The following is a 72,089-nucleotide window of genomic DNA, read 5'->3' on the forward strand; positions in this document are numbered from 1 at the left end:
CAGGCCTTTGACACAGCTTACACGGAAAGATGTTGCCTTCATATGGTTCTCAGATTGTGAGGAGTCATTTCACGAGCTGCATAGACGTCTTACTACTGCACCTGTGCTAGCTCTACCTTCTGGATCAGGAGGTTATGTTGTCTATACTGATGCCTCTGGTCAGAGGTTAGGATGTGTTCTGACACAGCATGGACATGTTATTGCCTATGCTTCTCGACAGTTGAAGACGCATGAGAATAATTATCCAGTACATGATCTCGAGTTAGCCGCCATTGTATTTGCACTCAAGATTTGGAGGCATTATCTTTATGGCGAGAAATTTGAGATATTCACGGATCACAAGAGTTTGAAGTATTTATTCACTCAGGCGGAGTTGAATATGCGACAGAGACGCTGGATGGATCTCTTGAAGGATTATGATTGTGAAATCAAATATCATCCAGGTTTTGCTAATCGTACTGCTGATGCCTTGAGTTGGCAGGTGAGACTTTCTGCACTTCAGACTAGTGAAATATCTCATATGGTTCAGGAGTGCTGTTCATTGAGTTTTACACTCAAGCACAAGAAAGGAAGAAATAGTATTCAGTTGTATACTATTCTATCTGAGCCAACATTATATTCCCGAATCAGGGAAGCTCAGATATTTGATGTTAAGACTCAGCGATTGGCACGTCTAGCCAATGGGGGTAATACATCTGGATTCCATTTTCAGGCAGATGGTTTATTGTGCTTATCGAATCGAGTGGTTGTACCTGATGTTACGGAGCTCAGGAATGATATTCTATCTCAAGCTAACAGGAGTCGATTGTCTGTTCATCCTGGAAGTATGAAAATGTATAAGGACTTGCGAACTAGATTCTGGTGGAAAGGGATGAAGCGGAGTGTATATCAGTTTGTTTCAAGATGTTTGGTTTGTCAACAGGTCAAGGCTGAACACCGACGACCAAGTAGATTACTGCAGAATCTTGAGATTCCCGAATGGAAGTGGGAGTATGTGACTATGAATTTTGTCACCCACTTGCCTATGACTTCACGTCAGTGTGATGCTATCTGGGTCGTGGTTGACCGTTTGATGAAATCAGCACATTTCATTCCTTACAACCGGTAGTATTCTTATGATCGCGTGGCACGACTATACATCCAGGAGATAGTGCGATTACATGGAATTCCAGTGAGCATAGTTAGTGATAGAGACCCACGATTTACCTCACGTTTCTGGGGTAGTTTTCAGCAGGCGTTGGGTACCACTCTGAGTTTGAGCACTGCATATCATCCGGAGACTGACGGGCAGTCAGAGCGGACGATTCGTACGTTGAAAGATATGCTACGTTCTTCTCTCATGGATTTTGGCTTATCCTGGCAGGATCAATTACATTTGATCGAATTTGCCTACAATAACAGTTATCATCGTAGTATTGATATGATACCTTTCGAGGCATTGTATGGTCGATGGTGTCTGTGAGGCCTAGATTCTAATCATGCAATCTCAGGGTAATTAAATTAATCAACTCAATTAAAAGAATAGGATTAAAGAATTCAAATTTTTTTTAAAAAAGTGGTGCTCGCTCGATCGGTAAACTCTTACCGATCGAGCGGGCCAAAGATTCCAACTCTCTGTCCAAGGATCAGGACCCCTCGCTCGATCGGCAAGAATTCGCCGATCGAGCGAGACCCTCTGCCCAGAAAAATTCTGGTTTTCTCTCCAATTTTCAATTCCATTCAATCCACAATAACAACATCAAAATCCCATTCAACAAGATACAACATATATGTAATGAGTTATACAAACCTCACAAAATAAAACATGCATAATAAGGTCCATCTAGTTCGGACTTATTCAATACAAAAAGGAGTTCAATTACAAAGTGACTTCTAACATCCAAGCCTCACTCTATTCTCTCAATCGCCTAGCCATGTTGTCTCTGACTCGGTCCTGCCCCACCTGTTGCCAAGTACACATACAAACAAAGACAACAGCCGGATAATCCGGTGAGAATTGATATTCCCAATAAAAGATACTGACATGCAATTAAATAAACATATCAAGTCATGTATGAACTCGTTCCTCATATAATCAATTAATCCAATCAAGTACTGAATTTAAAATGATATGCATGTCTTTAAACTTCTGGATTATCAGACTCAGATAATCAAATGAAATTCTTCTATTCTTTCTTTCTTTCTTTGGTTTGGGATCCCGAGGTTAAAACATCCAATGATCACATCGACTCCCCTCTCGAGATGGACGTGACATGTTTTAATCCTCTAGACTCCAGGGCATTACAGTGAGCTACTCGACAAGGTAGTAAATCGCTTACCAAGCCACTCGACCACAATCCCTAGATCGTCTAATTCAAATTGAATAAATCAGGGCTCAATATGAATGCATATGTAATCTCATGCACTCAATATAAATTCAATCATATAATCAATAAGCAATCAAATCATGCAATATGTGATTTCTTCTAGGACACTCGAATCAATCCCGACTCGAGTTAATCGTCCTATTCCATTCCAAAGTCATCTTATACCTCTTATTTGTCGTTCCAAAACTTCAATCTGAAAACAATAATTCTCAATTCAAAAACTATCCAATCAAGTTCATAAATCGATATAGAAAGACATTGATGCTATACCGGCTCAACTCTTCCAAACTTGCCAAAAGCTGCAACTCTAGCAACTTCAAGGACTCCCAATCAATCTATCAGAAGAAGTCACGGATCAAAATCGATATCAAAACTCAATACGATCAAAATATCGAAACGATATCCAAAACTCAAACTGACGGCATAACGGCTATAAACTGACCAATCCGGAAATGCAGACAGCAAAACAACAGCTCAACATACTCATTTCAATCCTCAAACATGAAACCCAACACAAAATCAACACATCTCAAAATCATCATTTTCGAAAATGACAAGAAAAATCATAACAATTCCGATTGTCGTTAGATCTTCGAACCGTCTTAGATAAACGATCACTGCTAACTCATAATCATCCTCTCCGAATACAAACAAATTCTGACAACATCAATAAATTCAAACTTCTCAGAATTAAGATAAACTTACTTCCAAACAAATCACTCGTCGCTGTGATCGCAGATATCAAGTCAGAAATCAATTCTATCGGACGGATTGAGCTAGAAATTAAATCACAAAAGCTTGGAGAAGCTTTGGATCGCCTAACATGGAGGAAACGTGCAAGAGGAAGAAGAAGAGTGTTCTCAAAGTCAATTCCACCTTATAAATATCTAACAAATCTAAATTTTGCGTTATAGTCCCTGAAAAATTCAAAAATTGCAAAATAGTCCCTGATCAGTAAAAAGTCGGCTCTCGAATTTTGAAATCACTAATTACCTCAAATAACATCAATTAAGATAAAAACGGGGCGTTACAGTATCGTACTTCGTTATTCTGGGATGAAGTCGGGGAACGACAAGTCGAGGGTCCTGAGCTGGTGCAGCAGATTGTTGACAAGGTAGATTTGATCAAGCGGAGGATCAAAGCTGCTCAAGATAGACAAGCCAGTTATGCTAATATTAATCGCAGGCCATTGCAGTTTGAGCCTAGTGAGTATGTATTCTTACGAGTATCACCTTTTAGGAAGGTGATGAGATTCGGTGTGAAAGACAAGTTTTCACCTCGTTTCATTGGGCCTTTCCAGATACTGGAGAAGACTGAAGATGTTGCATATCGTTTGGCGTTACCGCCATCTCTTTCCAGTATACATAATGTTTTTCATGTGTCGTTACTTTGACAGTACATAGCTGATGAATCTCATATTATCCAGCGTACTGATATTCAGCTAGAACCAAATCTGTCTTTTGTTGAACGACCACTCCGTATCCTAGACATGAAGGAGAAAATTCTTCGAAAAAAAGACTATACCACTTGTGATGGTACAGTGGCAACGCCGAGGCGTTGAAGAAGCAACTTGGGAAACAGAGAGCTATATGCGGGCTGAATATCCTGAGTTGTTTGCTTTGTACTTTTGATTACCATGTAAAGATGTAATTACAGTTGTTGTAATAAAACACGGTTTGATGTTTCATATTGTTATCTTGATTTGTCTTTTGATTTTATTTCGCGGACGAAATATCTAAAGGTGAGGAGAATGTAGTAACCCAGATTCCATTTTAAGATAATAATATGTTAAACATGATTAAGGGTTGGTAATTAACCAATTCCGGGGCTTACTCGGACTTCAGAATCAAGAATTGGATTTTTATTTTCTGAGCTAGTTCGGACGGTCCGAAGAGGACTTTGGACGGCCCAAACTCAGCACACCGGGGGCTTCAAAGGTGAGCTTGTTGACTTCGGAGTTAAGGCAAGTTCGGACGATCCGAACTAAGGATCGGACGGCCCGAACTCCCTCATGCCATGCAAGCAGGATTACTCAGCAATGGATTTTGACAAGTGTCGGAATTAGAGCACTTCGGACGGCCCGAAGTGAAGATCGGATGGTCCGAACTCGACGTGTCTCGCATGCAGGCAGTGAGTTGGATCGGACGATCCGAACCCCAGTTCGGAGGGCCCGAACTCGTCCGAAAATTTTCCTATAAATAGGGGCCTTCAGATTCATTTCTGATTACGAATTCCCGAGTTTCTTTCTTCAGTTATATAGTGTGAGTTATACACTTGAGGGCCCTATTGGTAATAGTGAGATTCTGGAATAACAAAGAAGTTGTTATAGTCATTCAGAGTCAGCGACATCAAAGGGCTATTTACAGACGAAGGTATGGTCCGGAAATCTATTTAAGTTTTGGGAGTACTTATTAGCTTAGTTAAGGCTTATAGAACTTGTGTAGTTATACGGTGAACTTTTGAATATAGGCTTAGAACCTAGGATCTACTATACTTGAACTAGCCTAGAGGTACGTACACATTGACTAAGATTGTCAGCGAGTATACATGTTTATATGTTGCATTTATTTGGGCATTATTATATGGCATGATATATGATTTACCGTTTTCCATATTCATATGTCATGTGCATATACACGTTGAACCTATATCTTGTTATACCTGATTATAGAGCCGCTCAGCTCTATACTCGATAGTCTGTCACTGAGAGTACCGCGATGGCGGGGACATGTATGTCTGACTACTCTGGTGTACTAGACGAGTGTGGTTGCACCCAGATGTTGATCCGTGCGGTGGCAGCACTCATGTGGCGCCGGTACTGAGCATGACTTTTCAGATTACCTTTTACCAGTTATCATGTTGCATGCATCATAAATATATATGTTTACTCATGTTTATGTATTGGGCGTTAGCGCTCACGTCCTAGTTGTTATCTTGGACACCCTATTTCCCGGGGCAGGTCGCAGGATGGACGGAGCTGGTAGTTCAAGGCAGGACTAGGGAGCAGGAGTCTTGAGGAATTAATTATACAACAAGATTCGATATAGCTGTATAATGTTTACTTTTAAGTTTTTCGATATGGTTGTATCACTACAGTATTAAGCCTGGATATATTTTACTAAGCTGATATGTAAATTATGGATTATGTTTCCGCACATTTTACTCTGTTAAGTATTTTGATGTATTAAGTTTAATGCATGTTATTAGTTGCCAGTTAGTAGGTGATTCCATGTAGGGTCACTACAGTTCGGGTAGGGTTGTGTCGGCGAAAATATTATTTAAATTTTCTCGACTCGAACCTGATCTGGGCCAACCTGAATCCGACTAACTCGAATAACCCGATCAATTCGAATCAACCCGATTTTTTTTATTTTTTTACGAAGTAATTAAATCAAAATAAACAAACACAATAATAATAGAAATGTTTAATTTAATCATATAATAAAAAAATCTAAGCATATTTATAATTTAAATTTAAAATTCTAGTTAGTAAATTTAAATTATATTTGCTACAAAAAATAAAATTTTATTTTAAAAAATCAAAATGTACAAAATAAACATTAAATGATGAAAATCTATTATATCAATATACAAAAAAAAATTTTCCCAAACATACAACGTATAATTTTATAGCAAATATTTCTTAATTTTATATAAAATTAATAATAACAAAATTTATGGGTCATCTGGTTGACTCGAATTCAATTAATGCTTTCGGGTTAGCGTTCGGGTCAATCCGATTCGACCCAAGCCCAAAACCCTCAACTCCGACCTGATACTTTGTAGGTCGACTCGTGTTGGGTGGAATTTTGACATCTCTATATTCAATGTGGGAGATTTGATGCACGCCTTAGTGTATACCTTGATTTACATATTTCTTTATTAATTACAAAACTTTTTTGACCAACGAGATATTTATTTCTTATCATGAGTAGTTTTGTATTTAATGAGAGAAATTGAAGTAGGTGTAAGTCAATTTGTACACTACAAGATATACATCTATCATTTTTCTTAATTATTTTTGTAGATTTTAAAATCCACATGTATTCAAACTAGATTTTTGTATACTTTATAAAAATCCAGTGATATTCAACATTTACTTTTATAAATCTAAAAAAATATACAAATATTCAAAATTTCAATGGACTTTTAACAACTCCATAAAAATTCATTGACCTACAAACGTTAAAGTATAAAATACAACAGTAAATTATCGACAATTTTCTTTCATCTAACGTAATGATTTGAATGATTTTCTAAAACTCATAATATATATATTTTTCTTTCTTTATATCTTTCACCTGTATTTCACTCTCTCATTTCTTTTCCTTTCCTTTCATTTCATTTCAGTTCATTTCATTTCCTTTCCTCTCCTCTCTATCTTGCGCTTTTTTTATCATCGTCTTTATCTCAATTCATCTTCCATTTCAAAATTTGTAAGACCGAGCGCTTGCAGCTTTACTAAACACTCTCTCCTTGCCTTTCCTCTCCTCTCTATCTTGTGCTCTTTTTCTCATCGCCTTTATCTCAATTCATCTCCCTTTTCAAAATATTCTCTATATAGTGCGCTCTTTTTCTCATCGTCTTTATCTCAATTCATCTTCCACTTCAAAATGTGTAAGATCCACATTTACCAAAAATTGTAGCTGGTGGTGATGATGCAATTTAAATCTTTTAAACCGCACAGTAGCCCAGACGACATGGTTCGATCGCTCTACCAAGCATGAACAATTATTTCACCCACCAATTTCCTTCCCAATAAGCGAACTCCTTGCAGTCCATGTGAATCGAATCCATGACCTTGGTTTTGATATTAATTGTAGGACTGAGCATTTTCCGCTTTACCAAAAGGTATAGTTGGTGGTAATGGTACAACTCAAATATTTTAAACCACACAGCAGCCAAAGCGCCATGGTTCGATTGCTCTACCAAAAAAAAGACAATTATTGCACCTAACAAAATATATTTCATCATTCTGACTAGTTAATTATTTCCTTTTATTTTCAGTTTTTGTTTTCTTTTATTTTTTGTCGATCAAAGTACTATCTAAATTATTAATAATTCACCAATGTTTTTTTACAATAATTTGAAATCATGCCCTTATTTAAGGAGATGTCCAAGTTGGTAGAGTAGGAGCTCTTTTCCAAAGATCAGAAGTTCGATTCTACCTTTTAACACCTTCTTGGACTAGCATGTCGCACATGACTTGACAAGTGCGGTTTACCTGAATAACGCCGTGCACACAAAAAATTAACGGTTGCGGGTTCCCATATCATAAAAAATTGAAATCATAACCAAATTATAATTACGAGTTTTTTTAATAAAATTATTAAAAAAATCATATTGTTGGCTTATAAAATCGAAAGTCGGAAATAAAATTCGCAATAAATAAAATTTAATTTAACTCTTTGAATAACATGTATTTCTTTTCATTTATTTTCCGTTTATTTTTTCCCCGGAATTATTAAGAATTCAACCTTCATTTCCACACCACTTAGAAAAATAACCTCTTCTTTTTTATTTAATTATTTTTACTATTTTACCCTTATAAAACAATCCTATCCATAAACAATTGCAAAATTAATTATTTGGCTACTACTCTTCGTTTGACTTTCATACACCACATATTTCTCATTCCAAAAATAAATCCCAACGGTTATTTTTAATGACACACAACGCACACCAAATATTGAATGAAAAAAAGACAATAATTTAAATATATACAATGCAATAAATATTAAATCAAATTTTAGTATAATCAAAACTTGATCTCATATCAAAATGAATTAATGAGCCGTGTTAAAATGACATAAACACAATTTAGGTTAATCATCAACATAGCTGAAAACTTGTTATTTTTTCACAATATCCCTCTGTCCATTTATTAAGATTATTCATTTAAAGAGAGTTCAAATCCCTAAACATTTTATGTGTGAAGAAAATTGTCATTTTTTTAAAATTAAATTAAAAAGAACATTAGTTTAGTTAAAATTATTTATTTTCCTCTTGTATCCAAATTCTCAGATACATAAATGCCCATTCGACATCTATTAGTTATTCGTTCAAATGCTTCAGAAACTCAAAAATTAAAAAAAATACTAATAATATACCAAGTAAAATGGCATCATGAATCCTACACAAATTAATATTAGCAGAGGTTTTTTTTAAGGGAAAAACAAACTTCATTCTATAATATCATACAATACAACTTCTTTTAACAAAAAAGAAATTCGGAAAGTTCATTCCATAAAATATAAAATATTAGTAGATGTTGGTCCTACTTAATTGACGTTTTTTTATTCAAGTTTAATGAATAAAAAAATCGTATTATAGCATAAGAGATATACGTATTAATATTTCACTTTCTTCCACAATAATAATATTTTTTTGTATCAACACGTTATTATTGATATTCGAATCTTTACAAAATTAATAGATGGAGGATAATTAAATGAGAATAGCATAAACGTAAGTAAAATGGCTGCATGTTGCGATCAGTGAACAATTACAAGAGTTTGAGTTTTTTTTTGGCTAGGGAAATCTATATAAATATGAACGAATTTTTTTGACGTAATAATATGAAAAAATTTTAGAAGAAAGAAGTGTAATAAAAATATATGGAAGAATCAATAGACTGAAATGGACAATAAATAATAGAAAGTCGCTAAAAAAATACCGTGCGAAAAAAAGGATTTTGGGTTAATTGAGATTGAGTCACCCGTAAGGGCAATTTTGACATAAATTATATTATAATTTTAGATGAAGGTTAGTTTACAAAATAAAAAATTCAGAAGGTTAAAAATCTAGGAAATGAGTGAGAGAAAGTTATTTTTCAAATTGTCTCCTTTTTTCCCCCTAATTTTCAATTATATGCAAACTATCGTATTTATATTTAAAAAATATTTACAAAATAAGGTATACTTAAAAGATGAAAAATTCATATAATTCCATGAAAAAAATTACAAATGTCCATAAAAATCTTGCAAATAGACATCTGTAAACAAATGTATTTAAATCCGAGATCTCGCTATCAGGTTGATGAATAATTTCATCCTATCTTTACGAACATTACCCTGATGATGTATTTAAATGTGGATATTTATCAATATTTATGAGGTTCATTGAAAAAATAGTAGGATCCATATGTATTGATATATCTCAACCCTTAAATCTGCACTGATGAGACAATGTTGGTATTAGTAGGATTTAACTTACCTAGGTTGGCTAAAAGACACCGACAATAAACAAAAACATAGAATATTTGCTTCTGTAGAAGAAACAATTTGATCCTGATTTATGTGAGGTAAAAAAGAAACCAAAATTTCAAAGTGTTAGGTTGTATGGATTGATAAGAACTATATAGTTTAGTATTCACAAATAAATGGATAACATTATCCATCCATAACAAAAAAACAGAAATCATTTATTCTCACGATCAATTTGTTCTGTCATCACACTAATATGTTCCCTGAAACCAATTATTTTAATTTTTAATTTTTTTTAAAAAATAAGAAAATGATGAAATTGAAGCCAAATCGTAGACATCTATCTAATTAAATTTAGTTGACCTAATTTATAATATATAATGTTGAAAAAGGTGAAGAAGTATGAGCTATGAAGGGAGGGATGGGGGGTGGTGGGGGTCCATGAGGAGGCGGGAGTGCCAGGTTAGCAATGGGAGGACTTCTCTGTTGCTATTAAAGAGGAGCGAATTGTGGGACAGCGGATGCGCCAAATGCCCACCACTCACTCATCACCTGTCCCTTTCCCCTCTCTCCTTTTTCTTGGAGAATTTTCCATCCTTTTTCCAATAAACCTCAACAAAATTCACACAGAATCTTTCGGGAAACATTTTTTTATTTGAAGATTCTGTCGGGGGGAAAAAAATCCGGGCGGAGGAGGGGCCAGACCATCGACTGTTTCAAGCCCTAGAAGGAATTCGACTTTCCAGGGTTTGCCCGATCAGAGTATGATCTTTTTTTTCCTGCTCTAATTGATGTACATTCGATTCACATGTTCTTTTTCCCCCCTACATTGGGATGGTGGGGTTTTTTTTTGTTTTTAGGTTTTTGCAATTTTTAGATTTAAATTTATTGATTGTTGGATTTGCATTTGGAAAATGGCGGGATTAAATTGAGAAGGAATACTGAATATGAATATTATTAGTCTGTTTTTTGAATTTGAATTCGTGGGTAACTACAGCGGTCTTTTTTGTTGTCGAATCCCTAGATCTGTCTGTATATCGTCTGGCTTTTGTCCTTTTTAAGGCGTCTAGAGGAAATTTTTTGGCTATCGTGTCGTTTGAGGTCCGAATCTGAATTTTGGGTGTTTTAAATTTCTGGGTCTCATTTTGTCTTGGCACAAGAGCGTTTTTTTTTCTTCGTCCGCCTCGAAGGATAGCCATTAGAAACTTCTCGTGAAGAAGTTTTATACCTGGTAAATTTCAAATTTTCGCACAGTGAGCTTCGTCTATTTTTATGTGAATTGCTTGAAATTATTCTCTCTTCGTGAGGATGAAAATCATGTTTTTACCTTTTCGATTTTCTTTGGCCTTTTTTCTCATTTTCTTTCCCTTCTTGTTATTCTCTATGTTTTCAGCCATAGATTTGCGTGGCAAATATCCATATCCATTCCCGTTCCTTAATTCTTGGTGTACAATCTTGCTTAAGCCTCTCGGGTTACTGTAAATATCAAGTTATTATCATCAATCTACATTGAGTGTCTATAGATCATTATTGTAAATCTCAATGGATTTGCAGAGTTGACAAGCCTCTTTTGGATTAATTTTCGGGTAACCTTGTGGGTAGCAATTTGCCGACGATTCTCGAATCTGCCATCCTGTCATAGCTTATCCGGAAAGATTCTACTAACGCTACCATGGTGACGGCTGCAACAACTGCATTTTTCTCAGTAGCTTCTCCAGCTTCAGATTCTTTTGGAAAAGCATTGGGAAAGAATGAAGGAAACATTCCTTCAAGTATTGACGCATTTGGGAATGGAGTTAAGTCAAAATCAGCATCTTCTGGACGTTTACAGGTTAAGGCGAATGCACAAACCCATCCCAGGGTCAATGGGAAAAGGGTTGGAGTAATGGATGGTCATAAGATTGAAGATGAGGTGATCTCATCCCCTCCTCCGAGGACTTTTATCAACCAATTGCCTGATTGGAGCATGCTCCTTGCTGCCATTACAACAATATTTCTGGCAGCAGAGAAACAATGGATGATGCTTGATTGGAAACCGAAACGATTAGATGTGATTGACGATCCCTTTGGTTTAGGGAGCATCATGCAGAATGGTTTGATATTTCGTCAAAACTTCAGTATCAGGTCATATGAAATAGGTGCTGATCGGACTGTCTCTTTAGAGACGTTGATGAATCATTTACAGGTACACTAGGATTTCTTTGTCGAGTTGCATTTACATGTCTGTATTGTTTTCGTTAGTCGGGAATTACTGAAAGCTGAAAGTCTTCTATTTGACAAACTCTTAACTTTTTCTACAGGAAACAGCTCTGAATCATGTAAAGACTGCAGGACTGCTCAATGATGGCTTTGGTTCAACTCCTGAGATGTCCAAAAGAAATTTAATTTGGGTGGTTGCTAAAATGCAGGTTCTCGTGGATCGCTATCCTACTTGGTAAGTTTTTATTGCCAAAATGTTGTATTGCCTAGCAGGAAGTATTTTTTTTATCCCATTAAACTCGAGTCTGCAATCTTGTGGTGGATAGACTCGAAACAGATTGTGTAGTAAGTTATATGTTTATCTTGCAGGGGTGATGTTATTCAGGTAGATACTTGGGTAGCTGCTTCTGGGAAGAATGGCATGCGCCGAGACTGGCTTATACGTGACCGTAACACTGGAGATATCTTGACTAGAGCTTCCAGGTTTGAATTTGCTGGACGACTTTAGAACCTATCCTATCAATTAGACATATTTTTCCAGTGATCTTTTGATGTTTGTCGTTTCCTTTTTTTTCCCGATGCTATATACTTAAGTAATTTACCGTTCAATAAAATATAAAAAGTTACCAAATGACTATTATAACTTGAGAATGCGGGTGATGAGTGGAAAATGAGTATCAATATGCTTTAGAGATCTAATCATGTCTGAATTAATGGAATTAAAGATTGATTTTTTTCCAACCAGGTAATCGAGTTTAATTAACAGAAATGTTTGCCCTTTTGTTACATGGCATTAGTCAATGGGTGATGATGAATAAAGAGACCAGGAGATTAGCTAAAATTCCAGATGAGGTTCGGGATGAAATAGGTGGCTATTTTGTGGATTCTCCTCCTGTGGTGGACCGGGAAACTAGGAAGCTACCAAAACTTGATGATACAACTGCAGATTATATCCGTACTGGTTTAACTGTAAGCAGTGGACTATTTACTTTTCAAAAACTATTTGGCATACGAGTATCACCACAGGTTCCCTTCTCTTTACCTTCCTATATAATCTACTCGCGTGCAGCCTAGATGGACTGATTTGGATGTGAACCAACACGTGAATAATGTCAAATACGTTGGCTGGATTCTTGAGGTGAATATTTTTTCTCACTCCTTTGTTAATTTGACTTACGATTTGCTCATTTTGTTGCTTCTAGTACATGAACGTACTCTTTTTTTTTTTAATCACAAACATGTTGCAGCATTTTCTTTTTTCCCTTCCCTTCTCCGATTTAGTGCATTGTGACACATATTTTTCTTTGATTTGGAAAATGTTAGAATTACTCTCAAACTCTATCATGTTTCTAAATTCTAGAGAAGATTGTATCTGTGATGAAGTGAGCGTACCGCTCTGGTGTTCTAGCGTTTTGTTTCTCTTTTCATTGTCATCGACTGTACCTCATAAATAATTAATGTTTGGTCCACTGAGCTTTATGCCATGTTTTTTCATGTTTTCCGAGAGATTCATAAAGTGAAATCCCAATCGTAGAAGTAAATAAACTAAATTAAAATTGGAGATGAAGAAAACTTTAAAAGTCTCAGGAATACTTTTAAATGATGCATCTCCCATAATGCCATCAGATAAATACAGTGTATCATCCAACTTTTAATGGTCCATCGTGTTCTTTGCTTCAACTTAATTGCATTTGTTGCATGCCTTTTTTCATTGTAGAGTGCACCATTGCCGGTCGTGGAGACTCATGAGCTTGCTGGTATAACTTTAGAGTACCGGAGGGAATGCACTAGAGACAGCGTGCTGGAGTCTCTCTGTTCTGTACTGGATAAGAGCATTGGTGATTTGGCAAATCCTGGTTTTGTTGAGTGCCAGCATTTGCTGCGATTAGAGGGTGGTGGTGAAGTCATCAAGGGAAGGACTGAGTGGAGGCCCAAACATGCTGACAGACTGGGGAGCATGAGTGAGCACCCAATGTGGACTGTCTAGTGCCACGTCTTTGTGTCTGGCTTTCTCATAGAATATAACTCCTCTGTTCTTTGTTGCTTATTAATCATCCTCCTGTGAATCCTATCAGTATATTATAGTTTCCTAAGTTTGGCCTTTTTCCCTTCATTGGGAGAGAGATGCAAAGAACTTCAAGTCACTGTAATTATATGTTTTTTCTATCTCTTAGCTCGGCTTCGTGTTATTTCAATTCTTTCTGGTTGTGTTGGATTGATGATTCTTTGTTGTTTCAAACGAAGGTTGATTATTTTGAGGAACTAGAGATGCGGTTAAGTACACGCAATATCCCCCAGTTCTTTTTTGGGTTTCGACATTTATGTAGACTGGATGAGTACTATACTATGAGCTTGTGTATATATGAATCTGTTATCTGTAGCTTTGATTGTTCTGCTCCATTGGGCAACCAGTATTCTCCCAACTTGAGTCGGCTTGCTCAACCTTAACTTAATTTTTGTTGTTTGGAGTTGACTTTCAGACTCAGTTATATTTATATTTTTTAGTAATGTAAAATAAAAATGATTTTGTAATGGATTATTTCTACACGTGTCGTATACTAATTGATTTGATAAATTTTTAGGATTTTAAAAATGGCGAAATACAAACAGATTTTTTTCCCCCTAGTTAGCTATATATAAAGTTGAAATTGTTCATAAAAAATAAAAATATATGGTAAAAAGTAAAAACTCCAAAATCAAAATATATCAAACTCTACACTTTATAATATTTTTCTCTCAACTCAATTGTGATTTTCATCACAAATGAAGACCTATTTATAGATCCACATTTGAGATTAGTCCAAAAATAAATATATCATCATCTACATCATCACACACTAATTTTCAACATTTTACAACTCAATATTCAACATTCAATATTCAACAATAATAAAATAATATATTTTCAACACTCCCCCTTGTTATGATGATCGTCATATGATGATTGTCTTTATTACGTGTTTTATGATGCCTCGTTAAAAACCTTACTTGGAAAAACCCAGTGGGATAAAAACCATAGCAAAAAAAAAATAGTGCAGCCACGTAAACTCCCTCTTATGTTAACACAAGTGATTCTTTACATATTCCGTAGATTGCGCTTCACAATGTTATATATATGTTTTCTGAATATTGTCGTAGGAAGCGCCTTTGTGAAGATATCTGATGAGTTCTCACTTGATTGAATTTACATATATCAATATCTTTGTTTTTCTCAAGTTCTTGAGTGTAGGAAAAGAACTTTGGGGGGATATGTTTGGTTTTGTCACTTTTGATGTATCCTTCTTTCATTTGAGCAATACATGCAACATTGTCTTCATACAACGTCACAGACTTCTTGTCTACTGATAATCCACAAGAAGTTTGGATATGTTATGTCATTGATTTTAGCCAAACACATTCACGGCTTGCTTCATGCAGCGTGATTTGATGAAGTTGTTACGAGTGTTTGCTTCCGTGAACGCCAAGAAATCGCGGTGCCTCCACGAGTAAATACATATCCGGTTTGGAAACGTGTCTTATGTGCATCAGATAAATATCCAACATCAACATAACCAATGATACTTTGATTGGTGTCTTTTGAGTACAAAAGTCCCAAATCTGTCGTTTCTCGTAGATAACGGAATATATGTTTAATTCCGTTCCAGTGCCTCTTTGTTGGATATGAACTGAATCTTGCCAATAAATTTACAGCAAAAGATATATCAGGTCTAGTGCAATTTGCAAGATACATAAGGGCACCAATGACACTTAGATATGGTACTTCTGGACCAAGAATAACTTCATCATCTTCACATGGATGGAATGAATCCTTTTCTATGTTTAATGATCTTACAACCATTGGAGTACTTAATGGATTTGATTTATCCATATTAAAACGTTTAAGGATCTTTTCTGTATAATATGCCTGGTGAACAAAAATTCAACATTCTTTTTGTTCGATTTGCAAACCCAGACAATACTTGGTTTTTCCAAGATCCTTCATTTCGAATTCTTCCTTCAAGTAATCATAACTTCTTGAATTTATTTATTCGTTCCAATGATGTTTAAATCATCAACATATATAGCAATAATTACACATCCGGATGTTGTTTTCTTGATAAAAACACAAGGGCATATTGGATCATTTACATATCCCTTTTTCATCAAGTGCTCACTTAGCCGATTATACCACATTCGGCCGGATTGCTTCAACCCATATAATGATCTTTGCAATTTTACAGAATAAAATTCTCTGGGTTTTGAACTTTGTGCTTCAGGCATCTTAAATCCTTCAGGGATTTTCATGTATATATCACTATCAAGTGATCCGTATAAGTAAGCTGTAACAACATCCATCAAACACATTTCTAAATTTTCAGACACTGCCAAACTAATCAAATATCAAAACGTAATTGCATCCATAACAGGAGAATACGTTTCTTCATAATTAATTCCAGGTCTTTGAGAAAAACTTTGTGCAACAAGTCTAGCTTTATATCTTACTATGTCATTTTTCTCATTTCGCTTTCGAATAAAAACCCATTTGTATCCAACAGGTTTTACACCTTCAGGTGTGAGGACTATAGGTCCAAAAACATTGCGTTTATTTAGCGAATCCAATTCAGCCTGGATGACATCTTTCCATTTTGCCCAATCATGACGAGTTTTACACTCACCAAAAGATTTTGGTTAATGATCCTCGTTTTCATTTATGATGTCACATGCCACATTATAAAAAAATATTTCATCAATATCTTCTATATCTTTTCGGTTCCATATTTTTCCAATATTAATATAATTGATAGAGATTTCACGATTCTCGTCAGTTTGTGGTTCTGACAGAACATTTTCATTATCAGGTGTTTTTTCTGGAACACCATTTTCTATTTTATGATCATCGTGTTTCTCTATGCCTTTTCTTTTCCGAGGATTTTTGCCCTTGGAACCGGCTGGCCTTCCACGCTTCAAGCGTTTTATGACATCATGAGTGTCTTTAATTTATTTCTTTAGAATTTCAATTCGAGCAGGGGCATTTACAACATGTATATATGATTTTGTTACCCCTTTTGTGTCTGCAAATGCATCTGGCATTTGATTTGTAATTCTTTGCAAGTGCACAATTTGTTGTACATCTTTCTCACATTGTTTGGTCCTTGGATCCAAATATAACAATGATGATACATACCATGTGATTTCTTTTTCGATGTATTTCTTTTCTCCCCCTAACATTGAGAAGATTTCTTCATTAAAATGACAATCAGCAAAGCGTGTTGTAAACACATCGCCTGTCTGAGGCTCAAGATATCGAATGATTGATGGACTATCATAACCGATATAAATACCGATTTTTCTTTAAGGACCCATTTTTTATCGTTGAGGTGGTGCAATAGGCACATACACCATACATCCAAAAATTATCAGATGAGAAATATTTGGTTCTTTACCAAATGCAAAATGCAATGGGAAGAATTTATGATATGCACTTGGTCTGATGCGAATTAATGCCGCAGCATGTAAAATTGCATATCCCCATATAGAAATAGGGAGTTTTGTTCTCATAATCGTTGGTCTAGCAATTAGTTGTAGACGTTTAATCAATGATTCAGCTATTTCATTCTGTGTATGAACATGAGCAACATGATGTTCAACGGTAATTCTCATTGACATACAATAGTCATTGAAAGTTTGTGAAGTAAATTCTCCAGCATTATCAAGTCTTATTTTCTTGATTGTATAATCGGAAAATTAATTCCATAATTTTTTTATTTGAGCCATTAATCTTGCAAATGCCACATTCCGAGTTGACAATAAGCATACATGTGATCATCTGCTAGAGGTATCGATCAATACCATAAAATATCGAAATGATCCACATGTTGGATGAATTGGCCCACAAATATCGCCCTGAATGCGCTCAAGAAATATGGGTGATTCTGTTTGGATTTTAGCTGGCGATGGTCTTATAATAAGTTTTCCAAGAGAACATGCTTTACATTGAAACTTATTATTCTGAAAGATCTTCTGGTCTTTCAATGGATAACCATGCGTATTTTCAATAATTTTTCGCATCATTATTGAACCAGGATGTCCCAATCGATCATGCCAATTTGTTAATATTGAAGAACTATTAACCACCATATTTGATTCGATTGGACTTATATGTGTATAATGCAATCCAGTAGGAAGCATTGATAATTTTTCAACCACATATTTCTTTCATGATTTATATGTGGTAAGACACATATATTTCTGATTTCCATCAGTTATCGTCTCAGTATCATATCCATGAAAATATATGTAATTAAAACTCAACAAATTTCTTTTCGATTGTGGTGAATATAAAACATCATTTATCAGAAATTTTGTACCATTTGGTAACAAAAATTGTGCTTTACCATAACCTTCAATCAAGTCTACAAGACCTGATATTGTATTTACCATTGTTTTTGTTGGTTTTATTTCCAAGAAATATCTTTCATCTCGCAAAATAGTGTGCGTTGTACCACTATCCGGTATGCAAATTTCCATGATATTATTTTCATGTTTGCTCATAGCATTTTCCATATCAAACTTCACAAAAATGCAATAAAGAAAAATTAAGTACAATACAAATGCAAAATATAACATTCTTTATAATACAAGAATGCATGAAAAATACAAATTTGTTACAATCTAGTCCCACCAATCTTTTAATCAATGTCTTCGAAATCATTCAAAAAATCTGTAACATTGAAACTAATTGAACCAATTAAATGGTCACTATTTTCAACAAATTTTGTCTCTTTTCCTTTCCCCTTTGTCGATTCTTTATAGAGCTTACATAGGTGCTCAGGGGTTCGACAAATATGTGACCAATGTCCTGGAATGCCACATCTATAACAAATACTCTCAGATCTTTTTGAGTGATTTTTATTTTCACTCGTATTTTCATGCTGCCTTTTTGGTGGGTGGTTCGTGACGTTCTTTTGAGATGAGTTATTGAAGTAACTATCTCGATTATTTTCATATCCACGGACACGACCATGATCGTGATCATTTTTACGTCCACGTCCACGTCCACGCCCACGTCCTCGACCTCGTCCACGACCAAAATCTGGTCTATGCCTTTTATTTTTGTTTTCATTTTTCATTACGACATTTGCTTCAGGAAATGACGTTGATCCAGTGGGTCGGGATTGATGATTTCTTATTAAAAATTCGTTGTTCTTTTTCGCCACAAGAAGACATGCAATGAGTTCAGAATATCTTGTAAAACCACACACTCTATACTGTTGCTGTAGAGTTATATTTGATGCGTGAAAAATGAAAAATGTTTTCTCAAACATTTCCATATCTGTGACTTCAGGTCCACATATTTTTAATTGCGAGACTATTCGATACATCGCAGAATTATAATCACTGACTTTTTTAAAGTATTGGAATCTCAACGCATTTCATTCATCACGGGCGGTCGAAAGTATCACTTCCCTTATATGCTCAAATCTTTCTTTCAGCCCTTTCCATAAAATCATTGGGTTTTTTTCTGTGAGATACTTACATTCAACCCTTCATCAAGATGTCGGCGTAAGAAAATCACTGCCTTTGCTTTATCTTGTGAGGTTGATATATTAATTTCTTTGATGGTATCACTTAGACCCAATGACTCTGTTGAATCCGATATTTTGGTGATAACAAACAACAACTCATTGTATAGGAATGTGCTGCCAACCATTGTATTTCAGGAATCTACTACAACTTCTACCGGAAGCTTGTCAACCGCCTTTGCCCTCGACCGGCTGAAGTCACAAGCCTATCGACTGGCTATCAAAACCAGCAGAGGATAAATCTATCTACCGGAAGCTTGTCAACCGCCTTTATCTCTCGACCGGTTGAAGTCACAAGCTTATCGACTGGTTATTCAAACCAGCAGAGGACAAATATCTCTACCGGTAGAATGCCAACTGCCTATCTAGATATCTCGAGACAAGTACCTGTGACAAGATGTTCTTTGCAGGATCCTTTATTAAAAGCAGAACCGGCGTTTCAGAAGATTTGTTGACTCCTGCAAATCAAGACAACAGGTTGTACCAAAATGGCAAAAACACAGAATGACTGCAGATAAAGCATTCGACCGTTTATTCCAGTTTTGGACCCTGGAAGTTGTCTGCAGTGTACGATCCTCATGCAGAATCATCAATGCATTTATGAGCATTAAATGTGCATTCAATGCAGCATCAGAACGTTCAAAATAAAGACGTTGATGATTGACCTATATAAAGGAAGATTGCTCAAAAAGAGAACAACAACAAGAACAACAACAAGTGATACGAGACAACGAAGAGAGACAAGCAACTCAGAAAATTTCAATCACTTGACTAATATCAAAAGTCCTCATCTGATATACTTGAGCACACTTACAAGATCATTCATCTGCTGCTCAAATAAACCCTCGCCTACAGTTCACATATCTGATCGTCAAGGATCATCCTAGGTATTTCAAGCCTCTCGACCGCTCTGCAGTCTGAGAAGCTCAACTCAACTATACTCAGTGTTGAAGAGACTTGAAGCTGCTCTGAAAGCTTCCACCAGTCTGATAAGAACTGAGAATCTTATCTGTGTAAATCTAGGAGTTTCGGATTAGGCATTGGATAAGTCCTAAGTCTGAAGTGGGTGTATTACAAGACGTTGTAATAACCAAAGTCTTCTAGTGAATTCCTTCCTAAGTGGAAGAAGGGGAGACGTAGAAGGATTAAGCCTTCGAACTTAAAATCGTGCTTTAGCATTTACTGCCATTTATCTTACATCCTGCTCATACATTGCATTATAAACTTTGCATCACTAAAACCTCTGAACTATTTCCGCACTATTTAAGTTGTTCAAAACGTTTTAGAAGTTGAGAAAACTGATTAAGTGAACTAAACCTCACTTGATCATTTTAAAGAAGAAGAAGAAAAGTTTCAGAGTGTATTCACCCCCCCTCTACCCTCTGAACCGATCCCAACAAGTGGTATCAGAGCGGGTTCCTTTCTCAACTGCTGATCTGAAGTTTTCAAATCATGACTTCTTTCAACAGAATTCCTATGTTTTCTAAAGAAGAGTATGATGATTGGAAAATTCGCATGCAGGCACATCTTGCAGCACAGGATGATGACATGCTATATGTCATAACAGACGGTCCTATCAAAATTATGAAGGTCAACCCAGCTCTAGCCGATGGTGCAGGACAAATGATTGAGAAACCAAGAGCTGAGTAGACCACTGAGGACAAAAAGAAGGCCAATCTTGACAATGTGGCCCGGGACATCCTATACAAAACACTGGACAAGAATATGTTCAGCAAAATCAAGTCATGTTCCACAGCAAAGGAGATTTGGGAGAAGCTCACTCAGCTGTGTGAAGGGAATGACCAGACAAAGGAAAACAAGCTCACTCTGGCCATTCAAAAATATGACAACGCCAAAATGAAGCCAGGGGAAACCATGGCTGAATTTGATGAACGGTTCAGTAGTATCATCTGTGATCTTATTGCTTTAGGTAAAACTTATACTAACCGTGAAATTGCTGTGAAGGTTATGAGAGCTCTGCCCAAAGAATGGGAGATCAAGACAGTGGCCATGAGAGAGTCAAAAGACTTGAGCAAGGTTGAACTGCATGATCTCTTTGCAGATCTCAAAGCCTATGAGTTCGAGCTCAACATGAGAACAGAAGATGAACCATCTACTTCTCAACCAACCAAGGCCTTAACCTCAACCGTGATATGTCCACGGTCGAGGAAGCTCCAAAGAGATCAGCTGAGCAAATCAGCAATGAAGCCATGACACTCTTTGTCAAGAAATTTGGTAAATTTATGCGTAAAAACAATTCTAAATTTAAAAATTATCATAAATCGGACCATACAAACGATGGTCCTACTTGTTTTAACTGTGGAAAGCCAGGCCACTTCATTGCAGACTGCACCAAGCCTAAGAACAATGATCAGAAGCAATTCTCCGAAAGAAGAAGGGGTAAGGAGGATAAAAGGACGTTTAGAAAAGGAAGAGACCAAAGGGTTCTAGTAGCAGACGAAAGCAAAAGCAAGTGGGCTGAGTCTGACTCTGACAACTCCAATACCGGAAGCTCTTCAGATGACAGCGATGATGAAAAAGTGGAATGCCTTATGGCCGACATCGAAGAAGAAGCTGAGGAGGTATTTGACTTTGGCTCACCTGAATTTACTCACAGTGATTTAGTTACTGCTTTACACGAAATGGCTAATGAATACAAAGCATTATCCAAGGAGTTCGAGGAAGTAAAGGCAGAAAGAGCTGACCTAAAAGATAAGTCAAGCAAATCAAGCTGCATGCAGCAAAAAGAGCTTGATGGTCTTAAGGTCAAGCTAAGTCTGCTGGCTACTGAGAACGACACCTTGAAAAGAGTATTCCAAGCTACCTTGATTGAGAATAAAAAACTACTTGAAACCATTAAGGCTTGGAATAAATCTTCGGTAACCATTGACAAGATTCAAGAAATCCAAAGACCGGTACATGATAAAACCGGTCTAGAGTTTGGAACAAATGAACAGTCTATGGAATCCTGTATTCAGTCAAGCCTGGACAAAGGCAATCTTAACAAAATAAGATTTGTCAGGTCCAGCACGATATATGAACACGATAAGTGCAGCTTTGACAAAAATCAGAAAGTATCGAACGAACGAAGCTCTAAGCATAGAGGGCTGGGATATGTGGATCCCCAGACCTCTAATCAAAGAGGAACTTGGATCAAACCAAAACCTAATGAAAGAAGAAAGGGAAACCAATCTAATTTCAAAAGGCCATGGAATGAGTCTAACTACTCTAAGAAAAGATGGTCAAAGGAGAAGCCTTACCAGTACTTTAATTGCAGGCCAGTTCAAAAGAGGTACAGGCTAACTGATGAAAATAAAAAAGGCAAGCAGCACACAGCAACCTCACAAGCACACACATTTACTGCCTATCGACCGCACAGATTTCTGGACACACACACGGGCAAACCTGTAAGGGTGTTCCAGGTGTGGGTCCCGAAAGGGCTAATCCGACCTGGACCCTACTAGATATAGGTACCAAAAGTTCTTCACTCTTTGCAGGTACTAAAAGTCCAAACGGGCGAGAAAACCACTTCTATCAAGGACACTACCTGGTATTTAGATAGCGGTTGCTCACGACACATGACAGGGAATCCAGAACTTCTAACAGAAGTGGTGTTGTGCAAAGGACCAAAGATCAGCTTTGGAGACAACTCCAAAGGTAAAACCGTGGGTAAGGGTAAGATCATCCATGGTAACATCATTATTAAAGATGTGTTACTTGTTGACAAACTATGCTATAATTTGATAAGTATTAGTCAACTATGTGACAATGATAATTCGGTCGAGTTTCACAAACACACTTGCCTCATAAAAAATGACAAAGGTGAGACTCTTATGACCGGTGTACGAGACCTAAACACCTACAAGGTAAACTGGTCTTGCTCACATATTTTTTCACGTACTTGTCTTACTGCTCATCATGATAAACATTGGTTGTGGCATAAGCGGTTAAATCATCTAAATTTTAAGTCCATTTTTAACTTGAGGAAGCATGATTTGGTTTCTGGTCTGCCCGAAGGAGATTTTATAAAAGACAAAGTTTGTCCTGCTTGTCAACTAGGAAAGCAGGTGAGAGCAACTTTTAAAAATAAAGGGTGTATGTCTTCTTCCAAATGTTTAGACTTCACATGGACCTATTTGGTCCTATACCAGTAAGAAGCATAGGGGGAATGAGATATGCTCTTGTTGTTATAGATGACTTTTCTCGATTTACTTGGGTCATCTTTCTCTCTTCAAAAGATCAAACTGCACCTCACCTGATTAAGCTTTTTAAACGCTTGCAAAATGAACAATCTACTGTGATAGATAGAATCAGGAGTGATAGAGGGACTGAATTTTTAAACACCACTCTTATGACTTATCTAGATGATCAGGGAATCAAGCATGAGTTGTCAGCTGCTAGATCCCCACAGCAAAATGGGGTGGCTGAAAGAAGGAACCGTACTTTAAAAGAAGCAGCCAGAACTATGATTGCTGATTCAAATGTTTCTCAAAGACTTTGGGCAGAAGCAGTTAACACAGCTTGCTATACTCAAAACAGATCTATGATTAATAAACGATTTAACAAAACTCCATATGAGATCTGGAATGGCACAAAACCTGATATTTCTTATTTCAAAATTTTTGGGTGCAAATGCTTTATCCACAACAATGGCAAAAACCATTTGACAGCCTTCGATGCCAAAGCAGACGAAGGAACTTTTATTGGTTACTCAGCCGTTAGCAGAGCTTATCGAGTGTTCAATCAAAGATCACTAACGGTCGAGGAAACCATTCATGTTGTTTTTGATGAATCTACTCTATGTACAGAACAAACTCAAGGGAGCATAAATGATCTGAGTCACAGACTGGAAAACACAAATCTACAGGAAGAGAGTGACAGTGATCTATATCCTCCAAAGAAGGATGATCCAGTTCCCTCTACCGGGTGTGATCAAACAAGGCCAGAAGTGGATCCACCGGTTGATAACAATCCTCCAGCCAATGATGATCCAGTAAACGAGGACGTTCATCAACCAATTGATGACAACCCTTTAGGGAATTATTTTAGGTGGAACAAAGATCATCCACCTGGGTTGGTCATAGGTGACCCTTCTGCTCCTCGAAAAACGCGTGGTCAAATGATTAATGAATTCTTGCATGCCGCTTTCATATCTCAGGTAGAACCCAAGAAAATAGATGAAGCTCTATCAGATGCCAGCTGGATTGAAGCTATGCAAGAAGAGTTGAATCAATTCACCCGCAACAATGTTTGGCATCTAGTTCCTCGACCGAAAAATCAAAATGTGATTGGAACTAGATGGGTGTTTCGTAACAAGCTCGATGAACATGGCACTGTTGTGCGTAACAAAACTCGACTTGTTGCTCAAGGATTCAGACAAGAAGAAGGCATAGACTTTGAGGAATCTTTTGCGCCAGTTGCAAGACTAGAAGCAATCCGCATCTTTCTTGCTCATGCAGCCTTCAAGAATTTTAAAGTTTATCAAATGGATGTGAAGTCTGCATTCCTCAATGGTCTACTTCAAGAAGAGGTGTACGTTGAACAACCACCAGGTTTTGTCAATCCTACTCATCCTCAATATATCTATAAACTTGACAAAGCTCTCTATGGATTAAAACAAGCACCGCGTGCTTGGTATGACACTTTGCTAAAATTTTTACTGAAACATGATTTCCAAATTGGAACGGTCGATAAGACCCTGTTTAAATTTGTAAAAGGTGATCATGTGTTACTAGTACAAATTTATGTTGATGACATTATATTTGGGTCAACTAACCCCAAGTTGTGCTCAAAGTTCTCTAAACTGATGAAGGAGAAGTTTGAAATGAGCATGATGGGCGAGCTAAACTTCTTTCTTGGACTTCAAGTAAAGCAACTTGAAACTGGAATATTCATCAATCAGTCCAAGTATGCCAAGGAATTGGTAAAGAAGTTTGGAATGGAACAATGCTCAACTGTATCTACCCCCATGAGTACATCAATTAAGCTTGATAAAGATGAAGGGGGAATTCCGGTCGAGGTAACCATGTATCGAGGCCTTATTGGTTCACTGCTCTATTTGACTGCCAGTCGACCGGATATCATGTATTCAGTTTGTTTATGTGCTAGATTTCAAGCCGCACCTAAGCAATCTCATTTCATTGCTACCAAACGAATACTTAAATATATTAAAGGAACTACTAATGTGGGTCTTTGGTATCCCAAAGATTCAAATCTTAATCTTATTGGCTATTCAGATGCAGATTATGCAGGTTGTAGAATTGATCGCAAAAGTACAAGTGGCACATGTCAATTCCTTGGAGATAGACTAATTTCGTGGTCAAGTAAGAAGCAGACATCAATTGCTACCTCGACCGCCGAAGCAGAATACCTTGCTGCTGGCAGCTGTTGTGCTCAAATACTCTGGATTCAACAGCAGCTTAATGATTATGGGATTCGGTCGAGTGAAGCTCCAATCTACTGTGACAATACAAGTGCCATAGCCATCACTCACAATCCAGTGATGCACTCTCGGACAAAGCACATTGATGTCAGGCATCACTTTATCCGAGATCATGTCTTAAAGAAAGAAATCAGGCTGGAATACATCTCTACCGATCAGCAAGCAGCAGACATATTCACCAAGCCTCTACCGGACGCTAAGTTTTCATATTTTCGAAATATTCTTGGCTTAGTAGATTTAAGTTAGTATGCATGTGTTTAGGGGGAATGATTGTCAATATGACATTAATAGATTAGCTGTTACGTTGCCATTAATATTGGCATATCATCCGCCTTTAACTAGTCTCTGACAGGCTTCGTACTAGCAGCTTGGTGCTTTGAACCAAATGACATTAATTGGGCGCCGTGATTATGCTCTTCAAAACTTTTTGAATTTCAAAAATACTTTTCATGACATCACCCTATGGCCCATAGGTTCCTATATATACTTCTTTACACTCGCATATCAATCTTTCACCTTTGCTAAAAACTTTCATATTGTATTAAACGCTCCATCGAATTACTCTCAAGCTTTTGCTTACTCTTTGCTCGAGTTCTTATCTACAGATATCATGTCGATCCAGAAGACTTGCCTCGCCATCAACTTTGATTCCGTTGTTAAGGCAAACAACGCAGGAATAACTGAGGTCTTCACCATGCTTGAAGCCTCTGGACTGAAGAAATTTCTGGAATGCAGCGCCATCTGCGATTTGCCTGTTCTGAAGGAGTTCTTCGCAACCGCTCAAATCGAGCATGGGACTATCAAATGCTTGATCAAGACAGAGGTCTACTCCTTCAATCAGAAGTTCTTCGCCAGCACATTTGATCTGCCCTCCAGGGGTTTGACAAAATGCACGGATCTTCCAGATGGTAACTGCTCTTATTGGTTGAAGGAGTTCTCAACTACTGATGCTCCGATCAAACTGCCGGCCCAGAAGACATCTCTCAAAGCTCCATTCAGGCTACTGACTAATATCGTGGCCAAGAATCTTCTGGCCAAGGCTGGATCTTACGACAAGGTGACGCTGGAAAAATTTCAATACATGGCTTGTATTGCCTCCAAGATCAACATAAACTGGTCAGACATTCTGTTCAATATTCTATGTGAAATGATCAGGGGCAAAGGGCAATCCGAGGGATTTGCTTTGCAAATCTGCCACATCTTGGGCGTCCTTGGAGTGGACTTTTCCAAGACTGAGCCTCTGCATCCCACCAAATGGCTCAACAAGTCTACGATTCTCAAATTCCTGAACAAGAAAGAGACTGTGGTCGACACCTTGCCCTCAACCGCAAAGGTTATTGCTATCCCTCAACCGCTTTCAACGGTTTCGGTCGTGGCCAAACCAGTCCATACCAAAAAGTCTGCCAAGCGTCAACTGATCATCGAATCTGACTCTGAAGATGAATCACGTGAGAATGTTCCACTGATTCAAGCTTTCAGAAGGTCATCACCTTCGGTCTCCAAAGCAGCTGTATCATCCACGCCTGCAGGCGAGAAGAAGAGGCAGCACAAGAAGCTAAAGTCTCTTTCTGGACTTGCTCCTACCCTGCCAACGGTCGAGACTACTACCGTTGTTGCTTCTACTGCTCCTCGTCCTACAAAAGGTGTGATAATCCGGGAAGGTGCCTCATCAGCTCCTGAGGTCACTCTAGCTGATCCCAAAGACAAAGGAAAAGGTGTGATGATCTACACACCCAAGGCTCAACCAGCAGCTACGATAGAACTCAATATGATCATCTCTCACGTGCTCCGTACTGTCAAGCGTCATCTACAACGTTTTGACAGATGGCATCACTCCCGCACTCACTTGACACTCGCTCAAATATTTCCTAAATGGAAATCTCTAAACGTCATTGAGCAGAAGATGCTTCTATTTGCTGATACTGAAGACATCGTGGAGGCTCTGGGAAGAAGACATCTCATAGACTTGAAGCTTCGAGGAAGCCTGCTATCACTGCTAATTAATGAGCGTGTCAAGAATTTCAAATCCAAGAGTCCTACCGCTGCCGATGACTTTGTGATTTTGACTGGACTACAGGATAGTCTACGTCAAATCACTCAACTACTTCAGCACTTCCAAGCTCTCAACAATGTCAAAACACCAGCTTCAGCAGCCTGTTTGCAAGCTTATGTGCTGGAAGCACAAGTGATGATGAAAACCTTTCTCACTCAAGATCAGGGTGAAGAAGACGTCTATGCTCTCCCTTCTTCAGATGGGATTCTGACCGATCTCATCACTGCTGACCTCTTTCAATCATATGCTCTAAGATCGAGTGTAGCAGCATCTTCATCGGTCGACCCCTCCTCAACCGCAGTCCAAGCAGTTACTCAACCGGAAGCAGTTGTGATTGCTCACTCCTCTCCCGTGACGACCGCTCACACTTCTCCCGGTCATTCACAAGATGTTTTAGAAGTGGTTGCACAAGAGATACCTGTCACCTCTGTGACAGAGGCTCCTTGCAGTAGTGAAGCAACAGTGCCCCCAACGGAGATATCAAGCACTATTGTATCACCTGCATCTCCAGAACAGCAAGTGACTGATGCTGATCCAGCACTTCAACCGTCTCCATCTACTGAAAAGTTTATGGAAGATCTCATTATGGATGAACCAAGTGCTGATCCTGGTACTCCACCAACCATATTGGCTGCAGTCGAAACTATTACATCTCCAACTGTACCATTATTGAAAGGTCCATCGGGTAGCTCTCCAGCAAGTTCACCCGCACCACATCATCGTGAGTCTAGCCCGGTTTCACCAAGAAATGACTCAGAAGGGCAAATGATTCAGACTGATGATTCTTTAATTGAAGCCATGGCCGCAACTCTAGATCATACCTTGATAAATCGGCTTCATGAGCTCATGCAAACGGTTAGGTCCTTCTCTCAAGACATAACAAACTCATCCTTATCGGTCGATAATTCACGCCAGACGATGATTCGGCATTTCGAGACCGTGTCTCGAGACCTTGCTCGTCTGTCCACAGAGATCACTAATCATCATCGCACTCAAATCAACACGCTCTCTACCGTCTCCGAACAAGTTATCCGATCCGAAAATCGCCTTCATAAGCAGTTGAATGATCGGATGGACACTATGCAAGCCACTCTACTTGCTCAAATCGATGCAAAAATAGACACTATGCAAGCCTGCCTTGGCACTCAACTCACTGAGGTCATCCTTCGGCTCAACCAAGGTGATGCCAAAAAGGGGGAAGAAGAGCGAAGAGCAACGTAGAGCAGCAGAGGCAAGAAGACGTGAAGAAGAGTCCAGAAGAAAAGAAGAAGCCGACAGAAGAAGAAGAGAAGGCGATAGGTCAGGAGGAGCCAGTTGGTTCAAAAGATGAACAACTTATCTCTTCTTTACTTATCACAGCCGCATTTTTTTTTTTTTTTTCTGTAGGTGTAATAAAAATGTTTATTGTACTTAATGAAATTCATTCTCTCAATGAAGTTCATTTTAATGCTTTCATATTGTTCTTGGAGCACTTAAGTTTTGTCATCACCAAAAAGGGGGAAATTGTTGAATCCGATATTTTGGTGATAACAAACAACAACTCATTGTATAGGAATGTGCTGCCAACCATTGTATTTCAGGAATCTACTACAACTTCTACCGGAAGCTTGTCAACCGCCTTTGCCCTCGACCGGCTGAAGTCACAAGCCTATCGACTGGCTATCAAAACCAGCAGAGGATAAATCTATCTACCGGAAGCTTGTCAACCGCCTTTATCTCTCGACCGGTTGAAGTCACAAGCTTATCGACTGGTTATTCAAACCAGCAGAGGACAAATATCTCTACCGGTAGAATGCCAACTGCCTATCTAGATATCTCGAGACAAGTACCTGTGACAAGATGTTCTTTGCAGGATCCTTTATTAAAAGCAGAACCGGCGTTTCAGAAGATTTGTTGACTCCTGCAAATCAAGACAACAGGTTGTACCAAAATGGCAAAAACACAGAATGACTGCAGATAAAGCATTCGACCGTTTATTCCAGTTTTGGACCCTGGAAGTTGTCTGCAGTGTACGATCCTCATGCAGAATCATCAATGCATTTATGAGCATTAAATGTGCATTCAATGCAGCATCAGAACGTTCAAAATAAAGACGTTGATGATTGACCTATATAAAGGGAAGATTGCTCAAAAAGAGAACAACAACAAGAACAACAACAAGTGATACGAGACAACGAAGAGAGACAAGCAACTCAGAAAAATTTCAATCACTTGACTAATATCAAAAGTCCTCATCTGATATACTTGAGCACACTTACAAGATCATTCATCTGCTGCTCAAATAAACCCTCGCCTACAGTTCACATATCTGATCGTCAAGGATCATCCTAGGGTTTTCAAGCCTCTCGACCGCTCTGCAGTCTGAGAAGCTCAACTCAACTATACTCAGTGTTGAAGAGACTTGAAGCTGCTCTGAAAGCTTCCACCAGTCTGATAAGAACTGAGAATCTTATCTGTGTAAATCTAGGAGTTTCGGATTAGGCATTGGATAAGTCCTAAGTCTGAAGTGGGTGTATTACAAGACGTTGTAATAACCAAAGTCTTCTAGTGAATTCCTTCCTAAGTGGAAGAAGGGGAGACGTAGAAGGATTAAGCCTTCGAACTTCCATAAAATCGTGCTTTAGCATTTACTGCCATTTATCTTACATCCTGCTCATACATTGCATTATAAACTTTGCATCACTAAAACCTCTGAACTATTTCCGCACTATTTAAGTTGTTCAAAACGTTTTAGAAGTTGAGAAAACTGATTAAGTGAACTAAACCTCACTTGATCATTTTAAAGAAGAAGAAGAAAAGTTTCAGAGTGTATTCACCCCCCCTCTACCCTCTGAACCGATCCCAACAGACTCAAGATGCATCTCTACATCAAGATTCCATGACATATAATTCTTTCTAGTGATATCGAGCGCAACGAATTCAATCTTTGCCAAATTTGACATGGTGGTACTAAAAAAATAACAATGCATTTTATTAGTTAATTTCCATTAATATGACAATACAAAATAATAGAAGAACGAAGATTACAAGTGCGTGTACAAATAGAGAAAAAGTATATGGTGGAAAATCGTTGGTGAGTACAAGACTCGAGAGCATGATAATCATAATCGTTACGAAAAATAGCCTTAGAAATGCCATCATCTTCATCTTTGAAAAACGAGAAAATATTTTGAGAGAAAGAATGAATTTTGGTGTGATTGAAAATGAGTTTGAGTGAACATATTTATAGACAAAAAACTAGCCGTTTTGTTACCGTTTGTGACCGTTGGGGGTAAGGAAAAAAATCGAGTATGTTTTGAATAAAAATTCGTGATAATGATGTAATGTATATAATGATAATCATAATTAAATAATTATGTATATCATATCACATTATTATAAGTTCGGTGTCATAGACAACCTTTTATATAATAATATGAGATTATACGAATATGATTAGAATATAAATACACAATAATATATATCATATCACGTTATTATAAGGTCAGTGTCATAGACAACCTTTTATATAATAACATGAAATTATATATTAATACAGTTAGTATATATACATAATAAATATATATTATATCACGTTATTATAAGGTCAGTGTCATAGACAGCCTTTTATATAATAACATGAAATTATATATTAATACAGTTAGTATATATACATAATAAATATATATCATATCACGTTATTATAAGGTCAGTGTCATAGACAACTTTTTATATAATAACATGAAATTATATATTAATACAGTTAATATATATACATAATAAATATATATCATATCACGTTATTATAAGGTCAGTGTCATAGACAACCTTTTATATAATAACATGAAATTATATATTAATATATACACAATAAAAATATATATACAGTAAAATAAAAATTCTTACTTGTTGAATATTTTTGACTTCTTCCTGTATTTTGGAGCGTCGAAAATTATAGAGAACCTTCGAGCGATCGTGCTGGTAACGTGTTGTGAAAAAGTAAAAATATATGGTAAAAAGTAAAAAATCCAAAATCAAAATATATCAAACTCTACACTTTATAATATTTTTCTCTCAACTCAATTGTGATTTTCATCACAAATGAAGATCTATTTATAGATCCACATTTGAGATTAGTCCAAAAATTAATATATCATCATCTACATCATCACACACTAATTTTCAATATTTTTACAACTCAATATTCAACATTCAATATTCAACAATAATAAAATAATATATTTTCAACAGAAATATTTATATATAAACACTAAATATGATAGTTTTGTTATTTGTATTTCGCCATTTTTGATCCTAACATCGATTGTAAAAATCCTTCAAACAAAAAAAAAAGTTTTATTTTTATTTTTTGTGACGTGGAAACCCGCAACCGCTATTTTCGGTGTGCACTGGGTAAACCCCGGACTAACGTACTAGCCTGAAAACCTGGCTAGTCCAAGAAAGTGTGTGTATGCCAGTGTATTATGAATGACAGAAAATGTCTGTGGAAAAGACAAGCTAACGGTATTGATTTGAATTCAAATAGAGTCGTTATCCGCCCAGCATAAATACCCATCAAGAGCATCAGAAATGGCGTCCGACTCGAACTCCTGACTTTTGGTAAAAAATTCACCTATTCCACTAACTTGAACACCCCACTGTGTTTGGATCACGGGAATTGGACGGGATTTGGTGGGATTTGGAATTGAAAATGCCGTTTTAGTGTTTGGAAACTTGGGATTTCAAAACGGGATTTGTATTTGGTGGAATTTCATAGGATTTCAATTAGTTAAGTGAAATCTTGACAAAATTGGTCGGATTTCACGGGATTTCACGAAATTTGAGTTTATAAAGCAATAAAATTATTTTTAATAATAAATTCATATACTTTACTTATAAATTTTAAGTTTTTTTTTATAATTTTTTATAAAATATCATTTATCCAAAATTTATACTATCAAATTCCAAAATATATTTTAACTTTTTGCCAAACACAAAATAAAATTTCAATTCAATGGATTTTAAATTGCAAATCCAATTCCAAATCCAAATTCAATTCCAAATTCTATTTTTTAGACATCCAAACACACTTAGGGGAAAAAAAAAAAATTTATCGATTGTAAATTTGATGGAGTGCTTAGTTTTTTTGTCCCCCGCATAAAAAATTTAATTACATCGAGTGACGAAATTACCCTTGGATGTCGAACTATTAAATTTACACGCGCGCATAAATAGTCAGCCGTCAGAGTGCTTTCCTTTGCCCTAACAAAATCCCACCTTTTCTTCTCTTCGAACATCACTGCCTTCGTTTGAAAGGCAAGTGGCGCGGAGGCCGGAGCAATGGGTAGTACTAGCGAAGCCGCCGCCGTAGACAAGAGGGTTGACTTTGCAAACTATTTCTGCACATACGGCTTTCTCTACCACCAGAAGGAGATGCTCTGTGACCGAGTTCGTATGGATGCCTACTTCAACGCCGTCTTCCAAAACAAGCACCATTTCGTTGACAAGGTAGCTTTCCCCCAAATTCTGGTTGAATATATACTTGAGCTGCTGCTGCTTATTAGTTTGATTTTTATTCTTACATGGAGGGGTGTTTTGGATTTGAGAATGTCGCTGCTTAATTTTTGCTTTGTTGAGTATTCTATGCCTTTCTCAAATCTCATGTCTGATCGTTCATTTGTTCCGTTCCCGTTCATGTTGTCTTTTTCTATAGTTTCCCAGTTTTAACTATGTACTAGACTCAGGTTTGCAGTTTTGAATCTTGCATGCTAGAAAGATGTGCAAATAATTAGAATCGGAAAAAAAGAAATTGTTGAAGAATCTTGAACGGTCTGTTATTTTCCCTCTTACGTTGATAGAGTTGGTTTGAACATGGTGTAGACTGTTCTAGATGTTGGCGCGGGGAGTGGTATTCTAGCTATATGGTCTGCACAGGCGGGGGCAAAGAAAGTTTATGCTGTGGAAGCGACCAAGATGGCAGAGCATGCACGTCAACTAGTTGAAGCAAACAATCTTCACAATGTTGTTGAAGTGATCGAGGGATCTGTTGAAGATGTTGATCTTCCGGAAAAAGGTTAGGTCGTTTTCTTCTGTCTTGATTTTTTTTGCCCCCCATTTTGTTTTGTTGCAGTATTTAAATCTCTTTCTCTCAGCATTTTGATACTTTTGCATTGCATCTGACATTTTCCTTTGGTCAGTTGATGTTATTATTTCAGAATGGATGGGATACTTTCTTCTGCGGGAATCAATGTTTGACTCTGTAATTTGTGCTCGGGATCGCTGGCTAAAGCCAAATGGAGTCATGTGAGTTCTTCTAATTTATATTTTCATTTCTACTGAACCTGCCAGAATTCATGTTTCAGTCTCTATAGTTTGTTTTAAATTTTATGACATTTATCAGTAGCCTTGAATTGTGTATCTTATATGCAATAGATAAATGTCTTTGTCCCACAAAAGCGTTGGAATGACAATAGATAATCATAACTTTCAGAATGTATCTTTTCGGTTTATACATTCTCTTCTCAAAATAAAGTTTCTGCAACATTTTAGCAGACTCCTGGTATTATATTTCATGTAGCCTGCGTGTCTGGTACTGTGTCATACATATTGAAAGTAAAATCTGGACTATGGATGGTGACTATATGTTGTTTGCATGCTGTTTGGATGTAGCAAGGAAAGTGCATCCACTGATTAGTTTTGGTTCACTCTCAAACAATGCCTGGTCTAAAGATTGTGTTCTGTAAGGACTCATGTGAAAGGATTGCTGTCAGTAGTGCTTTTGTGAGAAATTGTAGGAAATAGTGATTTTGTTAAGTGGAAAGCAGATGGAGAAAACATTTGGACCAAGCTAAGTTTTGAAGTGAGTGAAAACGGTTAAATGGCATGGAACTTGTGGAGTGCGAAAATTGGAGAAAAGCACTTGTGGATAACTAGATCTACTCAAAGAAAGGAAATTTTGATAAAAGTAATAAAGAAGCTAGAAACAATGAAAGAAAGAATAGAGTAGATACCCTCAGTCAAAAGTGGAGGAAGAGCCTAATTTATTGATGTTTTGTAGCTCACGACAGTAAGGATGATTATAATGGGGCTTCCACTACAGAAATATAAATGTGTCCTGACCCATATACTCAGGATGCCAACATTATTTTATAGTTTTTTTTTTTGGGTTGCTTTTATTGGTCTCTAAAGTTTATGTATTTTGACATCTTTCACTCGTACTGCTGCTTCTTCACTTATTTTATAAAGCTTTCGAACATCTTTTCTTTCATTTTTATTATCTTGCTCTGTTGCTACCCAAACCACTTCAATTCCTAGCCTTTCTTATAGCTTAGAGAATAAATCTGCATCCTGAGATAAATAAAGGGTCCTGTTCTAGATGCCTAAGAAGAGTGAGGTTGTAAGATATAGAGACATTATATGGCATCGAGGACCTTTTAAAGTTGAAAGGTTTGTTATATAGGCTTGCTGGTAATAATTGCATTTGTATTTTTCTTCTCATTTGTTACCAAATAGAGCAGGCAAGTGCGGTAAATTTCCTTAGGCATGGTCTGACTGCATCACTTTCTGTCTCGATGAACAAGATGAAATTGATGTGTGATATGTTGTTGGTTATTGGATGACTTATCACACTTTCGTTTTCCAGGTATCCAAGTCATGCTCGAATGTGGATGGCGCCTATCAGGTCTGGTTTAGTAGACCAGCAAATGAAAGATTATGAAGAGTCTGTGGATGATTGGGATTGCTTTATTAATGAGACCAAATGTTATTACGGTGTTGATATGAGTGTTCTGACAAAGCCATATACTGAAGAACAAAGAAAATACTATTTGGAGGTTGGTGCAACTATTCTTTCTAAACGTAACCCGTTCTTCTCTCTACCACATTTGTTTCTTGCCGCTCATAAGATCTAGAAAGTGTTGGGTCGGGGGGGTGGTGGTGCAATCTGGACATTCAATGTTTCGTGTTGGTAGCATGCTGGGTTTCAATTTTTCGTGTTATTATGATTTGTTTACTTTTTTCGAAGTTTTTTGTGATTTTAGTGATTACGACTGTGCCAAAGGTCTGTTCCTCCATCTAAACTAACATTCATGCTTCTATAGACATCGATTTGGAGAAATCTTCATCCAAATCAAATTATCGGAACAACTGTGGTTATTAAGGAGATCGATTGCCTGAAAGCTACTGTAAATGATATACGCACTGTTCATGCAAGCTTTTCGTCATCCATCACTGCAGAAAATTCAAGATTATGTGGTTTTGCTGGATGGTTTGATGTCCACTTCCGGGTGAGTTTTCATTATTCTGATGTTAAACTAAACATTCAGATGATATCTTAAATTTTGCTTTCTTGAATTTTATGATTGGTTTAGGGTAGCAATACAAATCCAGCTCAACAAGAAATTGAGTTGACAACTACTCCAAGTGAAGATTATGGCACACATTGGGGCCAGCAGGTTGGTAGCACCCATGTTTATTCTTTCCTTTATGCAAGTGAGAAATTCTGTTGTAGATCGGAGGACAAGCTTATGCGCATATTAATAGAGTTGGGTCATAGGCTTATTGGTGACAATGGGTTCATTTTTCTCGAAATGGATTCTCATTTTTTTAATTCTTGAACCAAAAGAGGGCCAATGAATAATATATTCATGACAGTTAATTGCTGTGTGAAATACCAAAAAGCTGAGATTCTTCTGAGGCCAAGCTGCTGAGGCTGCAGCCTGTCTATGCTTCTGTGACTGTAACCGATGCTTGTTTTTTTTAATTTTTTTGTTTTGATATTAAAAAAAGTCAATATCTTAATCACTTATATTCCCATGTTGCATTGGTGCACTTCAGATTTGTTTCTACTGTGTCACCTGATAGTTTTCATGAGTGAAAGCAAATTAAGTTACTGTTTATTGCTTAACTTTGGTAATTTGTAGAGCCATGGAAAAATACTCACTTTTTGCATTTCTTCAGGTGTTCCTTCTGCACCCTCCTCCGCGTGTTCAACAAGGGGATGATTTGATAGTTAATTTTTCAATGTGTCGGTCCAAAGAAAATCACCGATTGATGGAAATTGACCTGTCCTATGAGATGAAACAGTCGGGCAAATTGCTTCCACCTGTCAAAAATAAAATTTTTATTGAATGATTTGGTTCTCCACATTCTTACAAATGCATCATAATCTGATTTTTTGTGATGTGATCATTTCACTCGGGGCAGACTGTTGTGGGTGATCGTCAGGTTTCCTGTAAAATACAGTTTTCTCTTATGTTTTTTTGGTAGTCAGCAATCTCTAGGTGATTTTCTGAATACGGTGTTCTGTAACAGTAATGCATTTAGTTTTTTAAAACAATGTTTAGCTGTATCCGTATTGTTGTATTTTTAGCACTGTCTCCATTTTGTTTTTCAAATGATAAAAATATTGTCAAACTTTGTATGGTGTAGCATGCTCTGTATTATTTGGTCATTATTAATTGTAAAGGGCACAAGTGTAGAATATTTGGCCTGAAAACTTTGAACTTTACTTTTTCGTTGATGTTGTATCATTTGGTGCACGCATAGTACACTAAGGTAGTGTTTGACAGAGATTCTAAGAAACACTTTTTACTTTTTTCACAAAATTTTGAGATTTTATGAACGACAAGTTTGAGAAGTGCTTCTTAGAAGCTTTTTAAAACACTGCCTAAATGTTTATGTATCATTCTATTGGTGCATTGTAGTATTTAATACCAACTTTACTGTTCGAGAATCGCTATTACGAGTGGGAAAAATCTCATTAGCTCAAATATGTTTGATTACAAGAAAAGAGGAACTTCTAACCAATCCACAATGTACAAGTAAAATATGTGTAAAGTCATCCCCGTCGATGATTTCAGTTTGATATGAGGATCACAGGGGTGCAAGCGAACAAACATTTGAAGCTGGGTCAGAACTCTCACGTGTTTAAGGTAAATCTTACCTACCTAGCCGAAAACGTGGAAAAGGCGAACGAATGGGCAAAAGTATTACAAGTTTCACCATGAATTGGGGCAAATCTACGCGCTTGAAAATCGTTTTGTGTTCTGTTATCGTCATCAGTGCACAAAAGATCAGCAAGAAACATCTTAGTTTCGGGGGGATCTTCGACCTTCACATATCCTTCCAGCATTTCGACGACCTTAGCCATGCTCGGCCGCAACTTTGCTTGGTCCTGTATGCACCACAGAGCTACACAAACCATTTTTTTCAACTCACTTCTCTTTATCCCACATTCTTCAACCAGCCTTTCGTCGACTATCTCCAAAAGTTTCCCTTCCTTCAATTTCTCAGCCACGATCTTTGGGAAGTATAGGAACTTCTTTCTGGACGAGTCGCCTTTGGGTTGTTCGAGAGAGATGATATTTCTCCGCCCACCGATGATTTCTAAAAGCACCATCCCGTAGCTGTAAACATCACACTTCTCCGTCACCCCGTTTTCTAAGAGCCATTCGGGGGCCAAGTAACCTTTGGTCCCTTGGAGTCTCGTCACAATCCTACTTTGTTCCTTTCCTTTAAGCTTCGAGATGCCGAAATCTGCAACCACTGCTCTGAAGTCCTCGTCTATCAGTATGTTCTCTGGTTTTACATCGAGATGCAATATGCATGATCTGGAATAAGAGAGAGCCATGCCATTATTAAAGTGAAAATTTTGTACCCTTCAGCATTATTCCTCAAATTTCACTTGATAAGCTCAAAAACTTCTAAAAAAATTCCATAATTTGATCAGCATTCAATTTGGTACTAGTTGTTTATACATGCAAGACAAATAAATTTTCAAAGAAAGTACACACACATAAGCTAGACGGACAGTTATGAACTTATATAATAATTGTATATATAATCTAAGTAGATGTTAAGCAACGAAATCGATCGAGATATCTTCACGATGATATGATATCCATTTTGAGTATACTTAACCGAAAACCCTCACAACTTTACTTTCGGATTTCATCAAAAAAAACCTCGTACCAATAAACATATCATTATATATAACAGTTTGGATAACAATATGTATATTAATCACGAGAAGTTGGAAGAATTAATTAATCCAAACTTGCCTGCAGTCATGGTGCAAATAAGACAAGGCTTTGGCTACATCAAGAGCAACTCTACACCTCGAATTCCACGGCAAACAGCCGCTCCTCCGCCCCCGCCCGCCGGTCTTGGGAAAAATCCAGTTATCTAACGACCCATTGAAAACAAACCCGTACACAAGAAACCTGGGCCCCGCAGAAGCAATGCAGTAACCCAACAACCTCACCAGGTTCACGTGTTGAATGCTAGCAATCGCCGCCACTTCAGATTTGAAAGCCTTCTCGCCTCCGCCGTCCTCCCCGTCGATCCGTTTCACCGCCACCGCGGTCCCGTCGCTGAGCATCCCTTTGAACACAGAAGCGGATCCCCCGCGGCCTACCATAGACCGGAATCCATCCGTAGCTTCCTCCAGTTCTCTGAAGCGGAACTTGGTGGGAACCCCGGCCACTTTCCGGAGGAAACTGTATTCGATCCGAAGCTCCCGGCCCTCGGAATCGTGCAGCCTTTCCAGCTGCTTTCTCCGGCTGGAGTAGCGGAGGCGGATGAAAATGACCGCGAGGACTGCGAAAATGGCTGCGGTGTCGGCTCCGCAGATGAGGAAGAAAGTGCGAGACAGTTTGAGGGAAACACGAGCTACAATGGTGAGAAGGATGAGTAGTATGATGATGAAAATGGCGATCAGGTGTGCTTTTCTGTCCTCCATTAAAGCTGCAGCTACATGGCAAGGTTCCGGTTTCCCCCTCGCCGATTCATGTTGATGGATGGTGGTTGACTTTTGAAGAAGAGATCGAAGAAATTTACATGAATATAGATATATAGATTCAGACAGACTGGTTCGTTGCTCCGATCACTATTTTATGTTTGCTTCTTTGACTAAAAATACACACACACATGCATACATATTATTCATTGCATGTTTTAGTTTTATTTTTTATTTTTTAAAAAAAATTATTAGTAATTTTTTTTTTAATTAACGAATAAAAAATGCATATAAATTTATGAACGAACCCTCCTTTGGGGCCATTTTTGCACGTTGACTTTGTAAATGTGAACAAGCTGATTGTTCAGGCGAGTATTTTGGAACAAACTTATTTCAACATTTTTTTTTGAAAAATATTTCAACATTTTTCAAGTCAACTTAATCGGTAATTAACCAACAAATTGGCTCTGAAACGCTATAATGGAAGACCTCTGATTTTATTTAAATGAAGCCAATTTTTTTTTTTTTTTTTGTAAAACGGTTTGTAAAAAAATAATACAATTTGTAACGGAGCCATCTCATACAAATTTTTATCAATCTTATAGTTGTTACATGGTCTAAGGTGTCCATTTGGCACAAAACATTAAAATTTATATTTCTTGTTTCTCCTATGTATACATTTTAAATTTTTGAGAAATAAATAAATATCTATTTTTAGAACTAAGTTATCTATTTAGAAAAAAACATTCGTAAATATTAAATTTTAACAAGTAAAAAAAAAAATGAGCTACACAAATAAAAAAAATATTGTATATTCAGAAAATAAAAAATAATAGAATCAGAAAAATCTCGAAAAAGAGTTCAAAATCCCCCCCAAACAGCAAACCAAGTGCATTCCGGAGCAGATATGGATTCCAGCGGCAACTCTTCGCTCCTGCGAGCTCTCACAGCCAAAGGCTGGTGTTTTCGGGATTCCGAACGAATCGAATGGCTCATCGCCGCTCAGTCGTTCTCAGGTGGCGGTTTTTGCACCGTCGATTCAATAGAATCGGAGCTCCTCAACATGGACTTGCGATCGATTGGCGGGAAATCCTTACCCGAAGCTTCTGCTCTATGTAAAGCTTCTCATATTCGAGGACCCATGGTCCTTCAGGTACATTTGCTGTCCTATCTCTCCCTTCTTGCTTTTCCCCCCCGTTTTCTGTGGATACATAAAATGGATAAATTTGGGATTTTTTTTTTGGGTTTGCAATTAGGATTTCTTGAATCCAGGAATATTATTATGGATACATACTCTGATTATTTATTGACTGAAGTACTGTGTGATGAGAAGGTGTCCTCTTGTAGAGATATAACCCGGAGTTCTATAGGAGAAACTTCTGCAAATTCAGGCAATCGGCGGCTACTACTATTGAAGCTGACAGATGGGCATTCTGAAGCAAATGCTGTAGAATTATCTCATGTTCCATCACTTAGTGAAGATGTTATTCCTGGGACTAAGGTGTTTAAGATATATTGTTTCACATTCTTTTGCAATATGTTTAATATTTTATCCACCTTTTGATTTAATCAATCCCCAGACCCTACCTTTTCTGGTTTCGGGAGAGCGTCCTTTAATGAGAGATATGAGGAAAGTTAACAAGAATATCAAATGTTGTGATGTGCAAGCAGTGTTCACAAACTTGTTGCTTTTTTATAGTCTAACATGTGTATTTTGATGCACATAACCAAATAACCCGTGGAAGAGAGTGATAAGAGATTGAGAATTAGAATGAATTTAATTGAGTTAGTAAATAGTATACTATTGCAATAAGTGTGTGCATTCTTTTGGAAGACTTTACCATAATATGATGAATGACTCGAGAGGCAACGGCTTGAGTGACGCTGCAGTTATTTGCAATTTTGACTTTTTCTGTCATGAAATAATGCCTATGGACTTAACTTTTTCAAAGACTTTAAAACTGAATAATTGTATAATTTCCCATAAATAAATGCACAAGTGAATGGAAGTACAATGCTAAGAATCCTAGTCCGCAAGAGATATTGAATTTTAAGGTTGAATATATCTCTTTACTCCACTACAAGCTCAGGTAGTTTTAAGAAATATTGAGCTTTTCTTGGTTTGGTTTAAAGTTGAAAGATATAAGAATACCAGAAACCCGAACTGGAGTTGCCATTGGCTTTTTGCCATCTATAGTTTTTGCTTTAAACTCTTTTATTGTGATACTTCTATAAAATTTTGCTTCTGTGTTGAGCTGAAAATTGCTGTTAAAAGAACCGTCTTTCCCTTTTTTAGAATTTCAAATTTAATACTATTTATTAAGCTGGCATCTGGCACCACATTCTGGTATATGCTTTTGAAGCGCGAGATGTACAAACACATGAATAATGAAATTTATTTGAATTTAATTTTAGCGCTACCTCCTGAGATATGAGTTTGGCCATTGATAGTATGATTGTTTCCAGAGAAATAAGATTCCAAATTTGTGATGGATATATTTTCTTGTTTGCTTGAGCTGCCAGGTCCAACTGCTCAACAGAGCTGATGTACGTAGTGGTATTGTGTGTTTGAACAGTAAGGCAATCATAATATTGGGGGGTGTTGTTCAGTCGCTACATGAAGAATGGCAAATGAAACGCAAGTATTTGGTTGACTCTCATCACACTGTAAAGCTCTCTCGTGAAAATGCATCAAGTTGTCCACCACCATTTGAAAAACTCCAAATTCAAGTCCCTAAGCAAGGAATCACAAGTATGTTAATGTTATGTTTTACTTAATCTATGTCATGAACTCTATGGTGCAGAGTCAAAAAACATCCAAAACCTTTTTTTGACATAGATATAAGAACAAATCGAAAAGATTTGATATGGTAACTTGATGTGACGAGATATATTATTATATGTATTTTGGTTTTCTTTTCTCAATGTAAAAAGTCTATGCAATGGTTACCTTGTTTTTGACATGATATAATAATATAGTAATGATTCTCTTTCTATATTTGACACAATATATCTTCATTAAAGCATTTTTTCCGTTGTTTCTGAATACATGAATTCCTGCAATTTATTGTTAGGTCACAGATGGTGACAGAACTAGAGTTCCCGGGAACAAAGTGACCCTTGAATTATAAAGTGTTTTGAGTGACTATAACAGGTCCTCCTGAATCGCAGGTTTTTCTGGGTCATCCTCGAATGAGAAGGGCCAGAGACTGGCTGGGAAAGATAGAGGCTCCAATTTGATTCAGACGAACAATAATCCTAAGGTGGATTGTGGAACTGATGTAAACTTTCTTCACAACGTTGACAAGGAGGAGGAGAAGCCAACATGCTCCCTAACACGACCAAAAGGTACATTGAGTAAAGCTGAGTTACAAACTAATTCTCTCAAGCCTACCACCTCTTCAGAGCTTTCTTATGTGACAAGTTAGATATTTTAAAAAGGTTTTATTTTGCATACACTCAGAAACATGTGGTTGGCGGCAAGAATATCAGGGTCATTTTATGTTATACCAAGTCTTCAATGACGATAACTTTTTTTATTTTTACAACAACGGGGAGGGGGTTTACCTTTACCAGGGTTTGAGACATTGTATTTAACAATGTCATCTTGACTCATTTAGGCGTGATGATGAAAAGATGAGAAAGATGTACCTTTTAAGTAAAAGAGTGATGAAAATGCATCTTCTTAATTTATATTTTCAGGATTTTTGCAGTCACTAAATCTGATCAGTGCTACTACAATTTTCTTGTACAACTTCACCCAAGATGTATCAATTTTGCTGTTTTGTGTTTAACATATCTGAATTTGTCACAGTGACTGCTTCTGTACCTGTTCAAAATCAAGCAGCCGCCCAAAAACTTCTCCAGAAATCAACTGAGCCTAATCACAACAGTCGTAATTCCAAAAGTCAGAGATACAGGGGAAAGGGGAAACAGGAAGAATCAGCTTTCCTCACTCTAGATGAATGGGAGAGGAGGAAAACTGGAAATGATTTTCAGACAAGCGAATTTCGGGGTAATGATCGAGATGAAGATCTTGCAAGACAGCTTCAGCAGCAATTGGATCTTGAAGATATTCAAGTAGCCATTTTCTTCTCAATGATGTGCATCTTTAATTGTTATTTTCTAATGACAATTTACCTTTTTTTTAGGATTACTATAGTACCATCATCATAGCACAAGTGTTAATGGTTCCAATTGATCATATTTGGGTGGAAGTGTATATTTGCAAATTAGAGTTTATTTCTTTTTGCATTCTTTAGTTTGTGTAGCCTCTTAGTTGTGATTAAAGTGGTGTTGCTCTGTTACGTAATTCTTGTTTCAATCTGTGTAGGAACAAAGTTCTTATATGATGGATGCTGATAATATAAAGATGAGTATGTTCAATTTCGAAAGAGACGGACCCGGAGCTGTTGGTAGAGGTGAATTTCGTGGAAGAGGAAGAGGAAGAGGGAGAGGAAGGGGACGAGGAAGCAGAGGTAGAGGTAGAATTCCGCAATAACATACATGCTAGTATTTGCATCATCCTTTTCTTTTCAAGGTGCCTTATATTTGCATTAGTTTTTTAAAAAGAAATAAATTTGAAATGGTTTTTTTTTTTTTTTTTTTTTTTTTTTTTCTGATGGTTCTTCGTCATTTTGTCTTGGCGAATGTTTTCTTTATATTATTAGATTAATTAAGTACTAAATCAGTGGCATTTCCAAATTAGGGAAGGTGATAGCATGTTAAATCGTGAAGGGAACAATTGCTACCGTTTGTTACTTGTGTAATTTTTGAATATAGAAATTTCATCCCCGTAATTTCCTTAAATTGATTCGTAGGTCTACTCCTTGTCTTATTTCCCCAGTCCAGCTCCGAAATTATTCAGTAGATCTTCAATCCATTTGTCTGTTCATGTTCCAGTTTTACATCATATATTTACTTTCTTGTCATTTCCGGACCGGTGGAGAGAGTAGACATAGAATGGTAGTCTACCCTTGTCTTGAAAGAAGAAAAAAAATAAATCAACTTTTTTACATATGTATCTTTTTTTTTTTTGAATCTACATATGAATCTATTAAAATTTAAAATTATGTAAATATACGACCACATAACTATATTTTTAGACATTGACCATATCTACTTATCTAGGACTTGCATGGGAGATTTGGTGTCCCGTCCCTTCTTCCTCTCTACGATAACGTGCTTATAATTCTAGAGATTTTATATAGAGGCTAAATTTTTTTTTAAAAAAAAAGAAAACTGCAATCAAATAAACAAATTAAAGAATAATTTTTTTTCTTTTTTTCTTTTAAAATTAAACGTGTTCACATTTTCACTCATCATTTAATAAAATTATATGGTTCTACTTCACATCCAATTCAAAATTTATATTGTAAAAATTATTTTATATAACCTTAGATCAAGTGAAGACTCAGACCAATCGACAAAAACACAAACTCCCCGATGGTATTACTATCAGTATGAATGCAACAAAAAATTGTCAAAAAATCAAAAGCAAGAAACAGACACCAACTTCTGCTGACAAGGTTTGCTGCACAAAGAATCAAACACAAAACGACTAAAATACCTGACATGGTCAACCCTAATCAGTTCCAGAAAATCCCCAGAATCTCAACCTCTATAAAAGAACAACAATTAAACACGTTGTACAATAAAACAAGAATCACAAATGAATAAAAACACTATAATGAACCAATAATTAGCCACATGATTTCCGTGTGGAGTCAAGCTGTAACTTAAGCTGTGGCACCCGGGGGAGAAGTCCTTGGCTCTGTTGGAGGCGTTTGGCTGTCCGATCCCCCTCGTAATGCATCATCAGACGACTGCCTTAACGCGTCATCTGTATCGTCTCTATTGATTTCCCCGATCATTCTGACAACTTCTTGCATTGCTGGTCTTTGATCCGGCACCATGGCTACGCAGGCCATACCTATCTGGAGAAGCTGTACCATTTCTTCCTCCACATTGTGCTGTCTCATTAACTCAACGTCGAAAACTTCCGCCGTCCATTCTTCGCGTACAACACTTTGGACCCATCGAGGCAAATCGATCCCTTCATCACCTAACGAAGGCTGATTAGGCGATTTACCTGTTAAGAGCTCTAAGATGAGTACTCCGAAGCTGTAGACGTCAGACTTAAATGTGACTTTCTTGCTTTCAAGCACCTCTGGGGCGCGGTAGCCCATGATGCGATGATTTGGAGGGGTCGTGACTGAGAACAGGGGATTAAGCCCATAATCTGATACATATGCATCAAGATTGTCTTGTTTGAGGAGGACATTCGAGGACTTGATGTTTCCATGCGGTAAGTTTCCAAATGCATGAAGGTGTGCTAGTCCTCTGGCAGCACTATATGCTATTTTTATCCTGCTGTACCAGTCTAGTGGGGTGCGACCCGAACCTCGACTACCTGTATTGTACAATAGCCAGAAGCTCTCATGTGAATTAATGCAGGAAACAATGAACAACAAAGTTATATCAGTCTAGCATATCCCGGCCCTTCATTATACCCAAGTTCAGCCAGTTTAGTTATCGGATAATTCAATTGTTGCACATTCGACATAGGCCGTTCTTTATCCGCAACTAGTGTGGGTTCTTTTAAGATACAATGGAACATATCTAACAGTGTTGAGATGTGAATCATACAGAAAATTTATGTACATTAAAATATTGAAAAGCTCTACAAGCTAAGTATGACATTCATAAGTATGTTTGTGTTTATATATCACGTTGAATCAACGTAACGTTACAAAAGGGCAAAGTTAGATAAAAAGAAGAAGCAAGAAAAAGTATGCAGTCATCATTGTTTCATGGTTTTGTTTAAATTGAAAAGGAAGAAAAGTAAAGGGCAAGTATTTTTGTTTTGGAGAGAGTTAGCTTTATCATACAGAAAATTTATGTACATTAACTTTGGGGACTCCAATGAAACTTTTATTCCATCGTGAGTAGATTAATGCAAGAAACAACAAGATTTACAAAATTTTTAACCTTGCACTTTAAAAGTAGTGAATTTTAGTACGTCCACCTTTATTACATCTTGAACTTTGAGGAAATCACATGAAACTTATTCCACACTAAATTAAAGCAAGAATCATAGAGCAAATGACTAATCTCGAAATGATTGCTTGCACGATTTTAACAATTTAGCAACTTTTTTTCCTATCTACTTTGCCTTAAAAGAAGTGCGTCGAAGTAAATATATGAAAAATAAACGTTAAGGAAATAGTGAAGATCCTTAAAGTTATGCCAAAAACTTCTATTTCCCAACAACAAATGAAGAGTGATTACTTAGCGACCTGACCATAGAAATAGAAGTGTAATCTACCATTGTCTATTGTATTAGTCAAATCATTAAATATTCAAGATCGCTTCCTTATTCCTAATATTAAATACAAAATTTATTTAAAAAATTGTTAAATTTTGTGAGTTTAAAACTAAAAACTGTCTAAATGTTTTTTTTTCACATTTAAAAATTAAACCTATATTGTCACATGCTTTATGCATTATGAAAACAGACATATAATTACGACACCTAATTAGATCAGTTACACTATCAATAATGACTAAAAATAATTTAGCTACTGAAATAAGTCCAATAGAGGAGGGGACAAAGTACCCATCATTATCGATTAGGGGCTACAAAAAGTTCAATTTACACTAATTAAAGCCTCAAGATTTAAATCAAAATGATGCAGCATGATCATGATTTCAGATCCCAAATCAGAAATAAATTTATTATACCATAGAATGTATTCATAACAATTTTATATATAGAAATTCATTTGTCAAAATCACTCTTTAAATTCAGCAACTTTTGATGATTCATCATCATGAAGTGATGCCTAATCAAGGAAAGATGAACTTTTTTTGTAGGCAAATAATTATATTTTCAGAAATATGGAAATTGACAACTTTTTAAAACCCATTTCGTCTTCTTGATCTTGAGTTGTAAATGCGGGACCCAGTGAATAATTCATGCATGGGAGCCAGCAATGGTTATGGTGTACCTCAAGCTTCTTGACAAAAAAAACCCAAAAAAAAGGGGGGAAAGAAAAAATAAAAAAAAAAAAAAATCTTGACCGGAGAAAACCCCCCCAAAAAAGAATTGGCATTTCCAGGGAGAGTGGCAGACAATTTATTTCAAAAAGCCGACAATCGTGCAAGAAACTAGTGGAAAAAATTCATTCCACATGTGTGTAATTGACCATTAAATTACATAATTCTCATTTTTTTTTCTGAAATAAAGATGGCAAATTTATAATCAATGTTGCGAATTTACAGGAAATTAAACTTATAAACAAAATGCAAATCAAATTTACCAAGAAAAATAGAGAGACAAGAGAGGGACAAGAGTAAAATTTGACTTACCATGAAGAAGAGCTGATAAACTCCCAGCGGGCATGTAATCATACACCAGCAATTTCTCATCCTTGGAGTAGTAGAAAGCTCTCAGTGGCAGCAGATTTTCATCCTTCAAATTCCCAATTATTTGCATTTGTTGCTCAAATTCTTTCTTCCCCACCGCCACATCTTTCAGCCGCTTCACCACCACAGTCGTCCCTTCTTCCAGCACCGCCTTGTAGCTAGTGCCCACACTCCCTTTTCCCAATACTTCCGCGGAAGCCCTCAACAGATCCTCCAAATCAAAGCTGTATCCATTGCCATTGAAGAATACGAGTTTGTTTCTTTCCGCACCGTCTGTGGATCCCCCGGTGATATCGTCTTTCGACGACGAAGTTCCGATGTCGAGCACTGGCCCTGCTGCCCTGGATGCAGCGTATGGTTTTCGCTCTTTTGTTGTTTCTCTCGACCTTTTCTTTCTCAGTAGAAGGAATATTAATGCTAGTAAGAGTAGCAGAAGCAGTACTCCACCGACGACTGAAATGGCGATGATTGCTGCCGTTGATAACTTTTTGTGCTTTTTATGGGTTGGAGTGAGGATGGGAGGTAATGTAGGGGAGGCGGACGGCGAAGGGAAAAATGGGTTGCACGGAGGCAATGGGCCGCCGCATAAATCGACATTTCCGGCGAATGCGGATGCCGGGAATTTGGCAAGTGCGCTAGGGATCGAACCATTGAGATTATTGTTAGCCACACTGAAATCTACGAGACCAGGAGGAGCTACACTCGGGATTTTGCCGCTGAAGGAATTGTTCTCCAAAAACAAACCGGTTAAATGAGTGAGGTTGCTAATAGAGAACGGAATCGGGCCACTGAAGTTGTTGGAGGACAGGTCGAGACGGATCATCCGAGATAACTCCGTAATCTCAGTCGGAAACCCGCCGGAAAACTGGTTCCCCTGCAGATACAAGCTGCGAAGGAATTTCAGCTGGGAGAATTCCGCCGGAATCGAACCAGACAGCCTATTTGAACGGAGACTCAACACACGGAGCTGCGTAAGCCTACCTAAAGTGTTCGACGGAATGTCCCCGACGAGGCCAACACCCGGTAACCTCAAATAGTAGACAGAGGAATTCGTAGCATCGCACTCGACGCCCACCCACCCACAAGCCGAATCGGACGCATTCCACCGGAGGCGGCTCTCATGCGGGACCTTCGCGACGAAATCGAGAAGCGCTTGCTTGTCCTGAGTGGGCTCCGACAGAGCCCAGCCGCAACTCAGTAGCAGCAACAAGAAAACGGCCTGATTCGGAATCAATGCCATTGGAACGGAAAGAGGATGAGAATGAAGGAGATTATTCAATGGAATTTGTACTGGCGAGAAGCCATGTGAGGAAAAAGTAAAATGAGTGAGGATTTTGAGAGCGCATAAAGAGTGAAGAAGAAAGAATCAAATTGTGAGAAAATGAAGAAGGAGAAGAACAAGAGTAAGTTACAAGTAGGTTGGTTGGTGTAAATTGAATTAATTATAATTTTGAATTATGAATACATAAATAAAGTTCGAGCCAATCTTCGTTACCTCGATTTAATAAGCACAGAGTAGTCTCGGTCCATTTTTTTAATTAAAAAAATAAATTATTGTTATTTCAATGGCGGTGGGATTATTATTATTATTATTATATTATTATTATTATTATTATTATTATTATTATTATTATTTTTACTATTATTTTTTAACGTGAGAAATCTATAATTCTCTCGTTTATTCAAATCGTATTAATAATGTAAACTACATTAGACAAATTGTGACAGTGAGATGTTAGTAGGAAAATCAACGACCATGAGATTCTTGTTAACTTGAAGAAATTTATGTCACTGTATCATAAGAGCATCTATAGAATCCATCCAATTTAATATAAAAAATCTAGAGATGCAACAAATACATCTTTGAGCAGGATCTGAATGATTTAATATATTTTAAATTTTTTTTCCTAAAAAAAGTACAATCGGATCGCAAAATTATTATTATTTCTCTCGTAAATACGTTTGAAAAAAGCACAAAAATGTTCTTAATTTGGTTTCAGTAAATATAAATATCTATATTGATAATAGTGGGAAATGGGAATGGGCCATGTGAGCTTTATTGAATTGAGTAGAGTGGAAAAAGCAATATGGGGGGTGACTGCCTTTTGCGCTGTATTTTCTGCCATCGAATCCTGTTCGCATTCTAACTCAGCTTTCACCCCAATTTAGCACCCCACAAATCCACAATCACACTGCTGCTATGCTTTACCCAGCAAATATATGCATATAAAATTTCATTCTCCCTTAAATTTTGTCTCTCTGTTTCCCAAGAATTCGACATATTCTATTAGCTAGCGTTTAGTTCAATTTACATGACGATCATCTCTCTGACCCCGCATTCGATTATGTTAGCCGGGTTTTAGCGCCGGTCCATAGAGTTGTTTTAAGCCGGGTGTGCTGGCTGATCCAAGCTCACGCAGTGAGGCTCACACAATTCTTCACTTCTTGTCTCTATAATACAAAATAATAACCCTTGCATAAAAATTTTACGAGTTGCCATCTATTATCCCTAGTAAATCTCTAACAAGAGTTTGGTTTGAACAATTTATATCAAGATTCAAGCATATGCTTCCACGTAATTCACCATTATAGTAACTAGGATCGCTTCATCTATGAGTTCCATTGTTTTGCACAAAAGATAGATGGAACAGTTTAGTCCCTGAACGACCAAATAATGTGTTTAAAAAAAACGTTGTGCAGTATCAGACGAATTATATAAGCTCTTTCGCCAACAATAGGTTTGACAGCAAACAAACACAGACCAAAATCAATTTACCAAATATGTCAAAAATATTCCATACTTGGGTATTTCAAACGCCTAATTATATAGATATTGGTGCACTGCTAATATATAAACTAGGAAAGTAACATCGACTCTTATAAATTGCCCAATTCTAAATCTTGAGTTATCACTGTTAAAAAACTAAACCAAAAACATCTAAAGACGCGAACGGACAGGAGAAAAGAGTCATGCACCTGAAATAAGGATCAATATGAATACAAAAGGATAAAATGCGCCTGATAATTCAGAAGCAAATTCCTGCAACACTGGCACTCAGTAGTACATTACAGTGTAACTTTCTCTGTGCCAGTAGTCTCTCATATTCTGTTTTGAAGGGTGGAACATATTCCAGTGGACATCCAGAATCGAAATCCCTCCCAAGAATCTCCTGAAAATATAATGTTCAATAAAAATTATGCATAGAGGGTTAGTGGTATGTAAAATTGGCCAGCTCCAATAAAATCATTAAGGCTGCTTGGATACAAACTTTGTTTGAGCTTATTACTTTTACTTCCATCACCATTGCCAACGACAAGTTCTTTTAACCATGCGGATAAATCATTAAAAAAAATTTATCATGCATATTGAGGTTGCTGATGTACATACTTAACTGCTTCTATAATAACAGGAATTGAGTAGCCAATTCATATACACTCCCTACATCTACTAATTATTTCGTATCTAATTCATGGTGCATAGATGAATATATATTCATATGCTGCAGATAGCAACCTCAACCACAGAATACCTACAAGCAAAATCATTACAATTAAATTTCTAGTCATGTATACGATATAAGGCAGAAATTTCATGGTTTCCTAGAGCTGACTGAAAGCAAACATCTGCCACATTTTCCATGATCTTACAAGTGCCCCAACAATTGTACTCAGTATTGTTAAAGGCACCAGTACCAGGCCTAAGTCCGCGCACCTAAGGACACCCCAACCACACTGACATCGAAGAGAGGCCCAGATGAATAAAGTTCCTTAGGTGCGCCGACTTGGGGTGTCCTTATGTTGCACTAATGGTTATGGTGGGTTGCGGCAGGCTGTGGACCGGCCCATACTCCTAACCCGTTTTGACACCCATAGTTAACAGCAAGTTCCTCATCTACAATTATTTTGTCATTTACTCATTTATGTTCTTTTCTAGACAAGATTACCAAAATTGCTTCGTTCTTTAATATCTCAACTATTGCATTCTTTCACGGAACACTTCTCTGGGTTTTGGCATTCAGGCCACAATATTAATACGTCATAATAAAAGTAGTCAACATGTATGTGTTTTAATTTGCCATTCGAAACTAAGCTGCAATAGAATAATATAAGTTCATACACATGGTGTTGAAATTTGGACCAAGACCAATACACATTTTCTAAACTGATTTATCATAGTGCACATATGAATAAATACAATAAAACAGGGACCAAAGCAAAAGTCACAATAACTTCATTAGTACAACAGAAAAAGCATAATTTAAAGCATGAAGACGACCTCTAAGAGAAATCATGAACAAAACCAGCAAACATCATTTAAACAAGAGGTATCAAAACTAAAGAAACACGAGAAACACCGGAATTTTTATACAAAGCAGAAAAGCCACAGGAAGTAATGTCGAGGTGATTCCTTCACATTGCAATTCACTATTAAGGTTGTTAAGAGTTACCTGCATCAATCTTCAATATTCTCCAATGAAGTATCAGTCGTGTCATGCTCGTCATCTTCCATTTCCCTTATTTTAGCAATTTCTGCTTCAGCACGCTCAACAATTTGCTTCCGCTGCAACTCTAACTCTCTCTGAAAATCTTGTCTCATCTTCTCCAATTCCATCATTTGTTTCCTCTTACTCTCTTCAATTTTTTCATATATCTGTCCAAACTTCTGAATGGATCCAGCCAACATCCGAGCAGACTCAGTTTCCTGTCTCTCATTTCCCAGACCCTCCTCTTCCTCCTCCTCATCCTCATTATCCTCGTCTGACTGCCCTGGACTATCCCTCATTTCGTCCAATACATTAGACCTGTCCAAGTATACATGTGGATTCATAAAAACATACTCCCCCGAATCAACCCCACAGCCCAACCCACAATGACCTCTTGTCCTCATGTTCAACAAAACATCCATTTTCTTGAAAAATACCCATTTGCTTCCATGCCCACTTTCCACTTTTGCCCTTTCTTTTTTGTACTTGTTCTTGAGAACATCCAATTGGTGTCTACACTCCACCTCCGTTCTCTCAACTCTACTCATCTCCAGTACCTTATCAGTCAACTCAGCCCAATCCTCAGCCCTCAAACTCCTCCTTCCTAGCTCCATATACCTTTCTCCCCAAACCTCCAACAGCACAAAGCTCTCCTCTTCACTCCACATTTCCTTGCGAGGAGTCAATTCATAAGTAGAGACAAATGACTCTAGCTTTCTCTTCTTGGGGTGCCTCTTCGAGTCATCATAATACCCATTTTGTGCAAAATTCTGATCGGGGCTCTCTTCATCTTCATCAACATCATCGTCTTCATATTCTGCTGAGGTGTGGGCTTTATACGGGTAGAAATTGGGGTTTTTCATCGAGAATTACAGTCTGGAAATGTGAAGCAGATTTAACTCGACCTCTGGTATTCTTTATTTCTGGATTTGTTTTAAGAATTAGGAAAGTTAAATAAAAAATAAATTATGATAAGACTGGAAAAATTAAGACGAGAAGAAAAATGATAGCTTCTAAAGCATCATAAAAATTAAGCATATGTTTACTCCAATGGACTTAAACACGAGAAGAATCATACAAGTGAAACAACATCAAGTTTCCGAAATATTAAAAAAAAATCAAAATTCACATACCAATACACTAAAAAACACGTAAATATCAGCACTGAGAATTTTCAGCATCTAATGATCATGAAAATATTTTACCAAATTTCAGCGCTTAATTGAACAAGTAAATCACAGGCAATCACACCATCAATAAATTTCAGAGAAACTACAGCATAATTCGGAATAAATTCAAAATCTTACGACTAATTTTCAAAGGGGACAAAAAGACAGAATCACTCTGAAACATAAATTAATCGACGATAATCTTCGAGAGAAAATATATAGCAACAGACAATGGATGAGAAAAAGTACCTCAGTGTTACGTAAGCTTAAGATGATCATGGAGGTCGAAAGCAAAGCTTCTGTGGTGTTTGCGAAAATGTTAGGGTTAGCTCCCACTTTGCTCCATCTGCTCGTGCAAATTACACTGTTCAGATATCCTTTCAAAAAGTAAATAAAATAAAATAAATATGTTATGGTTATACAATTTTGCTATCCTGCCCACTCACAGCCCACCTAATGTGCCCACCATGAGGTGACACTCAACTATTGGATGTGATGAATTGTGCGTCCAATAGTTGAGTGCCACCTCATGGTGGGCACATTAGGTGGGCACGGTGGGTGGGCAGGATAGCAAAACTCTATGGTTATATATGCATATATATATTTGTTTATTTATTTATTTAGCATGTGGAATGATTTATATTTATCGAATAATTTTAACAAATCTTTAATGCAATAAAAAAAATTATTCATGACAATAAGTTGACGAAATTATATATATATATATAATTTTATCGAATAATTTCCTTTACATTATTTTATTGCATTATAATTTTATTACAATTAGTTTAATTTTGTTGGATTATATTTTTTGAAAGTAAATATGTAGCGTCAGAAAATACAAGTTTTTTGGGAAAAATATTTCCTTCATGGTCTCATCAACTTGACTTCTAAAAAATTACAATAATATTTTGATATAAAAAATAATATTTTTATGAGTAAATAATGCGCATCACAAAATTGAAACAATATCTCATAAAACAATTTGTTTAATTTGTATGATGCTTTGATTCGGTTAGTTTAAAGAATATGGATTTAGATAATTAGACCCAAAAAAAATATGGATTTACTGATTTACACGTGTGATTGAGTTGAAATGTGAATCCCGAAGTATTGTATCAGTCAGTATATCAAGTCCAGAGTCCAGGATATGAAAGCCCAATTCAAGAAATTATTGGGCCACAAAATAATATATTTAACTACATTGGGCCTTTCGTGACCCAAATAGCGTGCATTAGAGTCGGTTTGGATATAAAAGTCTAGGGGTATTCATCGGTCGGTTCGGTTTTAATTTGTCTAATTTCGGTTTGGTTTTTTAGTTTTCGGTTTATGAAAAATATAATCCAAAGTCAAACCGTTTTACTTCGGTTCGGTTCGGTTTTTGTACTATAACTGACCGGTTTATACGGTTTGGTTTGGTCGGTTTTATCATTAATAATACATAACACAATAAAAGAAACATAAATTTCATCAACATGTAATTTAAATATCCCAACACACAACTTAAAGTTATAGTCATATAGTGAAGAAATAAAAAATAACAAACAATACAAAGATAAATATTCAACCACAATCTTATAATATTTTCAAAAAAACTAAACAAATTTTGATACGGTTAAATTAATAATATAAATATATTATAAAATATAATTTGTTTTTTTACATGATTTCTTAGTAAAAACTTTAAAAATAAAGTTTAAATGACTTACATAAACAAAAATCAACTAAAAATTACATAAACAACAACAATAAATTAAATAAACAACAATCAACTAAAAATTATTCAAAATGATTATTCATTCACTAAATATCATCTCATAACATATATAATATAAATAAAAAATATAAATAAAATTATTAATTTTATTCAATTTCGGTTTTTTCGTTCGGTTCGGTTTTGACATATATAATTCAAAATCGAACCAAATAAACTTTGGTTTTGATATTTATATCCGAATTACAAAATACGGTTTTTGGTTCGGTTCGATCTTTGACTTTTCGTATTGGATTTCTGGTTTTTTCGATTTTATCCTAAATATGAACACCCATATAAAAGTCACTGACTTAAAAAAATATTTAAATAAGTTCAGCCTTGTTTTTATTAAAAAACAGAAGTGATTTTAATATTTGGATAAATGTTGAAAAAGTAATTTTTTTTAAAAAATAGAAATAGAAGAAGAAGCCAAATACCAAAAATAAAATTTTTGAATTTTAAAAAAACATTTATTTGCACTTTAACTGTAACACCCGGTATTTTTAATTACATAAATCCGCCTGCATAATTAGGATATTTAATTATTTAAATTTATGATTTATGGGTTAAATAATTATGTGAATTATTTATGCATGATTTAATTTATTTTTAAGCATTTAACCCATAATTAGTGATTTTTATGATTTTTAGTATTTTTATTATTTAATCGCGTAGACGGGACCGTGGACGGACGAGATGACAACTTTCCATCCAAATTATTTTATGAGTCTTTTTAGAGCCTTAAATTATTATTTTGAGTTTTATTATCCCAAAATTTTAAGTATTTAATTTATTAATTTTAGGGGTCATTTTTATCCAAAATTTGTCAAAATATTGACTTTTTAGTATTTTTAAAATTCCCCTAAATTAATAATTTCGAGATTTATTTTATGTTTCAGATTTTTTTTAGGTTTCTTTTAGAGTTTTAGTTGAGTTATATTTATATATATATTATATCCTTAATTATATAATTAAATTACCCTATTTCTATTAAATAAAACCTAAATCTACCCAACCCCACCCAAAAAACCTCACGTCACTCTCAATTTCAGCCGCCACCCCCACTCACTTTCTTCATCCTCTCGACCCAGCAAACCCAGGAAGCCATAGCCAAGGATCGTGAAGCTCCAAAAAGTCCCGTATTTGCGTCCCGTCGTCCCGGAACCGCCCCACGCTCGTGTTTTCTCGTCATCTTCGTGAAAGGCATGATTCCTTCGCATATTTTCGTACCATTCTCAGTTATTGTTCGTGTGTGTAGTGTTATGCATCAGAAAATTTCTTGAAACTACAGGGAATTGTTACGGGTTGCTTGTTTATGCATTATCTTCCTTGTTTTCTTGAATCATGGCCACGTTTTTGGTTCACCATGGATGACAGGGCGGCTGGTCAGGGTCCTAAGGGGTATGAGGTCGGCATGGACTCGTGTGGCTCGAAGAGCTCGAGCCAAACGAGCCCAGGGTAGTAGGTTCAGTCATGCGGCCGAGAAGGATGCAGGTTAGGGTTTGGGATGAAGTGGCTTCGGGTTCGACGTGCAGTCGTGCATGGGGCTGGGGCTGGGCACAGGTTAGGTCCGCCCGGACGTGGGCTACGTCCGGGCGGCGGCGCTCCGGCCAGGGGCGGCCGGAGCCGGCCGGCAGCAGGCCAAGAGGGCCTGCTGCTCACGGCCGAGAGGCAATGGGAGAGGGGGGATCGGGTTGGGCTAGGTTAGGGGTCTGGGTCGGTCTGAGTGGTCCGGGTCGGGTCGGCTAGGTAGTGGGTCGGGTTAGTGAGTCCGGGTCCGAGTTTGGTGGGCCGGGCTCGAGTATTTTATTTTAAAGTATTTTACAAATTTATGTGTTTTTGAGTCAAATAAATTGAAATAAAATTTATTTGGACTCCCAAATAATTTTATTTGGACTTTTAAAATTTTTAATTAAGTTAGTCCATTTATTTTATGGGATTTTGGGCCCATAAAAGTTAATGGGCCAGTCTTTGGGTTTTTTGGGCCCATTGGGCCAGTTTAAGTTGTTATTGGACTTAGTGTATTTTAATGGGCTTTATTAATTTAATTGGGCTTAGAATAATTATTTGGGCTTAAAGTTTAAGATATTGGGCTTAAGTATGTTAATGGACCAGATTTAAGTTAATGGGCTTGTGTGTAGGGCCAGCAGTCCAGGACCATCCATGAGAAAATTTGCATGTGTCCTGATTATATATTTAATTATTTTTATGCATTTGAGTTATTTTAATATTTATATGTTAATAAGAAATTAAATTAAATATATATGATGGACACACATTTTATTCAAGTACATGCATTCATGAAATAATATTTTATGCATGATTTAATGTTTAAGTTGAGCAATAAAAATATTTTATGTTGGAAGTTGAAGTAGTGTGACAATTTAAGGGGGATTCGTCCCCATATGATTGAAGGGCAGTTTACTGCCAATTTAAGAGGTGATTCGTCACCGGCCACGTACGTAGGTTTTCCACGCTGATCAGTATTTAATGTATGATTTAAGGTTACACTACGGATACAACCATGCTATGTTAGAAAATAAATTGCTCAATATGGTTATGTATTATGTTATGTATTATGTTTATTTAAGTAAGTTATGTTATGTAAATTTTTAAGCATGCTCATTCATGTATGTATATGTATGTATTAGTATTAAATTGGTTTAAATTAATTTAAACCCTTGTTATGTTAGCATGTTGGGCCTCTAGGCTCACTACACACCGGTATGGTGCAGGTGAGTACGTGAGGATGACATTGTACCCACCGGAGGCGAGGACGTATGAGCATGCATGCAGTGGCCCCGTGACCGTGAAATATTCTGAGTCGCTATGCATGTTATTGTTTTTGTCAGCATGATACATTTTTATTATTTTCAGTGATTGAGGGTCTAGAATATTTATTTAATATTTTCAGTGCATGCAAACTTTTATTTACTTATGCAGTATATTTTTAATTAATGTTTGACTCAGATATTTATTATATTTTTAAGAATGTATTTTTATTTAAGTATTTAATTGTTTATTCATTTTAAATATTTTTATTCTGTGCATATATGTATGGGCATATATGTACATATTTTATTTAGTAAGTATAAATTTTTTTTTTTTCCGCATATTTATTTATTATAGAGTTAGGGTCGTTTCATTAACAAGTATTTTTTTAAAAAAAAACTATTTTTAAGAATTTTTTTTTTTTAAAAATAAATGATTTTCTTTTGTTGACTTCCATAACCAAATGCACTCTTAGTCAAAAGTTATATTCAAGGTTCTCAGTAAAAGTGGAAATAACTATATTTTGGATTTGATATTTAAGAAACATATTTTATAGAAAAATCATTTTAAAGAGATACTGAAGTATTATTGTAAATTTTAAATTTTTGATTGCTCAAATCCATAAATTTTAATTTTTAAACGATATAAAAGCATACCAAAATATCCGTTTTTTTTGTTAATGAATTTGTACACAACTGTGCGTGTGGGTTGTTAGTTCGATTCTACTATATGTCGTAAGGGTTGATTCAATAAATAAAATATATACATATTTACAAAAACTGGTCATTCGGCGGATTAGATATATAAAACTATTCAATATAAATTCATAACAATAAAAACGTCAAATTTCATAACAAAAATCATTCATTTACAAAGATTGATGTTCTAAACCAAGATATACTTTAACAAACATCTTCAAGAACAAAACCCTAACAATTGGGGATAAAATATATATCATGAAGAACTGTAACAAATAAATACGAAATTCAAAATAATCATTCCAATTTTTCGACAAAAATATCAATCAAAACATAAAAAATTATGTTAAAAAAGAAAAGTACCAACACATTTGACAACAAAACCCTAAAAAATTGGGACAAAACGAAACTAGAAAAGATTTTAAAAAATGAGACCAAAATTATTCATAAAAACACTAAAATTGTGGGTTACTCGAGAAAAATAATATATTGTGGTCGATTTCAATAATAGAATACATGTTTAACCTGTTTCTGATTTCTTCTTCTTCATCATCATATTCGGCGATTTTTTTTCCTTCCTCACTTTAGCAGTGCCTGAACCTGACTTCTCTTTCGAATGTTTGCCTCTCCTCGTCATCGGTGCCATCATCAAGACTAAGAATATTGTCGCTAAAGATCAGTGATTTCTGTCGTCGAAGAAGAATCGGGATGAGGGAGAGAAATAAACGTCTCTGATAATATTAAGTATGTCAAAAATGAAGAAAGGGTATTGCGGGGTTATCAAAGAAATTGGGGATAGTTTGGTCAATTGGTCACAAATAGGGAGATCAAGCATATTGCAGGCATTTGTCAGAGAACTAGAATACAAAATCTCTTAAACATGGGCTGATAAATCATTTGAGTTTCTTTTTGGGGATTTATCGAGACTGTTTTATATATATATATATATATATATATATATATATATATATATATATAGAAATGATACCCTGCACACCCTTACCCTGCACACATGTGGGCGCCTGCCAACGTGGCGCGCCCACAACCACACAAATTTTTTATTTTTATTTTTTTTTACAAAAAACGGTTGACCAATCATGAACCGCCACGTAAGCGGTGTCCATGTTACCCTGCACCCTAGGGGTGCAGGGTATCAAAATTATATATCAGAAATGATACCCTGCACACCCTTACCCTGCACACCTGTGAGCGCCTGCCAACGTGGCGCGCCCACAACCACACAAATTTTTTATTTTTACATAAAACGGCTGATCAATCATAAACCGCCACGTAAGCTGTGTCTATGCTAGGGTGCAAGATATCAAAATTATATATATATATATATATATATATATATATATATATATATATATATATATATATAGTTTCTTTCAAGTGCCCACCATCATGCCCATCAATGATGTGACACTATTTTATTGGACCTACAGTTTATTACATCTTTATCAAATCCAATAGAATAGTGTCACATCATTGATGTGCATGGTGGTGGGCATAATAGAAGGGCACTTATATGATTTCTCATTTGAAGTCGTGCATTGAAACTTGAACGTCTTGACATATGACACCGTCGGATCAACTATTCGAATAAATCCTCACCCACAATCAATATTATTTGATTTTATTTTAAAGAAATCAAAGCATGATGTAAATATTTAAGGGAAACTGGGGGATGGAGACTTTGGTCAAATATTTCGGTGTAATGTAATCTCATGAGATAACATTAATAATTGCATGGGTGACACCATATAAAAAATCCCAATATAATAAATTAAATTTATGTTTTTTTTAACCCAATTAAATATATGTTTAAAATGTACATCTTTTGAAAAGTATTGTACGTGCAATTCTTTTGATTCACTCGATGAAGTTGACTAGCCGTAAGGTTAGGGATGAGTTACGATATCTGATTAATCTTCAATATCTAGATACAGTGACATTTAAGCGATGATTTGTGGTTAATTTGAGATGCATCAATGCCTAAAATTTGATTTGATGTGTCGATTTTGAGACCTATTTATAACGAACCTCCTAACTCCAACCTCGAACAAAATAATGAGGGCATTTAGGCTCATAATTAATTTTAAGAATTAAGATATCATTTTTTAACCTTCGAATTTAAATATACATGATGAGTTACATTTAATGTACGGAAATTAATGTGATATAGACGCATATCACATCATTTCAAAAAATAAGTAATGTTGACTAGTTTTGCCCTTTTGGGCAGGTTCCAGAGTACTACTACCAATTAATTTTTTTTTTTGAAAAGACCAATTTAATTTAATTTTATAAATGCGGTAATTGCTGAATTGAAATCCAAAAAATAAATTTATGTTTTAAGAGATTATCATATATTTTTGAAACAATTATTTTTATTTTCGTAAAAAATTCAGAGGCAAAACAGAATGCGATCGATCAACCGATTATCGGATAGTGGGTACAATGATTTGTTGGTTTAATTAAATAATTTTTTGTTTCACCATGCATAAAAAAATTACATGCACCCTTGTATGCAATATATTATATTTATGATTACATAAAAAAAACATTATATTTTATAGAAATATGTATGAATCCACAATAAAAATCTACATCCAAATAATTAAGTATTTGAATAATAGAGATCTCTTGAGTACATATACATATATATTTCACATGGACAACCTGGAAGAACTAGATTCCATTCTCCCATGTATATAATGGATAATTTCCTGGATAATAGCTAGTCTGATCAATAATTGAATAACCGGTGGCCCTTCAATTATATATATATATATATATCATCTGCATGAATTATTCGATTCCGGAATAAGACAAATATTCAGGCGCAAAAGTCTCACTATTAATCATAATTCCAATAATTATAGTATTATGTTTAAACATAGACACACATTAAAAATTATCCAGTGTTGCGGATTTTCGTAAATCATATCATTTATAGTACACATTCACATCCGTCGATTATCTCATATCATCTAAGATGCATTCAAAGACTTACATTTATTATCATGCACATGTAATGTAATGTCCTTCGAAAAAAAATATAGACCGATCTCGTGTACCATGTTCTAAAAATATATGCATATTTAATTTATACACAAACTATTTCCAGTTAATTTTCAGCCTGTGTGATTGGCGTGGGTGGCTGCTAAGTCAAATGTCCCATTAGCTACCTCTCTGACTCAATATCAATAGGTTCAAATTTTCTCCGGTGTTAATATAATGTTCCATTTTTCGGAGACCAATCAATAATTGTGAGTGAAGGCAGATGAAACATATGAAAACTTTATATAATCTTATTTAAAATTGTTCGATCTACATGGGATCTAGCTATATATTATGTTTAAGATTGGGTTTGATTTTCTTGAAAGAACATGTGATCCCTAGCTACTAACTACATATGAATTATATTGTTCCGCTTCATCTCCCTATGAAATTGGGATAATTCATTTATGTATGCATTTATTTTAACATTTACTTCTTGAGATTCCCGATATATATGAATATTGACTTTTGCTTTTATCTGGATGACTGGATCATATATATTTGTCCTAACTTGTATATCAACACATGGGTAATATTTAACGTTTGATGGATCGTGAAACGTGATAAAATATGGATCGTTAGATTAATTATCAGAACAAAACTCTTAAGATACGTTCGAACTCAGCCGAATTTTTTTTTAAGACAAGAAAAAAAAAAAGAAGAGTAAATTGTGGAACTTACAATTAATGATTATTTTCTGAGAATTTCCTTGGGTCACTTGATGAGACAGCTGCCTAATTTAAAAGACATTAAATTTCACACAGTATCGATCGTTCGATATTGGTTAATTTAACTTGTCTAGCTGTATGCATGTCATGTGCTCCATCAAATAGATGTTAGTGAAAAAAGTTGATGGATTAATTCAATCAAATTGGAGATAAATATATAGGAAGATAAAAGATTGGTTGTCGAGTTATATAAATATATATTATAGAGTTAATTAATTTCTTAGTTTAATCTTCGGTCTTCAAGGCAAAATTTGTGGCTCCACCACGGGTAGGATTATTAATTAATAATGGAGGTGGAGGGGAAATTGTGTCTATAGGCTATAAACGAACGAACACATATTGTTCAAAGTGGAAACTAATATTAATATTTGGGATTTGTGGAGCTTACGTACAATGAGAAAGGTGATGAGTTACAGCAGAGTACTGGAAAGATTGTGTCTATTTTCGGGAGCCAACAATGATCAGGCTTCTTCCGAGTACTGTAATTACGATGAACATGAAAGTAAGCCATTGATTAATGAGAGCAAAGTCCAAGTGATTTCCTCATTGAAGCTCAAGGATGTCATCTCTGGTGCTCCTACCCTTGCCTTCCAGTTAAAGCCTAAGGTGTTTTTAAATTTATAATTTTGTTTCTATATATTCTAAAGTTTTATTCGTAGTTTATTCGAGATCTGCTGCCTCTTAATTCAATGCTTACTCCTGGAAATTAGTTGCTGCAAGAGATGTAGTACTATAGCTAATTTGTTGCAAGATCATTTGGTGATAATTACAATGTTTGTAGGAACTTTGGTTTGATAATTTTAATTTGTTGCCGATTGGTCGCATAGGACCACGGGATGAAACTAGTATATATGGTAATAATTAAAACCATGTGTAAAAAAAACATTGGGGATATGGGATTTAATGTGATGTTCTTACATGATTTTGCAGATAGTGGTGATGAAGGTTTCAATGCACTGCAATGGCTGCGCTAGGAAAGTAGAGAAGCACATTTCTAAGTTGGAAGGTAATTAATGTTCAATCAACTAATTAATTTATGGTAAATCATCTGTCATATTGATTATCCTCCACCAAACAAATCCAACGCCCATGATCAAGATTAAAGAGATATCATGTTCTCAAATACTAGAAAATAGTTTTCTGGCTGATAAAGGAAAGGCAAAAAAAACAAACAAACAAACTAGCATGTATTTTCAAAAAAATTAAGATATAAATACAAATAAGCCATTTATCCATAAATAGTGTCATTTTTAGTTCGCATAATATTATTATATTCTCAAATAATAACTTTAATACTGTTTATATTCATTGAGAACAGGTGTGACATCATACCAAGTAGACCTGGAAACGAAGATGGTAGTGGTGAGTGGAGACATTGTTCCATTCGAAGTCTTGGAGAGTGTATCTAAAGTTAAAAATGCACAGCTATGGGAAAATAACCCTTGATCTGTTTCAATAAGTTTTTTTTGGATTTTATGTAATAATTTATCTTTGAAAAAAAAAAAATCATATGTTAGATCAAAATGAAATTGCCATAAATCGTTCAACGACGTCAAATTTATCACAAAATCTTTTGTGAGATCCTCTCACGAAATAATTCTGTGAGACAAATCTACTATTTGGCTATTACCTTTCACTTTAAAAATCGGACTTATCTATCTCAATTAAAGATAAATATATGTGAAATCGAAAAAATTTACCCCAAATTTATGGGGTTCATCATTCATGCATCTGTATCGATCGGTATCTTTTTCTTCATTTGCAGACACCTGCACGTGTTGTGATTGTGTATACACACAAATCTAAATAAAATCACTTTCAAATGGCAACACCAATTGGAAAAGTAGGAACCGAATGCCCAACACTTTGCCATTGAAAATGAGAACACATTTAGAAAAGAAAATGCAAATACAGCCTCAATATTTGAGCCACATTAATGCCACCGATCTATCCTAAAACATATATTATGATGTCTCTATTCACACGCGTAATACATGTGTTTTATCCACTAGAATGAATTACCCATCTCCATACAATACTTTGATAGAATGCACAGCTTGGAAAAGCATTTCACACATTTGGCAATGTTTTGCAATGCGTTAAAAGTCTAAAAAATTCATACTTACCAACTCTAAGAATGCCAAAAAATAGAGCTACTTTAAATTATTTACTTTTACAGAGAAACTGAACAAGATGATTCTTGAATCACTAATTCGACACACTTTCAAATTTTGCATTGGAAAAACTCGAATTAAGAGCATACTTATATTTCCAACTTCGATGTTGATTTTAGCCGGATGAACTCAAGCAATACACATTATGATATTGAGAAGTCATTGCTGGCTTCACGCGATTATATAAATCAATAATCCACAATAAATATAAGTATTTAAGGTCAAATTGAAGATCAAGTCGTGGGGCCACGTCCCGGGCCCAAATCCGCACCCACGCGACTGTACAATAGGCCCATATAGCAACTAATTCGTATTCGATCTCGCATTACAAAAATGATTAACCCAAGTTGCTATAGAAGTCTATCGTAGCCCATTTTAAATTCATTTTAAAATTTTCATTTTTTTTCACGTGGGACTGGGGCGTCACACATTGTTCCTACGTCTTGTTACATTACAAATGTCAGTATGCGTACATCTTATTGAACATGTGAATCACAGCACAGTTGCATTATACATCCATAACGTAACATAAAACTTGTCCAACAGAAGCTTCAAACTATTTCCTGGGAAAACAACATATTATAGTTCAGAGCAGAGCATCAAACGATGCTTCAAGCGTGAGCATACATAAACATTAATGCAATCTCTCGAGACACAAAAATCCTAATTTCCACGAATATAGCAGTACCATTAATCGGATTGTGATAAGAAGAAAGAACCAAATGTTTGACATATATCTGTAGGCTTATAGATGAAGAAAATAAGGGCGCAACATAAATGTTTTGAGCAGAAAATCCGCAAGAGAATATTGAAGTGTTGTTTCCATTGACAGAATTTTCATTTATTTCAGTGTGATAATCCCCATTCTTCTTAAAAGACATCTGGACAAGTGGAGATTAGGGGAAAAAAAAGTGTACGTATCTGGGTACAACATGGTTTAATTTATTGCATAATACAAAGATCCATGTTTTATTTTTGTTCATTTTAAAATTTTAAAATAATTAGTATTATATATTAATAAATCGTATATATATTTTAATTATTTATTCTACCTTATGTTAGGCACTTAGGCTAGATGGCATGGGTTTTTCTCCAAAGCATTGCAGAACAAGGTTCGAAACTCTTTGTACAAACTTCAAATTTTTAATACATTTTTTTATTCTTATTTGTATTGAATTCATGGATTAATTAAATCATCTTCAATTTTTTTTAATTGGATCGATCAGTTTTAATGATTTAACAAGAATGTCTATTATTAAGCCTTATTTAAATTTCTATAAAACTAAAACTTCACTTTTAATTAAAATTTTATTTTAACTCATTTTTTTAGTACTGAAAAAAGGTCTAAAAAATTAGTTAAAAATACGCTTCTGAACATTAAATTACATTTTAAAAATAAAATATAAAATGACACAAAAACTTAGGATTTTTTTATTAAATTAAAATTTGATCTCACTAATAATGACACATCTTTGTGGACCTCGAACAAAAATTTTTCAATTATTTTTTATATATATATATCTCACACTCAAATACAAAATTTTAGGAAAATAGTGCATAGACATGGGGTGCAATCGAATCGAACAAGTTCACGAGTTTTTCGAGTCTATTCAATAAATATTTGATTCGTATTCGAATTTATCGAACGTGAGCCGAATTCGAACATGCTCGAACTTTTTTTCAAGCCAAGCTCAAGCCAAAATTATTTTTTTTCTCCAAAGCATGGCACGTGTTGTGATTGTGTATACACACAAATCTAAATAAAATCACTTTCAAATGACAACACCAATTGAAAAAGTAGGAACCGAAGGCCTAACACTTTGCCATTGAAAATGAGAACACATTTAGAAAAGAAAATGCAAATACAACCTCCATATTTGAGCCACATTAATGCCACCGATCTATCCTAAAACATATAATATGATGTCTCTATTCGTAAGCATAATACATGAGTTTTATCCACAAGTATGAATTACCCATCTCCATACAATACTTTTATAGAAGGCATAGCTTGGAAAAGCGTTTCTTCAAATTTGGCAATGTTTTGCGGTGAGTTAAAAGGTCTAAAAAATTCATACTTACCAACTCTAAGAACGCCAAAAAATAGAGCTACTTTAAATTATTTACTTTTACAGAGAAACTGAATAAGATGATTCTTGAATCACTAATTCGAAACACTTTCAAATTTTGCATTAGAAAAACTCGAATTAAGAGCATACTTATATTTCCAAACTTCGATGTTGATTTTAGCCGGATGAACTCAAGCAATACACATTATGATATTCAGAAGTCATTGTTGGCTTCACGCGATTATATTAATCAATAATCCACAATAAATACGAAGTATTTAAGGTCAAATTGAATAAAAGAGAAAGTCGTGGTGCCCATGGTTTCTACGTCTTGTTACATTACAATTGTCAGTATGCCATACACATAGGCGTAGCCAGAAATTTTTTCGACCCTGGGCTGAATGATTATTCGCAGGATGTTGTCATCACGATTTGAAATCTCATCATTAGTTGAAGATTTTCTTTATTACTGCTTAGCTTTTATTAGAAAAAGCAACCTATTAATAAATATATAATTCACTTGTTAGAAAACTATCTGATTATATACATCAAAACTGTAACAATGAATTAAGTCCCGGAAATCATAGTGAAAAGGAAAAAAATGCAAGAAGAAAATAACATTTCTTAGAAGCATTTTCTCAAACAATACAAATAATAACCAATATACAAGTTATAATATCATGACAACCCAAAAAAAGTTCAAAAACACAAACATAATATCAATAATAGTCTATGAATTCAACAAAATATATAATCACAAATAAAAAATTGACTTATCCAAACAAATAAACCTAAGAATTAACAGATTTTTAACAATAAAATTAGTCGTTAACGAATTTTTTGAGAATTCACCATATTTAAATTTTACTATTTAAATTTTATAATATCCCATATAGTTTAATTTTAAAATCAAAATTTTTTTTAATCAAGCTTGTTATTAATTTTTTATAATAATATCTTATTGAAATAATAATACTTCAATGTTCACTGTGAAATCCATGCTATCCAAAAATCCTAAATGATAATTGCACACAACTATGAAGCAATGGTAGAGAAAAGGAGGGAGGAAAACTCACAAGATGATAACAGAAAAAGAAGCTCGGCCGTCGACTAGATAATGCCTACACGACAATTGAAAACCAAGGAAACAGAATTGCGAGGGTTTCTATCGTCTGCTCTCAATATAAAAATTATTTCCCTGCTAATGGACTGGACCAAATCTTAGGACATCCACAGTAGAAAAATCCCAACATGAGCTCTTTCGCGCTTCTCACTCCGCCACATCATTGCCACGTCAAAAACAAAAAACCCCGTCTAACCCTCCACTATAACAAAAAACTCAAACAACTTTTTTATGGACCCCACATTCAATTCAAATATATATCAACTATCAATCTATAAATTTTATATATTTATATATACAAATGATATATTTTTATTATGTTTTACTTAATTTTCATAAAAAAATATAACTTTTATTAATTATTAATAAAAAATTATAAAATTTTTATTATTAGATCTATTTTATCATTGATCTATTTTAAAAAAATAAACGGCTAGTTTAATAAAAAAATAAAAAAATTACAATGGCTATACACACAATTTTTAAAAATATAAACACAAATTAAACAAATGAAAGTAATTGTTATAATAAAAATGAAAATAAAAAACAAAAAAACAAATGAAAAAGCCACGAACGTCAAAACACAAAAGTGTGTATTTATATATCATACATATATATATATAACAATAATATATTAAACAATAAAAAAACTTTAAAAAAAAGGCAAAGAGCGCTCGCTCTGGACAGTAAAAGCGCCCTTTGCTCTGGAAATTAAAGAGGGAAGAGCTCTTTAAATATTGCCACCTCAGCCCAATGGCAGCTCGAAGATGCCCCTAATTGGGCTACATAAAAAAACTAGCCTAGGCTATAATTAAAATATATACAATACTAACAATCAGCCTTTGGGGTGGCTCCGTCCCAAGCCGTACATCTTATTGAACATGTGAATCACAACACAACCGCATTATACATCCATAACGTAACATAGAACTTGTCCAATAGAAGCTTCAAACTATTTCCTGGGAAAACAACATATTATAGTTCAGAGCAGAGCATCAAACCATGCTTCAAACGCGAGCAGGCATGAACATTAATGCAATCTCTCGTGACACAAAAATCCTAATTTCCACGAAAATAGCAGTACCATTAATCAGATTGTGATAAAAAGAAAGAGCCAAATGTTTGACATATATCTGTAGGCTTATAGATGAAGAAAATCAGGCAACATAAATGTTTTGAGCTGGAAATCCACAACAGAATATTGTAAGTGTTGTTTCCATTGACAGAATTTTCATTTATTTCAGTGTGAAAATCCTCATTCTTCTTAAAGGACAACTGGACAAGTGAAGATTAGGGGAAAAAAAGTGTACGTATCTGGGTATAACATGGTTTAATTTATTGCATAATACAAATTAAGATCCATGTTTTATTTTTGTTCATTTAAATTTTTTAAAATAATTAGTATTATATATCAATAAATCGTATATATATTTTAATCATCTATACTTTATGTTAGGCTAGATGGCATGGTTTTTCTCCAAAGCATAGCAGACCAAGGTTCGAAACTCTTTGTACAAACTTCAATTTTTTAATACATTTTTTTATTCTTATTTGTTTTGAACTCATGGATTAATTGACATGTCTTCAATTTTTTTAATTTGGTCGATCAATTTTAATGATTGAACAAGAATGTCTATTATTAAGCCTTATTTAAATTGAAGTATTTATTTGTTTTTATTTATTGACATTAACCGTGGATATTTTCTATAAAACTAGAATTTTAATTTTAATTAAAATTTTATTTTAACTCATTTTTTTAGTACTGAAAAAGGTCTAAAAAAATTAGTTAAAAAATACGCTTTTGAACTTTAAATTACATTTTAAAAATAAAATATAAATGACACAAAAAATTAGAATTTTTTATTAAATTAAAATTTAATCTCACTAATAATGACAAATCTTTGCGGACCTCGAACAAAAATTTCTCAATTATTTTTTTTATATATATTTCACACTCAAACATAAAATTTTAGAAAAATAATGCATAGACCTAGGGGTGCAATCGAACCAAACATGTTCACGAGCTTTTCGAGCCTACTCGATAAATATTTGATTCGTATTCGAACTTATCGAACTCGAGCCGAATTCGAACATGTTCGAACTCTTTTTCGAGCCGAGCTTAAGTCAAAATTATTTTTTTCGATAGTTCGTGAATAGTTCGCGAGCTTTAATATTTAATTAATACAATATAATTATATAATATATATATATATATATATATATTTCGAGCCTTTTCGAATATTTCAAGCTTTTTGAACCATAATATTCGAGCAACAACTCACTAATATGTTCGAATATTTTGATCCAAATTCGAACCTCATTTTGAGTTGAACTCGAGCCAAAATATTTGAAATTATCGAGCTCAAACACGAATATACTTATAACGATCCGAATTCGAGTTTTTTTACCATTATTCGGCTCAATTCGGTTTGTTTGCACCCCAAATAGACAACAAGTCAAAAGAGTGAATATAGTAGTCATAGCTGAAAATTGGTAGCTACGACACCGCCGCGCACATTATCGCCACTTGATATACGACCCCCTCAAACCCTCAAACTTATTGCATCCTGGATCCGCCCCCTGATCATGACTGCCAATGGAGTTGAATCAATATTCAATGCTAGAATATTGAAGATGGAGACTGATCTTAACACATATGATCACCACTAACTCGATCCATTTGCAAAGCAAGTTGTGCGAGATAATTTTACTTTATCTCAATGCCTGCAATCCACACAATTGGACAAGTTTAAGGTAGTATTTGGGAGAGCATGTAGGAATTACTTTTTAGTTTTTTCTTAACAAAATTTTCAAAATTTTTAAAATTTTGTCAAAGAAAAGTTGAGAAGTTCTTCTTAAAAACTCTCCCAAATAATATTTAAGTATCTTGTGTTGACTGAGATTGCCAGCGAGTATACATGTTTATATGTTGCATTTATTTGGCATTATTATATGACATGATATATGATTTACCGCTTTCTATACTCATATATCATGTGCATATACACGTTGAGCCTATACCTTGATATACCTGATTATAGAGTCGCTCAGCTCTATACTCGATAGTTTGTCATGGAGAGTACCGCGACGGCGGAGACATGTATGTCTGACTATTCTGGTGTACTAGACGAGTGTGGTTGCACCCAGAGGTTGATCCGTGCGGTGGCAGCACTCATGTGGCGCTGATACTGAGCATGACCTTTCAGATAACCCTTTACCAGTCATCATGTGACATGCATTATATACATATGTTTACTCATGTCTATGTACTGGGCGTTAGCGCTCACGTCTTAGTTGTTATCTTGAACACCCTATTCCATGGGGCAGGTCACAGGATGGACGGAGTCGGTAGTTAGAGGAAGGACTAGGAGAGCCGGAGCTTTTTCAGGGGATTTTATACAGTAGGATTTGTTTAGTTGTATAAATGTTTTAGACACTTTTATTTTAAGCTTTTCGATATGGTTGTATCACTACAGTAATAAGCCTGGATTTGTTTTACTAAAGCTGATATGTACTTTTTGGATTATGTTTTCGCACGTTTTACTCTGTTAAATATTTTGCTATATTAAGTTTAATGCATGTTATTAGTTGCTAGTTAATAGGTGATTCCATGCAGGATAACTACAGATTATAGTTTATGTGATTTAATTGATTGGATTTTATATAAAAAATGATAAATTACCATTTTGCCATTTTTAAAATAAATAAAATATAAATAATATTATTTATAAGAGTAATATAGTAATTTAAATTCAATGATTTGATTGATATAAAATAAATGATTAATGATTTGATTGATGTAAAATAAATAATTAATAGATGAATATATAATATGACGAGAAGAACGAATGATTAAATAGGACAATTTATACAAGTATTGGGGAGAAAAAATGAAAAACAGATGACGGTCAAATTCTATTTCTCCCCATGTTCGAAACATCCCCCCCCTTTCAACACACACACACACACACATTTCTTCAGTCTTCAATGGATCATTTTCAAAAGGAAATGAAAAAAAAACTTCTTTGTGAAATAACATAAAAAAAAATATTATAATTATTTAACTTCTTTACATAAAAATTT

The 72,089-nt window shown here is 35.5% G+C and overlaps 7 protein-coding genes across 7 annotated transcripts; 4 read left to right on the forward strand and 3 right to left on the reverse strand.

Moving 5' to 3' along the window:
• The first annotated feature begins 10,056 nt into the window (after window positions 1–10,056).
• Window positions 10,057–13,943, forward strand: LOC140873136 (palmitoyl-acyl carrier protein thioesterase, chloroplastic-like). The gene is made up of 7 exons (XM_073276117.1): window positions 10,057–10,333; window positions 11,126–11,756; window positions 11,872–12,005; window positions 12,140–12,253; window positions 12,568–12,739; window positions 12,840–12,908; window positions 13,488–13,943. The coding sequence occupies exons 2-7, from the start codon at window positions 11,244–11,246 to the stop codon at window positions 13,755–13,757; spliced, it is 1,272 nt and encodes a 423-aa protein (XP_073132218.1). The 5' UTR covers window positions 10,057–10,333; window positions 11,126–11,243; the 3' UTR covers window positions 13,758–13,943.
• Window positions 13,944–33,062: 19,119 nt separating this feature from the next.
• LOC140873273 (protein arginine N-methyltransferase PRMT10) lies at window positions 33,063–37,292 on the forward strand. The gene is made up of 7 exons (XM_073276358.1): window positions 33,063–33,314; window positions 33,687–33,879; window positions 34,004–34,109; window positions 35,449–35,638; window positions 35,906–36,091; window positions 36,176–36,259; window positions 36,765–37,292. The coding sequence occupies exons 1-7, from the start codon at window positions 33,147–33,149 to the stop codon at window positions 36,936–36,938; spliced, it is 1,101 nt and encodes a 366-aa protein (XP_073132459.1). The 5' UTR covers window positions 33,063–33,146; the 3' UTR covers window positions 36,939–37,292.
• Window positions 37,293–37,592: 300 nt separating this feature from the next.
• Window positions 37,593–39,648, reverse strand: LOC140873314 (probable receptor-like protein kinase At5g20050). Its single transcript, XM_073276407.1, has 2 exons — window positions 38,867–39,648; window positions 37,593–38,416 (listed from the first exon to the last, which is right to left on the reverse strand). Exons 1-2 carry the CDS (start codon window positions 39,544–39,546, stop codon window positions 37,750–37,752), a joined length of 1,347 nt encoding a protein of 448 aa, XP_073132508.1. The 5' UTR covers window positions 39,547–39,648; the 3' UTR covers window positions 37,593–37,749.
• A 695-nt stretch (window positions 39,649–40,343) lies between these two features.
• Window positions 40,344–44,680, forward strand: LOC140873247 (uncharacterized). Its single transcript, XM_073276310.1, has 6 exons — window positions 40,344–40,696; window positions 40,877–41,044; window positions 42,067–42,295; window positions 42,715–42,891; window positions 43,358–43,623; window positions 43,877–44,680. Exons 1-6 carry the CDS (start codon window positions 40,451–40,453, stop codon window positions 44,042–44,044), a joined length of 1,254 nt encoding a protein of 417 aa, XP_073132411.1. The 5' UTR covers window positions 40,344–40,450; the 3' UTR covers window positions 44,045–44,680.
• Window positions 44,681–44,915: 235 nt separating this feature from the next.
• Window positions 44,916–49,407, reverse strand: LOC140873141 (probable inactive receptor kinase At2g26730). The gene is made up of 2 exons (XM_073276122.1): window positions 47,914–49,407; window positions 44,916–45,955 (listed from the first exon to the last, which is right to left on the reverse strand). The coding sequence occupies exons 1-2, from the start codon at window positions 49,208–49,210 to the stop codon at window positions 45,282–45,284; spliced, it is 1,971 nt and encodes a 656-aa protein (XP_073132223.1). The 5' UTR covers window positions 49,211–49,407; the 3' UTR covers window positions 44,916–45,281.
• A 1,294-nt stretch (window positions 49,408–50,701) lies between these two features.
• On the reverse strand, window positions 50,702–54,005 carry LOC140873243 (trihelix transcription factor ENAP1). Its single transcript, XM_073276300.1, has 3 exons — window positions 53,873–54,005; window positions 52,419–53,377; window positions 50,702–51,140 (listed from the first exon to the last, which is right to left on the reverse strand). Exon 2 carries the CDS (start codon window positions 53,315–53,317, stop codon window positions 52,424–52,426), a length of 894 nt encoding a protein of 297 aa, XP_073132401.1. The 5' UTR covers window positions 53,318–53,377; window positions 53,873–54,005; the 3' UTR covers window positions 50,702–51,140; window positions 52,419–52,423.
• Window positions 54,006–62,278: 8,273 nt separating this feature from the next.
• Window positions 62,279–64,185, forward strand: LOC140873333 (heavy metal-associated isoprenylated plant protein 32). Its single transcript, XM_073276430.1, has 3 exons — window positions 62,279–63,246; window positions 63,571–63,646; window positions 63,959–64,185. Exons 1-3 carry the CDS (start codon window positions 63,034–63,036, stop codon window positions 64,084–64,086), a joined length of 417 nt encoding a protein of 138 aa, XP_073132531.1. The 5' UTR covers window positions 62,279–63,033; the 3' UTR covers window positions 64,087–64,185.
• The last annotated feature ends 7,904 nt before the right edge of the window (window positions 64,186–72,089 follow it).

Source organism: Henckelia pumila, unplaced genomic scaffold (assembly GCF_033568475.1).
Source record: "Henckelia pumila isolate YLH828 unplaced genomic scaffold, ASM3356847v2 CTG_525:::fragment_3, whole genome shotgun sequence".
NCBI classification, from domain to species: domain Eukaryota; kingdom Viridiplantae; phylum Streptophyta; class Magnoliopsida; order Lamiales; family Gesneriaceae; genus Henckelia; species Henckelia pumila.

Bases quoted from the DNA above. Each gene is read 5' to 3' on its own strand.
- LOC140873141 (XM_073276122.1), bottom strand. From the start codon at position 49,210: ATGGCATTGATTCCGAATCAGGCCGTTTTCTTGTTGCTGCTACTGAGT. The intron at 45,956-47,913 runs GTAAGTCAAATT...TGTACAATACAG, and splicing joins TTTATCAGCTCTTCTTCATG to GTAGTCGAGGTTCGGGTCGC.
- LOC140873273 (XM_073276358.1), top strand. From the start codon at position 33,147: ATGGGTAGTACTAGCGAAGCCGCCGCCGTAGACAAGAGGGTTGACTTT. The intron at 33,315-33,686 runs GTAGCTTTCCCC...AACATGGTGTAG, and splicing joins AGCACCATTTCGTTGACAAG to ACTGTTCTAGATGTTGGCGC. The intron at 36,092-36,175 runs GTGAGTTTTCAT...TGATTGGTTTAG, and splicing joins GGTTTGATGTCCACTTCCGG to GGTAGCAATACAAATCCAGC.
- LOC140873333 (XM_073276430.1), top strand. From the start codon at position 63,034: ATGAGAAAGGTGATGAGTTACAGCAGAGTACTGGAAAGATTGTGTCTA. The intron at 63,247-63,570 runs GTGTTTTTAAAT...ATGATTTTGCAG, and splicing joins CCTTCCAGTTAAAGCCTAAG to ATAGTGGTGATGAAGGTTTC. The intron at 63,647-63,958 runs GTAATTAATGTT...CATTGAGAACAG, and splicing joins GCACATTTCTAAGTTGGAAG to GTGTGACATCATACCAAGTA.
- LOC140873247 (XM_073276310.1), top strand. From the start codon at position 40,451: ATGGATTCCAGCGGCAACTCTTCGCTCCTGCGAGCTCTCACAGCCAAA. The intron at 41,045-42,066 runs GTGTTTAAGATA...TTGAGCTGCCAG, and splicing joins ATGTTATTCCTGGGACTAAG to GTCCAACTGCTCAACAGAGC. The intron at 42,296-42,714 runs GTATGTTAATGT...CCTGAATCGCAG, and splicing joins CCCTAAGCAAGGAATCACAA to GTTTTTCTGGGTCATCCTCG.
- LOC140873243 (XM_073276300.1), bottom strand. From the start codon at position 53,317: ATGAAAAACCCCAATTTCTACCCGTATAAAGCCCACACCTCAGCAGAA.
- LOC140873314 (XM_073276407.1), bottom strand. From the start codon at position 39,546: ATGGAGGACAGAAAAGCACACCTGATCGCCATTTTCATCATCATACTA. The intron at 38,417-38,866 runs GCAAGTTTGGAT...CTCTTATTCCAG, and splicing joins TATTTGCACCATGACTGCAG to ATCATGCATATTGCATCTCG.
- LOC140873136 (XM_073276117.1), top strand. From the start codon at position 11,244: ATGGTGACGGCTGCAACAACTGCATTTTTCTCAGTAGCTTCTCCAGCT. The intron at 11,757-11,871 runs GTACACTAGGAT...CTTTTTCTACAG, and splicing joins CGTTGATGAATCATTTACAG to GAAACAGCTCTGAATCATGT. The intron at 12,006-12,139 runs GTAAGTTTTTAT...TTTATCTTGCAG, and splicing joins GTGGATCGCTATCCTACTTG to GGGTGATGTTATTCAGGTAG.